This window comes from Mixophyes fleayi, chromosome 12 (genome assembly GCF_038048845.1).
Source record: "Mixophyes fleayi isolate aMixFle1 chromosome 12, aMixFle1.hap1, whole genome shotgun sequence".
NCBI lineage: Eukaryota > Metazoa > Chordata > Amphibia > Anura > Limnodynastidae > Mixophyes > Mixophyes fleayi.
This window is the reverse complement of record NC_134413.1, coordinates 77135041-77190180: the sequence shown is the minus strand read 5'-3', so window position 1 is coordinate 77190180 and position 55140 is coordinate 77135041. Positions and strand designations below refer to the sequence as shown.

Below are 55140 nucleotides of genomic sequence, written 5' to 3'. Positions count from 1 at the left end.
AACTACTGTATCCACTACATAGAGCATAGGAGAGGATTTTGCGATATGAGGGAGATTCAATTGCCAGCGAGGTGGCGCGTAGCCATCACCACAATGTCCGCTGCGCTCATTGCGGGCCAATATGGTAGGAATCTCCGCTCATATTTCTGCTCAACTCTATGGGGTGTGAATAGTCAGAGAAGAAATATTGGGTGACAGACTTGATGAGACAGACTAGTGACTTGGGGCACAGACAAGAGGGGCAGCACGGTGGCTCAGTGGTTAGCACTTCTGCCTCACAGCACTGGGGTCATGAGTTTGATTCCTGACCATGGCCTTATCTGTGTGGAGATTGTATGTTCTCCCCGTGTTTGCGTGGGTTTCCTCCGGGTGCTCCGGTTTCCTCCCACACTCCAAAAACATACTGGTAGCTTAATTGTCTGCTAACAAATTGCCCTTAATCTCTCTCTCTATGTGTATATGTTAGGGAATTTAGACTGTAAGCTCCAATGGGATAGGGACTGATGTGAGTGAGGTCTCTGTACAGCGCTGCAGAATTAGTGGCGCTATATAAATAAATAGATGATGATGATGATGAGACAAGGGCTGACAGAAATCACCTTTTGCCGCAATTTACTATTAAAAACTCGCCGCGATACTGGCCCGAAGCTGTAAGTGTTTAACGAGCGGCTTCTTCAAGCCCTTCTGAAGGGATATGCGCAGTGGACTTGTCAAAATATCAAAAGATAAAAATATGTAAAAAAAAAATATAAAAAATATTCAAAGAATTCAAACTGCCCTACAGTAAACAGAGCCTTTAATTTGTGATATACGTTACGATATGTTGTGATTTTCATACAAACACTAATTTTTTGGTGCCTTCCAACATTTGTCAGGAACTCGTTGCTACTGATTCGTTGCATCTAATCTCGTTGGATCGCCATATTGTCTCGTTTACCTTGGAGCACTACAATTCCCATCATGTCATGATTACCGAATTTCATTGTAATGTATAGTTTGCATGGTAAATACTCCTAGTCCATTGATCTTAACTTATAAAGTCCCAATAATAAAAAAATAGACGGGAAGAATTACATAAAACATGCAGAAGTAAAGGGATTTTATTGTGCATCAGAGTAATTAGAAATAGGGACCTTTACAGGTTTAAATCACTAAATCCTGGCGCTGTCCCTGGAAATTAAGGACTGTTGACAACTGTATTTATAAACACAACTGTATCTTCCTTTACGGATCACAAAATATTCCTCTGGCACGTGAGGGTTAAACGCCAGGACTGCAATCAGAGAGTGGATTAAAGGGGAGACATGCAGCAGATTAATCTATAGATTAGAGTCATCTCCGTCCATTAGAGTTTATAAATAAAATACAGATTCAGGAGGCAGAACGAACCCGCTGACCGCGCTAGGCTCTCCCGCAGATCAAAGTGATGCATATTGACATTGCCAAGAGTGACGCTGCGTGGGGGGGGAGACTGGCTTCTCCCACGGTAAGGGAAACTGTGATCTCACAGCCTCAGGTGCGCTCTCTGTTCAAAACTGGACACAGGTGAACCTTTTACGCGCAGGTAGAGAAAACCCTTCATCCCCCGATAGTTCAATACGCAGGATATCCATAGTATCAGTGCATAGTATTGGGGTCTTGATGAGCCCACGTGTGAAAATGTTAAAGGCCTTAGTGTGGCTAGTCTTACTCCCCAGTAGGCTTTAATGTTACTTGCAATAATTGAATTTGCTCTGTGTCTGATCAGCCAAAAATATTTTTGCATTTTTTATTTTTTTTTAAGACCTGCAGGGCCTATTTTATGAGTAGGGCATAGAGCTACGTCTTCAACAGTCGCCTTGATAGCCCAACCCTGCGTATTGTTCTTTTAATCCCTAACTGAATAGGTTATGAAGATGTAGTGATTTTATTATTCTTCCAAAATCATAGAATCACCCTACGTCAGTCTCGATTTAACACAGACGAGATTATTTTCCACCTCAAGATGACTTGTATTATTGTCCCGTATGTACCCTCCTGCAACATTGCTACTTTCGTTACATGCTTTTTTCAGTCATGTCTGTATATAAGGACCAGGCTAGGAGCCAGGTAGCCAACACAGCTGAAAAATGACCTTAAAGACCCTTCTCGCTCCTAAATTGAACTTACTGACCACTGCATTGTATATTATTACTCCCGCCATTGCATTATATCATCGGAGTTGTTTATATACATTATCATCATCATCATCATTTATTTATATAGCGCCACTGATTCTGCAGCGCTGTACAGAGAACTCATTCCCATCAGTCCCTGCCCCATTGGAGCTTACAGTTTAAATTCCCTAATACACATACACAGACAGACAGTAAGAGACAGACTAAGGTCAATTTTGATAGCAGCCAATTAACCTACTAGTATGTTTTTGGAGTGTGGGAGGAAACCGGAGCACCCGGAGGAAACCCACGCAAACACAGGGAGAACATACAAACTCCACACAGGTAAGTCCATGGTCGGGAATCGAACTCATGAGCCCAACGCTGTGAGGTAGAAGTGCTAACCACTAAGCCACCGTACCTTAGACTATCACACTGCTCCTCTCATTGGTTGTCCTTGTAACCAGACAGGAGCTTTGCACTGTATCTAAGAGCAACTAAAATCACTTCCCACTCAACAGAACAGAAGCAAAACCAATAATGCAGCGGATTTAGTAAAAGTTGCATGAAGGTAAATAGAAGCCAATCAATGACAATGATCTGAAGATGTAGAAAAATCCATTAAACTACTTTGTTCAGTTCCTCCATGGTCTACTTCTCACTCTTCCAATTATATTCCTCCTTCCTTCCAAGTTTTCGAACAGCCACTCGAGTTTGTTCTTTACGGAATTACAGACCAAGTGAGAGTCTGTCTGCACATCCCACTCAATAACACTACCTGGCCAATCAGAGACTGATCCCCGCCGTGACCTCCCCGCGGGAGCCCAGAATATACATTTGATGTCAATCTCTCAGTCGGCTTATTTTTCTGCCAAACACATTTGCAGCAGTTGTAAGAATTGCAGTGTAAAAATAGTTTCTTCCTTCCTGTGCGAGGACCAGCTGAGCGAAATCTTACATTAAGTGCCGGCCAAGACAGTCTATAACCGCTGCTGACAAAGGCAGATAGATAGGCAGTGAGAACACCAGGACGTCTCATAAGATTGGGTGATGCATGATATTAAACATTTGTATCATCGCTCTTATAATCAAAAGAGCAGCTATACGGAAGAAAAGGAAAAAAAAACTTTTAAAGATGTGATTTTGTTTTTTGGTCCCTGACAATGTTTCGGTACAGTCCCTATAATTAATAATTCTGTATGCTGAATACAATTCCCATTATATGCCAACTTTTCCTCATTGGCTTCAAGGAGATTCCGAGGGAAGTGGACGTGCGGGGGCGGGGCTTGACGAATCGCAACATTTTGGCCCTGCCCCCTAAACGATGGTCACAGTTTGGGCCAATTACAGCAGGGGGCGGGGCTAAGATGATGCAATAATTGTGTCATTAAGCCCCCCTCTTATCTATTGCGGGGACGAGAACCGGGAGGTTTCCCTGCTCTCCCGGGAGCCCATGATGTCTCCCAGAAATGCGGGAGTCTCCCGGACATTCCAGGCGAGTAGGCAACTATACATTAAATAAAAGCAGCTAATGAATCTCTAGAGACTGAAGTGTCTTTTACATTTCTGTCTCCATTACTGAAGTCATGTTGTCTTACCTGTCTGTCTTTGATTAAATCTTGGTCTCCATGAAAATGGCCACCTCCATAGGCATCAATACATGGACATAGGACACAATTGCTGAACTGTGTCATCATGCCACAGATGGCGAAGCCAACCACGTCTTGTACTGGCTCAGCATCAGGGAGAATGCCAGACTCTTCAGGGAGTGAGGGAGATCACCCCTATTTCAGGGAGTCTCCCTGAAATTATGGGAGAGTTGGCAAGTATGATATATGGCCCTTAGGCTGGATAAACACTAAAGGTTTTCAAGCCGCTTATCGTGCCAATCACACGATAAACGAACGTTTGGCTTGATATCACATTAGTGTGTACGCTCTCATGATGAACAATTATCGTTCCAAAGCACATCGTATCGTTTCATTTGATTTTTAAACTGGACTAAAAATCTCGTCCAACAATACAACGATGTCGTTCCGATTCTGCAGTGTGTATGCACTCAGGACCGGCAGTGTCCATAGATCTCTATGGAGTGCACAAAGTCACAATATTATCAGCTGATGGTTATGACAGATGAAGAGCACATATCTGAAAGTAAATCTTGTAAGACGTGTATAGTGTGTACATGAATCGGCCTGATGATCGGGACTTTCAGTCGTTGGTAAAATCCTTAATCGATATCACATCGGGAGAAATTTTCTCGAGTGCGTACCCAGCCTTAGTCTCTGACGTCAATTAAACATTTACGGTAATCAGTTCCACACATCTGCTTGGAGGAATTTTGGTCTACTCCTCCTTACTGAAGTTGTATTAACGTATTATTGCTGCACGTATTTGTGTGTTGTATGGTTATATCCTTGTTGTACGGTGCTGCAAGATCATTGATGACTTATAAGTTAAGGACAATGGCAATGCCATCTTGGAAAACGTTGTGCTCTGACTTGGAATGCATATCACCCCCACTCAAAGGTGAATAGAGACGCTCTTCCCTTGTCATTACTTGATCCGTGATCGTCTTCTCCTTGGGCTGCCCCTCGCAATAACAATATCTGATGCGTTAAGTCACGTTTATTATTGGGACGGATACGTCGGTCTGGAATGTCACTATATGACTGAAAGATATTAATGGATGTTGAAAAGACTTATTCAACACTGTGGGCCATCTAGCCAGTGAGACTATCTCTCTTTGCTGTATTCTCTATGGTTTTCTTCCTCATTTTTTCCTTACTCTGTGTTCTGTACCTGTCTCTCACAAACATCATGAACTCTATAACTCTTTATTGTCTTCCTTCTTTGTAGCTCTCCCTCAGATAGCCCTACCCACCCTCTCCATGCTTTAGGTTCCCACCATTGATACACTCAAAAGGTCTCGGCACAAAAAATGGTTATAGCTTGTTACACTGCAATGATTATTAGGTGCTTACTTATATATTTGGAGGTGTGGGTGCTACGATTGGGAGTGTGGTGTTTGTGGGTTGGGCATTGTCCATATTCAGCTGCTGCCCATGACATTAGACTCTACTCTAAGTAAGCCCTGCTGCCTACCGAGAACCAGCATCAAAGCCCTGGACAGCTCAGCCAACCCAAGGGATCCTGAAGACTTTGCCAGTGATTGGCTGCTGGGAAATCCATATACTACAGCAGCTTCAAGTTGCGGTGCATTCTGGGAGCAAGTGACTTATATAACCCCACCGAGCTGCCACTATCTTCTCTGGCAGAACCAACATGGGAGAAAGTGGGGGTTGTAATGCAAAGAACAGGAACAGGAGGGCAGCCTGTAATATTCTCAAGCAGCCATCCGGATCTAGGAAGCCAGGACTTTTATCAGGTAAATTTGTGTTCTGAGTGCCCAGATGAGCCAGGATTAAGGATAAGCAGAATCTGAGATTGTCAACTGTATCCTGTCACATCAAAGTATATTGATTGCACTGAATTCACATTTTAGCCACATTAAAATGTTTTGCACAGGATGGTGTGTATGTTTTACCTTGTTCATTTATCCTATTACTTTCCCACAACAAACTCCGGCATCGTTCCTTCACTTTTCCCAGTAAACTTTTTATAAACATGTCATATTGGCTTGTCCCTTGTTTACACGGTGGGAGTTCAATTGTATCTGGTGAGTCAGAAGGGGTTCTCCTGTGTCAACCGCTGGTGAGTGAATCCTCATCCATTATCTGCCATAAAGTTAAACTAAGGCCACACGTACCAGCCTATATACAGTGGTTCTAGAAAGTTTGTGAGCCCTTTAGAGTTTTCTGAAAGTCTGCATAACTGTGAACTTAAATGTGTTCATATCTTCATCTAAGTCATAAAAATAGAAGATTCAGAATCCCGAAAATTCTAAAGGGTTCACGAGCATTTCGATACCACTGTAAGTCTAGAAACAATCATTGCTTAAAATAGCCGATTCTTCGATTGCCATTGTCTAATCCACTGACTCAACCATTCACTGATCGCGGAAGAAGATGGCAAGATTCAGTCGGTGAATCGTGGAAGAAGAAGATGGCTAGATTCAGTCGGTGAATCGTGGAAGAAGAAGATGGCTAGATTCAGTCGGTGAATCGTGGAAGAAGAAGATGACTAGATTCAGTCGGTGAATCGTGGAAGAAGAAGATGGCTAGATTCAGTCGGTGAATCGTGGAAGAAGAAGATGGCTAGATTCAGTCGGTGAATCGTGGAAGAAGAAGATGGCTAGATTCAGTCGGTGAATCGTGGAAGAAGAAGATGGCTAGATTCAGTCGGTGAATCGTGGGAGAAGAAGATGGCTAGATTCAGTCGGTGAATCGTGGAAGAAGAAGATGGCTAGATTCAGTCGGTGAATCGTGGAAGAAGAAGATGGCTAGATTCAGTCGGTGAATCGTGGAAGAAGAAGATGGCTAGATTCAGTCGGTGAATCGTGGAAGAAGAAGATGGCTAGATTCAGTCGGTGAATCGTGGAAGAAGAAGATGGCAAGATTCAGTCGGTGAATCGTGGAAGAAGAAGATGGCTAGATTCAGTCGGTGAATCGTGGAAGAAGAAGATGACTAGATTCAGTCGGTGAATCGTGGAAGAAGAAGATGGCTAGATTCAGTCGGTGAATCGTGGAAGAAGAAGATGACTAGATTCAGTCGGTGAATCGTGGAAGAAGAAGATGGCTAGATTCAGTCGGTGAATCGTGGAAGAAGAAGATGGCTAGATTCAGTCGGTGAATCGTGGGAGAAGAAGATGGCTAGATTCAGTCGGTGAATCGTGGAAGAAGAAGATGGCTAGATTCAGTCGGTGAATCGTGGAAGAAGAAGATGGCTAGATTCAGTCGGTGAATCGTGGAAGAAGATGGCTAGATTCAGTCGGTGAATCGTGGAAGAAGATGGCTAGATTCAGTCGGTGAATCGTGGAAGAAGAACATGGCTAGATTAAGTCGGTGAATCGTGGAAGAAGATGGCTAGATTCAGTAGGTGAATCGTGGAAGAAGATGGCTAGATTCAGTCGGTGAATCGTGGAAGAAGATGGCTAGATTCAGAAGGTGCAATTTATTTATTGTATTTGACAGATCTGTGCCTTTTTTTCCGACCTTACTATGTTCCTATGAAACAGGTCCTCTTTAAGAAAATAGAAAGTAAATTGTGGACTATTTTATATCTAAATTAAATATAATAAAAGTATCAATGCCTATCTGAGCTACCTAGGTATTAATATCTCCCCATCTGGTGTACCATGAGAAAGACCAATGTGTATATTTTATTTCTGTTTCTCAAAGTAACGTGCACGCTATAAGATCGCTGTTTCAATTGAGTGACCCCCAGCGTGGGGGTCCCCCCCCCTTTTTTTTATTTTTATTACCCTTTTGTTTGTTCCTCCAACTGTGCTTGTTACCCTTTCTTTTTTCTGTACCCCATTTAACTTTGAAAAACTCAATAAAAATTTATTGAAGTAAAAAAAAAAAAAGTTTCAATGCTGTCAACTTGATTGGTTAGGTAAATTTTGTAACAGTGTATGTGACGGTAAAATACCTATATATGACGATGGATGCGTATGGTCAACTCCCGATCAAGCCCGCTTTTATATATAAAAATATAGTGATATATAAAGTATAATGTATACTATATAATTTATTACATCAGTTTCCGTCGGCAATAGGACTTTTCCTTCTTTGGAAAAATTTCCCCTAAATACTTTCCTGAGAAACTCTAAAAAATGTAAACGAACTACTGTCTGACTTCCTGTAGGTGGCGCCAACACGATGACTTGCTGCTTTACTAGCAGTCAGCCTGACCTATAAAATAAGTTTGCATCTGGTCTCACAGATCCGTTCTGCATCCTAATATCTAAAACGCCACTTACTGCTAAGTGCACGTCGACAAGTGTTCTGATTCATCGGTAATAGATGGGGAAGGCTTTTAATGCAATTTATTAATATAAAATGTCATGCGATTTAAAAAGCATAATCTGATTCTCCACCACACACTGTGCTTATTTAATGCTCAAGAGGGCTTAATTTAAATACCAAGGTGTTTTATTATTTTAAATTAGCCATTCCGCGTATTTTAAATTAGCCATTCCGCGATACATCCACCCTGGCAGGGTATGCTGGTTCTTGTAGTTCCACAACAGCCTCGGCCATAGTGAAATGCAAAAAGCTCATTGAAAATACTGCAACCAACCACCCGAAACAGACTGCAAGCTCCTTTGACACAATCTGGTCCCTTGTGTCTCGGAGATTCCATCTTGGTCTATAGATCTCATTAGCTTTCACCAGCTGTATTGATTGGTCTGTTCTTTCCCCCTGTCCCCTGTAGATCAGCATAAACAAAAAATATAGACTACAAGCTTAAATTTTCATTGTACATAATTGGCAACATTTTTTAAATGGTTTCCAGTGAGTCACTGATTGCTGAGCTGTTGACGTAAGCAGGCACACTTGCCAACCTTTGAAATATTAATACCGGGAGATCCCGGGTAGGGAGGGTGGTTGGAGGGCGGGAGAGGCGGGGCACGGCCAATCGCGGCATTTTGGCCCCGCCCCCGCAACAAAAATGATGTTTTGTCGCGGGTGGCGGGGCCAAAATGACGCGTTTCACCGCGAATCACGTCATTGTGACGAGTAAGTGGCAGTATGCGGAATACTTGCCTGCTCTCCCGGGAGTACGGGAGACCTCCCCAAATTTCGGGAGTTTCCCGGACATTCCGGGAGAGTTGGCAAGTATGTAAGCAGGTCCTGCTTGGTTCAGTCTCTACAGATGTTGGCGCACTACAACCAGGGGCAGGACCCCCCCACCCCCTGGGCTAAAATTTGCCAGCACTCCCCTGACTTTCAACCCCCATAATGGCCTGTTTATCAATCATCATTTTAATGAATTTTTTGTGCACATTGACGATTCCTCTTCAATGAATATTAACATATAGAGGCACATTCAATTAGGTGCGGGCATCGCGGCTGAAACAGCCCGCAATGGTAATCCACAGTACCCCATAGCATTGTAGAATCCGCAATGTTGTCCTACCCTATAGACGTACTTACATGCGTAACCGCGATGCTCGGACCTAATTGAATATGCCCCGTAAAGCCTACACCATAAGAATAGATGGTGACAAACGTATCAAGAATAAGAATCATTAGACTAAAGAGAACTGTTAAGCATTGCGGAATTTGTTGGCGATATATAAATAAATGTTGATGATGATGATTTTGCTACAGAAATGCTTGGTATTGCGAAAAATAGGGACAAATCTTTAGATTCGTCACTGAAAATCAGGGACAGCTGGAAACACTACATTTTTAAAATGCAGTCTATTTACCTAGCACATCCCCTCTCTCAGCCAATTAAGCATATCCTAACACTAACCCCTCCACTCCAGCCCCAAATTGCATACTTCCTCTACGTCTCTATATAGATGTTGCCTCTTTCGCTGGGTGTGTAGTAATTAATACAAAGACATCTCTCGCTCTCTCTCTCTCTCTCTCTCTCTCTCTCTCTCTCACAGATCTACACGCACAGTCTGACATCACTCAGTACAAAGGGTGGAGTGAGACCACATTGAATTCAGTTCTGTCTGTAGGGGAAGGGAATTTCTTTGCAGACAGAGTCAGCAGCAGCAGTTGGATCTATCAGCTGAGTCACTCGCTGAAACCAAGACATTTTACGCAGCCTTTTCATCTCCGGGCAGCGAGACCAGAAGAGGACTTGGATCTGGTACGGAGAGAGGACAACTTGCTGCCCATCCAAGGTTCCACCAAACCACTTTCCCAGCTTGACAAGAGAGGACACGGTAAGACTTCTGCTTCTTGGATGGGGGTTAAATGATGAATTAAGGGCACCGGGGATGGCATGAAAAGGGTGTGTTGGGAGTGGCAGCACATACTTTCATTGCCCTGGCATTGACGGGTGTGGGGATAGAGGGCACGTTTCTCATAAATCAGCCTTTATACTTGTCCTCTCACTGTGAAATGTGATATCTTTAGATGAAAACTCAAACATCTGGCCGTAGCCTGTCTATGTCCATCCATAAAATGGGCACGTCCATCTAGCAGAACTTTAATGATGAAGCTCCCTCACCTAGCATGTGGGTGCAGTTAGTCAACTTTCGCTCGGAGACGCCTCCGAGCCTCTCGTTAAATAGTTGCCAACTCCCGGATATTTGGGTCAGTCCCCCATCCCTGTACTGCCAGGAAGGAATAACGTTGGGAAGGAAATGAATATGTGATATCAGGGAGGGAAGTGGGGGGGGGGGGGGGGGGTTGACACTTGCGGGATCTGGTCACCTTTTCTGGAGATGCTTTGACATGAAGGAACTTTCTGTAGGCATCTGGTGGAATTAGAAGGTTAATGTCTGGATGGATGATGAAGAGATTGACAACGGCAGGCAGGGTTGGAGATTTCAGCGACATGGGGCTTTCTGTTAACCCATTGTTTACCAACAATACTGAGGTACCGCTGACAACACGGGGCATTTATTGGGTGGTAGAAGATGCACAGATATTCGGTAACACCCCCCTCCCCTCCCTGTCTTGATACGCCCTCGGCATTGGGCGTAGAAAAAATAAAAGTCTCCCGTTAGACAATTTGGGGCAGCACGGTGGCTTAGTGGTTAGCACTCCTGCCTCACAGCGCTGGGGTCATTAGTTCAATTCCCATCCATGACCTTATCTGTGTGGAGTTTGTATGTTCTCCCTGTGTCTGCGTGGGTTTCCTCCGGGTGCTCCGGTTTCCTCCCACACTCCAAAAACATACTAAGAGGTTAATTGGCTGCTATCAAAATTGACCCTAGTCTGTCTGTTTCTGTCTGTATGTGTGTGTACATTAGGGAATTTAGACTGTAAGCTCCAATGGAGCAGGGACTGATGTGAATGAGTTCTCTGTACAGCGCTGCGGAATCAGTGGCGCTATATAAATAAATGGTGATGATGATGATGATGATCTATCAGTGCAAAGTCATTTTAGGAAGTTAGGGCGTGTGGCAGGGAGAGACGTTACGGGGCAGGCTGGGAAGAGGACGTCCGAGCTGGGTTCCTGTGTCAGGCGATAAAGACTATTGTACAGTGTACTCCCCAGGCTATTATACAATAATGTCAATCTGGCAGCCTCCAGCTCGTCTCTGGGAGGATGTAACGCAGCTCACTCTGTGCAATCCAGCAACACATCCGTGTGGAAAATACAGTACACAGAGCGTTAAAACACAGTGATGGGAGAACAAAGGCGTAATATAGAAAACATACACACAACACAAAATACTAACACACAATAAGAACCGATATGTATACCACAAAGGGTTCTGTGATTAACATATGTGGCCGTACTGGGACTTGTAGTACCACGGTAGCTGTAAAGCCACAGGTTGCCTATCTCTGATACAGAATAATGATATAGAAATTTGCAGTAACCGACATTACAGCTTTATCTTGGGAAGTCCATGTGTCAAATGTAAAAATTCAGTCACGTGTGGGGCTGGCATGTGACAAGGGGGGGGGGCACTTATTTATTACGCCGTGCCTAAACTAGTTACTAGCATTATTGGCATTTCCTGTTTTGCTTGCATAAAAGCCGCTTCTGTGGGGCTACGGTAATTCCAGAGACGTGCAGACTATAATGACTACAGTGCAGAGTTTATGGCTTACTGATAATCCACTGACACATCTGCAACTTTTACGAGTTTAGCGCGGCATTCCCAATAACCCGTTCAGTTCTGCTTAGCGGAGCCGCAGGAATTGGACGCCAAAACATGATTTGAGGGCTCATGTGCTTCTTTTCTAAAGTACCAGAAAAAGATTCTTGTTATATCTGGGGTGGATCCGCGCTTGCGGCTTCCTATCGGTTCACGCGGTCGAGGGCCAGGCTGGCGTAGGGGACAGCGGCGGGCCGGTCCTATAGTGAGCTACCTTTGGCTGGGTCACCGAGCTACCTGCTTTTTACCCTAGTCTCGCCCCTGCGCAGTCACAGCCCTTGGGCCGGACACTATAAGTTTTGCTGTACTACCGAAATGCACCTAAATTCTTAGATTCATCATTGGTTTATAACATTTAGGGAAGTGTCGCTTTGACTGAAAACCGAGTTTTCGTCATGACTCCGTTCCAGAAAATCGTTCCCTTTTTTTTTTTTTTTTGAATGGTCATATCAGGATCAACGCTGAAGGAGCGCTACACCCACAAATAAGTAAATGTTCCCGTAGCTTGCCGAAGGGGACGATATGTCAGTCAACACTGATTATTGGGGGGGGGGATATCTATATAGGCGCATAAGACTTCTTGCCAGTAACATATTGAAGGATACTGCAGAGAGCCTTTCTGAGCCTAAAACGGCCGATGGAGAATAAGACCTTGCAGTGAGGTATACACTAAGGTTAAGGTCTATATTTACTAAGCTGCGGGTTTGAAAAAGTGGGGATGTTGCCTATAGTAACCAATCAGATTCTAGCTGTCATTTTGTAGAAAGTACTAAATAAATGAAAGCTAGATTCTCATTGGTTGCTATAGGCAACATCCCTACTTTTTCAAACCCGCAGCTTAGTAAATCTAGCCCTAAATGTCAAAAAGGTCTTGTCAAGGCATGTAAACTTTTACATATATATTTGTGGACGTTGCAAGTAAAAAGGAGCGGAATTTGCAAAAATGTGCAGCTGATTTTTCATATTGGATCAATATGTACTTCAGGTTTATATGCCCTTCAAAGCACAGATTGAAGACTTCCGCTCAATGTATAACCCCCTCCAGATGTGACTTATGTCCGTCTATTTCTGCTGCTCTTCCATCTGTTTCCTCTGTGCCCCGTACAAGCTGCGCTGGCTAACGGGCTGGGGCTGACGTTGCCGTTTCCAACCTCTTCAATGCCAAGTCAGGTGACTTCGGCCAACTCGCAAACCGCGCTACAGTCTGATTGGATGTGCAGCCACCAGCTACAGAAAGTTGACGCCGCCATTTCGTCCCAGAGAGTTGACTTGAGTGCTTCACGATGCCTCAGCGAGATTGCTATTACCTGGTGAGCTCACAGAGCGTTTTCTCAGGAATGATCGCTTCACAAGACAAAATGGCTGCCTCCGCTATGTACAGCGTACCTGCCTACTTTTCACACCTCACTTCTGGGAGATATGAAAAGAGGAGGTGACTTCTTAACACCGTCCGTTTCGTCTTACGCTGTCATGGCGGCCATGACCACTCGGTGATCACTGAGGTGGGTGTGGCTTTATGACGCAATGGGTGGGGCGAGCTGCGGAGGTAGGCGCCCTTCTGGTCTCTGCTAAGGGTAAGGAGCACCTTGGATAAACATTAATTTAAGAGGTAGTGCAGATAAGAACCTTTAAGCAATGTTTGTAAATAACCTTCAGAGTCTGAAATAATATAACTCCCAACAACCTTGATTCGCGATTTGGGACGGAGTACAAGAAGGATACGAGGTCACTCTACAATGGCCACGGCCATAGCAACCATGAAAGCCCAATGCTTAGGTAGATTCCCCAGCCCCCTTCCGTCCCCTAAAAACACCCCTTCGGTTGCCGCAGCATTAACGGGGCATCACGCAGTGGGACATACCCCCCCAACTGTCCCCAAGTCAGGACAAAAGTCTTCTTGCTCGGGACGGCGGGACAAATGGGGACAGTCCCGCCTAAATCGGGACAGTTGTGAGGTAGGACATGAGGTGTTCATTTTAAATCGCTGTTCAACTGAGAAAAGAGCTAACCAGTGTCCCTAATTTATTAAGGGACTGTCAGCAATCAAATACCTCAAATTGAGATTCACAGCTGACTCCGCACCGGTAGGGAGGGGGTTAAAGCAAGGGGCACTGACACTGAATGAATGAAAGAACAGAAAGCTGCCTTCTTCTGTGTAACATTAGCAAGCCGAACATGCACAGATAACGCTGGTATTTATACTCCCTACACAGCCGGCAGGAAGTGAGGCCGATTGTGAGACCTCAGGATCTCTGGTGAATATCACAGGAAGGAAGGGAGAATTCAGGGGTGTACACCCAAGCCGGGTGTACTGTACCTTTAAGAGCCCATATTTTATGTATGACAAATGACAATGCTGAAAAGCAGCTCCTGACCTGTTTGTGGAGTATAGACAGAACTAGTTTATTTGTGTGCGGGTATGTAGACTACAGGAATGCAGATTATTCATAGCTGCCAACCGTCCCTATTTTCTAGTGAAGGTTTTAAAAATTTGTCCCCGTTTTTTTCAGTACTTTTTCAATGTAATTCCTATTTTTTTTCCTGCACGCTAAATGCAATTCTTTACCATGTATTCTTTCTAACTAGGCATTAGGTGTCGTTGTTTAAATGGAGCATTTAAAATGCAAAACTAATACACTATCTCCAGTAATTATGACATGCTGGGGATTGTAGTGCTCCCAAGCTTATTGCGGAATGCCCGCTATAGATTTTATTTCCCGTTTGCTTCATGTCTAAAGGTCGCTCCCACCGTTTTCATGTAAAAGTGTTCCTCATTGGCTGCATGGAGTGGAGGCAGCCATTTTGTTTGCTGATCAGCTGACCGCTGAGGCGTTAAGAATGGAAAGCCCGCATTCTCATTCACGTTCGGCATAGACGATTGCTGCCGCCAATATTAGTAGATGATGGGTACACTTTAATATTGAGGTGACGCCGCGGATGTAAAGAAGAAAGTGACGAGTTATCAAGTTGGTCCTTAAAATGGACATTATATCATGCCGCCCAACTGATTTTGAGGGGACAGTCTCGAATTGTGGACTCATAAAAAGGTGGGGCTTGTGCGGAATGGGTGGAGTTTCATGCCAAAGTGGTTATTTTGGGGGCGGATCAAGGCCGATTTGGGTGTGTTGGGGGTGGGGCTTATTTTGTTTATATTTTTTATTTTCTGGAACTCTCTCACCTGTCAACAGTCCCAATTTTCACAGGCCAGTCCCGGGTTTCGGCAATCAAAAGGGACGTTGACTTGTCTGAGCTGGGTGTGGATCAGGTGCGGTTGGGACAAGTTTTAATCGGTCCGGCTCCCTTCTCTTTTCTTCAACAAGGCTTTTACAAAATACAGGCAGAGAGGATTATTTTAGTCCCCCTCGTATACTGTAGAGCTCAGCTCCGTGCATAGGATACAACCGTATATACTGAGCGGATCAGGGCCATGTCTAAATGCAACTAACGACTCTGCCTGGATGATATAAAGGCTTTGCTGATACGTAGAGAAGAAAGACAGGTAGATAAGGCAACTTATTTAATAAACATTGCAGAAGGACACATTTAAACCTGTCAATTTTAGTTGTCTAAGGATGGGAAATATTTTCGAACTACCAAACTAAACCGGTTCATGGCCCTTGAAGGGGGTGGAGCTTATTTGAAAGTGGGCGGAGTTTCAGCACACAAAAAGGGGCATTTACGGAAGATTCAGGGTGGGGTTTAATTTGGCACATTTTCAACCTCCCGTGGGCCACAAAATGGGTGTGGCTTAATAGGAAAGTGGGTGCGGTTTCCCACAAGCTTGCTTGAATTTTATGGAATGGAAAATGCATATATATAAAAAAATAAAAACTGCATTGCCTGATGCTTCTGCCTTTCCACAAACCAGGGTCTGACTGTAATCAACTTTATATTCCTGTTCATTAAGAGTTTGGTCGCTGTTTCTTTTCCCCTGAATTAAGAGAGGAACCAAGGTTTTGGGTATTTTTGGAGCCAAAAATAAATCTCAGGCATTTCCCTAAAATGCCTGCTTCCTATTTAGTGATTCGGAACGAACAGATTTAACTCTTACTCTCCAAGGCGGATTCACTGACTGAATCCTTAGCTAATTTTGCTTTTCAGCTTTCAGGATATAACATAGTTAATGTGCCCGAAACACACAGAGATATAGATCTCAGAGATTCACGCAGCCAGCATGATGTTTTATGCAGTTAAAAGTAATTTTCACACTTTAACAGTGATAGTCATGTGTCTATTATATGCCCTGCATGCAAAAACAATAGATAGATTTGCACCCCCCAGGGGCAAACGCAGGATTTCTAGAGGGGGGAGTTTCCAAATGTTTGAATGTTGAGAGGGTGTGGTCAGCCCATTGCAGAGGCGTGACTGGGGCTTAACAAAAATAATCCTCTTCCATCTTGCTTATTCTGCACAATGGGGGGACCTGCAGACTGTCCCTACTGTCGGGTACAAAGTCCTACCTGTGCAGGATAGTGGGACTGAGTAAAAAAAAAAATTACCCCTTCCATGTCATTCATTTTGACATGAGCGTAACTAGTGCATACTTGCCAACTCTCCCGGGAAAGTCTGGGAGACTCCCGAAATTCGGGTCAGTCTCCGGGTCTCCCCCGAGAGCTGGCATTTCTCCTGCATCCCGAAATTCCGTTGTTAAAATGACGTGATTCACCGAGAATCGCGCCATTTTGGCCCCGCCCCCCACGACAAAAGGTCATTTTACTCGTGGGGCGGGACTAAAATTAAGCGATTCGAGGCGCCCCGCCCCCTCCAGCCCATTAGTCACGCCCCTCTCCCGGACGTCGCTTGCTGAAAGTAGGCAAGTATGATCTAGTGAAACCCAGCAATGTGTCTAGTGCCAACAGATGCAAAATATATATGAAATTACTCAGTATCAATCACTGTGAGTTCCAGGCTCAGTCAAGGTTGTAGAAAATAAATCATACCGTAAGTGGTGGGGGTGGAGCTTAGGACGCGATTCACGTGTCATCACGGCCCCGCCCCCTGCCTTTATAGGTTAAAATTGATTATAAACATTTAGGGGGCAGGGCCAAATGACGCCATTCGCATAGCCCCGCCCCACGCGTCCACCTCCCCCCTGGACGCCAATGTGCTAAAGTTGGCGAGTATGAACTAAACGCTGCTGATTCCAACATGCTCCAGAAAATCCTGTCCAGGCAATCAGCACGGAGTAAAACACACTTAAAATACAGCATATGAATTATTAGAGACCCCATGGAAACCTTAAGGGAAACCAAGGGGGTATATTTACTAAGCTGCGGGTTTGAAAAAAGTGGAGCTGTTGCCTATAGCAACTAATCAGATTCTAGCTGTCATTTATTTAGTACATTGTACAAAATGACAGCTAGAATCTGATTGGTTGCTATAGGCAACATCTCCACTTTTTTCAAACCCGCAGTTTAGTAAATCTACCCCCCCAGGTCTCCATCCAGCAGTAAATGCTGATATCCTTAACAAGAAACCAGTACTTACATAAACCTATGGCTGTAAGCAGTGTTATATGTAACATTAGTCACTGTTCCCTATATTATTATATTAGTCAATATAAGTAATTTTGATAGATGCAGTTTACTAATGATGTATCTGTGAGTGGTGGAGCATATGGACAACAGCAAATACCAAGTAATGGAGGTGTCCAGCTTAGTCCTACTATTGCAGCAAGCAGACAGCTCAGGGTCCTGTACACTATTCATACATGTCTGTGACATACAGAGGAAGTGATGAGTATAAATTACCTCCTTATTTCTGTCCCCCACACAGCAGCTTTCTGCATTAATGCACAACTCACTTCCAGGTTACTGCAGAAGCTCCCAGCACCAGCCATGTTAAAAAGTTAACTATGCAGGTTTCATAGCAAAGATGGGACAAGTGCTAGAGGTCATTAACGAATTGCAACAGCTGTCCCCGTTTATGAGTAGCGGCCATTTTCTTGTGGCCCAAGGGGTTAGTCTGCCTGCTACAATGTTTATTAAGAAAACAAAGTATTTTATCAGTGATTCGGGAGCTGGCAGCTGGCAGGTGCACAGGCTGATGTGTGTGTGCGTGGGAGGGGGGGGGGGGGGTGTTTTCCAGGCAATCACCCCTATATCAGGGAGTGAGGGAGATCACCCCTATATCAGGGAGTGAGGGAGATCACCCCTATATCAGGGAGTGAGGGAGATCACCCCTATATCAGGGAGTGAGGTAGATCACCCCTATATCAGGGAGTGAGGGAGATCACCCCTATTTCAGGGAGTGAGGGAGATCACCCCTATATCAGGGAGTGAGGGAGATCACCCCTATATCAGGGAGTGAGGGAGATCACCCCTATATCAGGGAGTGAGGGAGATCACCCCTATATCAGAGAGTGAGGGAGATCACCCCTATATCAGAGAGTGAGGGAGATCACCCCTATATCAGAGAGTGAGGGAGATCACCCCTATATCAGAGAGTGAGGGAGATCACCCCTATATCAGGGAGTGAGGGAGATCACCCCTATATCAGTGAGTGAGGGAGATCACCCCTATATCAGGGAGTGAGGGAGATCACCCCTATATCAGGGAGTGAGGGAGATCACCCCTATATCAGAGAGTGAGGGAGATCACCCCTATATCAGGGAGTGAGGGAGATCACCCCTATATCAGGGAGTGAGGGAGATCACCCCTATTTCAGGGAGTGAGGGAGATCACCCCTATTTCAGGGAGTGAGGGAGATCACCCCTATATCAGGGAGTGAGGGAGATCACCCCTATATCAGAGAGTGAGGGAGATCACCCCTATTTCAGGGAGTGAGGGAGATCACCCCTATATCAGGGAGTGAGGGAGATCACCCCTATATCAGAGAGTGAGGGAGATCACCCCTATATCAGGGAGTTAGGGAGATCACCCCTATATCAGAGAGTGAGGGAGATCACCCCTATATCAGGGAGTGAGGGAGATCACCCCTATATCAGGGAGTGAGGTAGATCACCCCTATATCAGGGAGTGAGGGAGATCACCCCTATATCAGAGAGTGAGGGAGATCACCCCTATATCAGGGAGTGAGGGAGATCACCCCTATATCAGAGAGTGAGGGAGATCACCCCTATATCAGGGAGTGAGGGAGATCACCCCTATATCAGGGAGTGAGGGAGATCACCCCTATATCAGGGAGTGAGGGAGATCACCCCTATATCAGAGAGTGAGGGAGATCACCCCTATATCAGAGAGTGAGGGAGATCACCCCTATATCAGGGAGTGAGGGAGATCACCCCTATATCAGGGAGTGAGGGAGATCACCCCTATATCAGGGAGTGAGGGAGATCACCCCTATTTCAGGGAGTGAGGGAGATCACCCCTATATCAGGGAGAGTTGGCAAGTATGTTTTTAGCTACAAATTAAACATTGCCTATGCATTTAAAACTATTTACTGAATATTAAACCAGACTATAATCGGTGCATATTAAAAATGACATGGCAGAGTCGACCCACCGCGCCCTGCAGAATATATAAAAATAAATCAGTTTATATCCATCTTAAAAACGTATTATTACAGCAATGCATATAGAGCATATGTAATAATCCCAAAACAACCAATGAGATATCTGCTTTCATTACCCTGGCTACAATAGGCTTATACAAGCTGATTTCTGATTGGTTGCTATGGGATATGGTACACCATTGCACTACGTTATAGTATTATTACCTTGTATCCTATGTGTGACCTTTTTATTGTTGTGACTGTGGGCTAATGTTATTATTGTGTGTTACTGGTATCATTCGTTCGTTAGTTATCATCCAGTTAGTGATGTTACCTTATTACAATCTCTGCAGAGAATTACGGTAGCATTTGTTTTAAAATAAACGTGTTACTTTGCTTTCCAATTACCAGATCTGCATTACGGTGAAATGTGCAGACACACTGGATGTGAGACGAGATAATCTATCACGGAAAGGAGATCAATGTTCTGATGTATATGTGTGTGTGTGTGGGTGTTTAACAAGATTTCCCCCATGCGGATAACACAGTTACGTGAGCACCTGTGAATCTATCTGTGTTTATTTAGCTGGAATAAAGGATTCATTATGGGCGCAAACGGTGCAAATGGAATCTGTGAGTTATCTCTCGGACGATTGGAGGGCGAAGCTGGACAGACTTGGTTAAAGGCATAAGTAGACTTTTGTGGGCCCGACGGCAAATTTTTGGGTCACCCAAGGTCGGAAAAAACACCATGGGGTTGATTTACTGAGATGAGGTGTGAGGTGTTGATTTACTGAGGTGTTGCCCATAGCAGCAAATCAGATTCTAGCTATCATTTTCTTGCACGTACTAGGTAAATGAGAGGTAGAATCTGATTGGTTGCTATGGGCGATTCCTCCAATTTTTCTTTTTAGAAGTCCTATACATTGAATGGGGCTCCTTGACCAAACTAGTTCACCCCAGAAAATGGCTTCCACCACTGTGGGCAGGTGAGAAGGTCCACCTTAAAGGACCATAAAACATAAACGTCAAGTTGACTTATATTAAACAGTTACTGATAAAATTCACAAATATATATGGTAATATTACAGGAATGTATCATGAAATTAAGACATTCGACATGAAGTTCTGATTTTGGGGGGGAGATATTTCCCTGCTAACAACAGACTTCTAGTCAGTAATTCCATTGAAGAACACTGCAGCTACTTTTAACAGAAATTGGCTGATAAAAGAGGACAATAGCTTGCAGTCAGCTGCATGGCAAGTGGCTTCGGGCATGCTGGCTGTTCCCCAAATGATGAGATCTGTGACTGTGAGCAATTTAGCACACAACGTGCATTGGTAAAAAAAGGTCACCCCAAGTTCGGTCTTCCAGGGGTCAAGAATTTCACACAGTCTCCCAGAAAGCGGTAAGACTCTATTTCCCGCTGCCAGACGGTATGACCGGGGAGCTGAGTGTCGGCTCAGACATACCTGCGTGCCACTGTCGCAGATGCGCAAAAGAGATAAGATCAGAATTAATCCTTTAGAATGCTCATCAGGATTAGAATGTTCATTGGGTTTAGAATGCTCATCAGGATTAGAATGCCCATTAGGCTTAGAATGCTCATTAGGATTAGAATGCTCATCGGGTTTAGAATGCCCACCAGGATTAGAATGCCCATTGCGTTTCGAGCGACCATTAGGATTAGAATGCGCACTGGGTTTAGAATGCTCATCCGGATTAGAATGCTCATCAGGTTTAGAATGCGCATTAGGATTAGAATGCGCATTGGTTTAGAATGCTCACCGGGTTTGGAATGCTCACTGTGTTTAGAATGCTCATTAGGATTAGAATGTTCATCAGGTTTAGAATGCTCATCAGGTTTAGAATGCTCATTGGGTTTCGAATGCTCATTAGGTTTAGAATGCTCATCAGGATTAGAATGCTCATTAGGTTTGGAATGCTCATTAGGATTAGAATGCTCATTAGGTTTAGAATGAACGGTAGGAGGGCCAGATGTGCCAACACCCTCAACGAACATGACCACTGTTGAACTTTTTTAAGTAGAGGTCTTGGAATTCAGAGTCAAAGTCGGTTAGACAACTATTAGGTTGTCTACACTACACCCATTACTTAGCCGTCCGTAACCATTCACTTCAGGCTGACCAGATGGGCTGTCCATCCACACAGGCCAAACTGACGTTGGCCCACGGTTTAAGAAGCAGGAACAGACAAGATCATCCTACGGTTGAGGGTAGGGAATGCGCGCATGAAGGAAGCGAATGAGATGTTGTGGTTTGGAAGTTAGAAACTGTGTTGAGAAGGAAGTAAGGTCAGACGAGGCGGGAGGTGAACGGATTCTGCTTCCTCTATAAAAATCACTCTCAGCTCCGCTCTCGTCTTATCCACAATTGAAAATAATTTTCACAGATAAAAGCAGAACAGCTTAAACCTTAACCCTTTCTCTGCCACAGAAACCAATCTGTCCGATAAATTCATCATAAGCTTACCAAGTTCCTGTACATTATATTATAATCGCCGTGTCTGGCCACGCTCATTTGCGGCTGATAGGTACCCGAACAATATGGATTTTCCCGATCACCTCTATGGAGGACAAAGCTGTGATGCTTTATTGAATTTCTCCCCAAAGAGTTATGCATTTACTTGGAACTATAATCATTAAACCATTTTGTTTGTCTGTGAGACTAAAGTTAAAGTTAAATTCCGCCGGCAAAATGTGCAAAGTTTAGCAGCCAAATGCGGACAAGACGAATATTTTGTAGGAGAGTTTTTTAAACTATCGCTCTTCTCCAATCCAGATATAAATTCAATAGCCGGGAGTCAAAGATTGGAAAGGTCGGGGGTCGGAGATCTTGCAGTACGTTGGAGAAAGGCGGGGGCAGGAAAAGAGGGTCAAGCAACTGTAATCCGCATAAACTGATGAGTTTGGGATAGAGAGATCCGGGGATACAGGAATCCTCCCGTCCCCGTATTACTTTAGGAAGGGGCTTTGCACTGAGAGGCTTAGAAGCTCAGCGCAGCGATGGTAGGGATCGTGTCAGTCCATCTGTTGAGTCAGATGACGTGCGTTCTGCAGATTTCTGTTTGACCTGAATACTGTGGGTCTGGCTGTTGTGTGGGACCGGGGACGAGGGAGGGAGAATGCCTTCATACTGTCTGTAATATCTCCAGCATCCGATGTGGACAGCTGCGGTGACGTAGAACAACACACAGGGAGTCTGGAACCCAACAGCCATACTGGACAGGAAACGCTACGTAACTAATTCTACAGCAAAGGGGGGCACGAATAGATTTTAAAAAATGTTGTGGGAATTGACTATTTTCCCCAATATGGCAGCAATTCTCCCATTATTTCTTCAGTGTATATGGTGATTCGGGGTATTTTGCAAACATAACCCCCATTATACATATAACTGTTTGTTAGGTACACACTAGAGCAGAGTGTATTCTAGTACTCCCATATCTCTCAGTCTGTGGCTTTTAATTTGCCTCCATTCCCCTCCTCACAACCAGTCTTGCCCAATCACACGACGACGTGATCACCGTCTGATCACCTCAGTCACCTTCTGAAATACTCTGTGTCGCTGTGACCAGTCTGATCATCCTATATAAATGTAGAAACAGGGAATAATCACCATTTATGTAGCTACGGCGCATTCTTGGCTCTGGTCAAAAATAAATACTTCGCAGAGAGACTCCTGCCAATTGTTAATTCATAAACTTTAGTATTTTGTTTTTATTTTAACCCCAGTGCAACAGCGTAACAACAGAAAGTCTCAACGGTATATATTATGGAAGCTTTCTGTGCTGTGACTGGTGCAGCTCATCCTTCTGTGGAACGTTCAGATGAAAGAACTATTGTCCAATCTGGGTGCAACCCCCCCCCCCCCCCCGTCCCTCTCTATTACTCCTTTTGTTTGCTCCCCGCAGTATTTTTGCATAAAGCCATCAGACGCCCGGACATTCCATTCTAAAAAGGGGGGGGGGGGGGGGGGAGTCTGGGAGTTCACAGACTGAGAATGTTGTGGGGAACAGGTTATAGGGCGTGAGCAGAAATGAATTCGGGCGGATCTATGGAGGCAAATGATGGGATGATATGAGGATTTTCATAACGCGCTTCATGAGATCTATATCATAAAAATATAAATGTGAGCTGAGATTACCCTAGTCGTGTATGAACAAGATAAAAGAGTGTTTGGGAACTAAACTAACATGAAAGGAAGATGGCATCAAGTCAGACGGGGGACAGGCACTGCAAGACGCTTAGGAATGACATTAAAATAGTCCCAAATTGCTGACTAAACCAGATTCCAGGGTAGCCGGCCTATCCGAACAGGCTTCCAGTCTGCCTGACGTCTAATAAACACGTCATGTGTTTAATACGCTGAGAGACGTGATGTGTGGCTTTGGGAAATTATATTTCGGCCTGGGCCTGTTAGTTATTAAAGGCTATTTATACAGCCCGGAACAATTGTGCGGAGCTGAACAATAAGGGAAGTTGTAATGGGTTCCCCGTTCTCGGAAGAAGGCTATCGCCTTACAGCGGGAATGTGGAGATTGACGTCAGGTCGGCCATCTTATACCAGACGTATTTGTTGCCTGTCTTCATTGCAATCCATTCCCGAAGCACGGCGTTGTTACCAAACACTAGTAGATTGTCCGACTGTCCCTAATGTTCTGCGACTGTCCCTTGGCCTAATGATTGGCTCCTGGACTGCACAATAAAATGCCGCTTATTCTGCGCGATCTATTAACTTATAGGCTTTATAAGTCTGCATTTATTGGAGAGGAGTCTTTAAAAGGCAAAAAAATGTATTACATATTCAGTATACATGAAATTCTGGGGCTTTTAGTACTCCAAAGCCCGTCAAGATTGTAACAGGCATGAAGTCCTTAGATGCACACACTTCGTGATGGATTAAATAGAAACTATCAAGCTACACAATTTATGGCAAACATAATGGAACTTTATCCTTTATTGTATTAGTGTTTATGATATTTTTAATTCAGAAAGGACATTTCTATTCTTTACAACTGTTTGGAGTTGTCTCTCTTGGTGGCACTGCTGCTGTTGCTGTCTATGAAGAAGTTTAGTCTGTGGGTTAAACTTCTCCACATATATCAACAAGTAGCGGTGTTGTGGCCGTCAGAAACCGCAGGCCATAATAACTGTTTCTCCAAAATTGTGGACGTCTCCTTGATGCCAAACTACAACTCCCATGATCCTTAGCAAACCACGGGTTGCCCGTTTGGCTTCTGATGAATTATGTCATTGTTGTTCAACAAAAATAGCTAAGGTACACAACAACATGGCCGCCAAGAGGAATGTTCTGCCGCTGGTTCCATTGCTGGCTTGTCAGTTAGAATTAGACCCGGTCGACACTGAACTTCTTAGTCAGGAGACAGCTTTTGTAGTGTCCTGTAACTCTTTTCGCCGTCTCCCCTGGTTATGTATTTATGGGACAATTCACTTCTGCTGTAAAATTATATATATATTAGAAGTCTATATAACAAAAAGAGAGTTGTCAGCGCTTATCCTTTACACTCCATATCTGTGTGTGTCTAGCAAAATGAAAACATGAGGTAATAGCTCATATTTTGATCAAAACATTTAAGCCTGCATCCCAGCGTCAAAGGCACCTCATTATATTCAGATCCTAAACTGACCTATATGCTTTAAACACCATTAAAATGCAGTTAAAATCAGATGCACTCACCTCCCAGGTATAGGGGTTTACATCTAGCAAGGGCTGGCTTGTGAGCCACACCCAAATGAGCCTTAAATATTAGAAGTCTATGTAAAGTTCACATAATTCCAAGATGACTTATAAGAATTGGAATAACTTACATTAGAGCGTGTCTTATATACAAGTTCTGCTAATGAACTCTAATAGTGCTGGCATTAGATTCCGCCGATTATAAAAGATGACATCGGAACTCACTGTTTATACAGATATTATACACAGAGATATATATAATTACAGTAGAGATGCTCACTGACCACCGTGAACTGGTTTTGGATCTGGATTAGCTTCGTGTTTTTGTTTTGGTTTTGACAAAACCGCCCTCGTGTGTTTTGGTTTTGGTTTTGTATTTTTTAGGAAAAATCATAAAATATCCTAAAATCACATCATTTTACTCTTTTTTTGTCCCTACATTATTATTAAGCTCAATAACACTAATGTCAAGTCATTTGCACTCAATTTTGACCACCTCACAGATCACAATATTATTTCCATACACATTCGGACAAATTCTGCAACGACCTGGCTGGATGGTAAGCGACAGAGCAATGACACAAACACACGGCAGTTCCTAGCACATCTAGGACACATTGGCACACAGCAGTGGCAGAAAAGAAAAATGGGGGTCCGCCCTCCCTCCCACCCACCGTTATGTTGGGTCTTAAATAGGAATTCAAAACTCCCGAGATCCGAAATCCAACGACGTCACAATGACGTTTTGCCTCGTTTTCAATTCCGAGGGCGCGCGACGGGCTCAGTACTCGGATCCTCTAGGTTCGGGTGTGTTCGGTTCTCGAGGAACCGAGCCTGAGCATCTCTAATATATATACATATATCAATTGTGCATTATAAATAAGGATATATTTAATAAGTGGAAAATAAAAACGAGTAGGATCGGCCTGTTTCTGCTTCCAAAAACATGATTATATTTTAGAAACACTTTTATTATTCCTCCAGAGTTGATGTCAGTGGTGAAGTACAAGGCTCCCGTTCCTTAAACAGGGTGCTCGGAGAGCAGTGCACCCTGACAAGAACAAGGTTGTACGACAAGTAAAACACTGCATCCTTGTCTGCTAGAATTTGCATCTAGCTTTTAAAAACCGCGGCATTCTAAATAGAAGGTTCACTCACGACTCCATAACGAACCCTGAATCTACGACACAATCCCGCCCCCGGTGAGCGTCTGGCCGTAGCAAAATACTTATTTGGTAAATGCAATAACCCGTGTTGCCCTTTTTTAATAAAAAAACATTGCTGTACTAGTCTATTGGGAGAATGAGTGCATGTTTGTTGGAGCGATATGCTGAGTTCTTTTTCCCGTATCGTCCGAGCTTCCGTAGATTTATTTATTTTTTAAAGGAAAAGGTTATAAACCAAAAACCAGGAGGGACCGAGTTCTCGCAGCCTCCTCAGTTGCCATGGCGATTTCGTTGCACATAGATGGTGGAGGGGGGGGGGTAACATTTACTCTCGCTCCCTCAAGGCCTCTCCCTCCTGCCTCTGCACGCTTAGTGCTTTGCCATTTTCCACATTTCATTCAGGCCTAGGAAATGTAAGGCAGTCTGTCAAAGCACTCCTAACAGGAGCGGTGTGGGGGGGACACAGCGAGAAAACGGGGAGGGACATAGACACGGGGGGATGGGGTATACGATGGGGTGATTATTGAAAGACATTAGTGAGAACCGACTGAAGAAATAGAGGGGGGGTTAAAAATAAATGGGGTATTAATTAAAAAATTGCTCTGAGTTGTGTGAGGAACTATCATTATTATTATTACCATTAATTTATATAGCGCCACTAATTCCGCAGCGCTGTACAGAGAACTCACTCACATCAGTCCCTGCCCCTTTGGGGCTTACAGTCTAAATTCTCTAATATACACACACACAGACAAAGACACAGACTAGGGGTCAATTTGTTAGCAGCCAATTAACCTACCAGTATGTTTTTGGAGTGTGGGAGGAAACCGGAGCACCCGGAGGAAACCCCCGCAAACACGGGTAGAACATACAAACTCCACACAGATAAGGCCATGGTTGGGAATTGAACTCATAACCCCACTGCTGTGAGGCAGAAGGGCTAACCACTGAGCCACCGTGCTGAATTATGTATGAAATATTATTGGCAAAGACGGAACATGTTAAAGGGACTTAAGATGTCTATCTTGAATTTTTTCCCGCTATTATCTTAAATTAACTATTAAGACTTCCTCGCCATTAATACATTTTTATACAGTGGAATAAACAATTTGTGGCGATGAAGACTTTTTAGACTACATCTCTCAGCATGCTTTTATGTGCAAGAGCAGACTGGTTGTTGTAGTCATTTGGAAAGATTGCCCATGTGGTACAAAGTGGCTTACTCCAAAAACATACTGGTAGGTTAATTGGCTGCTATCAAAATTGACCCTAGTCTTTCTGTGTGTGTGTGTGTGTGTGTGTGTGTATGTTAGGGAATTTAGACTGTAAGCTCCAATGGGACAGGGACTGATGTGAGTGAGTTCTCTGTACAGCGCTGCGGAATCAGTGGCGCTATATAAATAAATGGTGATGATGATGATCAGCGACGTTCTTCAATTGTTCTCTGTTCCACATGCTTATACCACGCTTAAGCTATATTATATGATATTATTATTGTAATGTTAGACCCCTTTAAACCAATTCTGAGCAGCCAGACAGGTCAAGTCATTATTTCTAGTCCTGCAAAATAGTATCAACGCAGCCGATGCTTAATAAGTGGGATCTAGAATTTACATTCAAAATGACACAAAATAAAATAAAGATTCTGTACAATTAAGTTGAACTATTTTATTTTATTTTCCAATTATTTTTCTACGTATTTAGTCGTTTCTTAAAGGTCTTGCTGAAATGTAAACGTTGAATTTCTCTAATAACGTCACATATACTCTGACTATTTTCGCGCGCCCTGGGAATTGAAAATGAGGCAAAACGTCATTGTTACGTCATCGTATCTCGGGAGTTATGGATTCTATAAGTACCGCCCTCCACGGCGATCCAGCGCCATTTCACAGAGGGACACAGAAGGGGTAGCACAGTTCTTGGCAGTCTCTAGTGCAGTTGGGCAGTGTCATAGGTAGAATAGAAAGAGGAGGGGTAGCAGTGTTCTTCAAAGTCTACAGTGACATTTAGGAGAGCTCCATTGCTCCATTGCTAATTGTCATTGCTGAAATACAAATAATAGGTCTGGCAGGCTTGGTCTTCTAAATCTTTGTTTGAAAGTGTATGAAAATAATATTGTGACCTGCGAGGTGGTCAAAATTGACTGCAAATGACTTGAAAATAATGTTATTTAGGTTAATAATAATGTAGGGGGGAAAAAGCAAATATATGTGATTTTAGCAAAAAAATAGGAATTTTAGAGAAAGAAAAATCGGGATTCAAAATAAAACAAAAAACAAAAAGTTAATCCAGATCCAAAACCAAAAACAAAATCAGAACACGGGGCTCAATGAACATCTTTAGTATATAGATTGTAAACTTCAATGGGACAAGGATTGATGTGAATGATACAATTATACACTGTATAGTGCAGCTATAAAAAAAAAATAATACAAAAATGATCCCACAGCGAGGCATGCAAGCAGATCTGCGTGCGGACAGTCCTGTGTACACATCTCTAGGGAAATTTCGAGATCCCTCAGGTAGATTGTGATGCATTTCCTTTGAGGGTGAAATATGAGTTCCCCTCAGGCACCCTGTTGTTTTAATTCATCCCAGGAGACCGGAGAGATGAAACAGGCCAGATAAAGTGAAAACCAGGAGAGGAACTTTCTAAACACACATTGCTAATGCTTTCCTATTGCTTGTTCAAGAAGCCACAACGACAACGCAGTGCTTGAGGAAGAATAACATTGACACAGACTACACAGAATCGAAAATAACTTCCCAAAGACAGAATTTAGGTAACTTTGAATTAAAGATAATATATCTTATAAAAGACAGCTTTAAATTTGTCTTTGTTTTGATCAGTCCGTCTTTTGATTCTTGATCGATTCGCACACATTGTGTAACAGGACTGTGGGCTAGATTTACTAAACTGCAGGTTTGAAGAAGTGGAGATGTTGCCTATAGCAACCAATCAGATTCTAGCTTTCATTTTGTAGAATGCACTAAACAAATGACAGCTAGAATCTGATTGGTTGCTATAGGCAACATCTCCACTTTTTCAAACCCGCCATTTAGTAAATATACCCGTGTGTGCACTAATACCACACCAGTCTAGTTTATCACGGGTCCGTTCTGGTTTCATCAAACCCCCATATTTACAGCCAGTATGTTCTTCATAAGGAACACACGCAATGTTCCGAGCCGGTTAAGTTGCGTTCACCAATGCGGTAAACGCAGCTCAGACAGAACGCGCCGCGGCTGAGCAGCTTTGTATGTTCGTGCCATAATGTTGGCCACAGACTCTGGAATCAGGTCCCTTGGCCCAAGAGCACAAGTGGTTGGATCACTCGGACGATAGCCAACCGGTTCGGCGGTTTGGTCTAGTGGCCAGATCGCTCTTGTAGAACTTGGGCAATATTACTACGGTTTTAAGACGATCGTACAGACAGATCAGTGGCACCCCCAACCACATGTCCGATAATTATCTTGCTCTGCTCATTATGGGGGATTTTGGGGTCATAAGCACCCCGATATTGAGTCACTTGCCCAATTTCATAGCGTGTACAAATCCGGAATTGCCCATCGGGTTCTTTTCGGCATGTCCTGTAGTCAGATACAAATCTTACAGACGGCATTTCTCCTTTTTCGTTTTAATTAAAATAATTCACCCTAATTTTATTCCGAACAACGGCATAAAAATAGTAGACGTCGTACACTAGAAATCTGTGTTCTAATGAGCTTTATAATGACTTTTTCGTGTCCGTAAATACTTTTTTTTTTTCCATTATGCCCAAAAAAAAAATGCATTGGAGATTGCCTGTCAGTACGCAGTGATTACACCGGCTGCAGGACGGGTGGCTGTAACCTTAGAGTGAGTAAGGACACAGAGACCTCTTCCCAATGTCAGTTACTTAGAGAAATCCTGGTACTCAACAGCGGTTCACCAGCAGCGGCCCCCGGTCCTAACCGTCACGTACGGAACTTTCAGTCCTTCATCTCCGCAGATAACAGAAGTCACGGAACTCATTATAAACCCTGAGAGAGCTGACAGGCGGGAGACAAACGCGTAATGAACTATAAAGATGGTGACAGAGTTTCTCCCTTTAAATGTCTCTGGGAGATGAGGTCAGAAGCAAATATCAGACACAATATCTGCTCGTTCTATGAATCCATTACTGCTCACTGATCCGCTGTTCCTTCTGCTTAATGACTGGAGAGATAGCATAACAGGGAAATAATCCTTCTAGGACAGTGGTCAGGGAACAGGGGTAAATTACCCCAAATGGAGTAAAAATTTAATTCCTGGGGGTAATGCTACCGATTCACATGCTGTCAGTTGGATTGTAGAGCCCTTTAAATGTGAAATTGCTGTTGTACCAGAAGAGCCTCAAGGGTTGGCAGAGGCACTTCTTGAGCTTCAATGCAATAATGAAGCACGTATTGCATTTGAAAACAGAGCAGATCTGTCAAATTTTTGGATGTCAACAGCTACAAAAACATTCAAAATTGCACATGAGGAGGCAGTCAAAATGATGCTGCCTTTTGCAACAACCTACCTTTGCGAACAAGGATTTTCCACTCTAACGAACATAAAAACAAAGCAGAGAAATCGATTGGACGCTGAAGACTGTATCCAAATTGCTCTGACATCAAAATGCCCCAATATTGATGCTCTCGTATCAAAAATGAAGTAAAATCATTTCTCCAAAACCTGAAGTTTTGAAGTTGAAGCTTTCAAAGAAATTTTGAATAGATTCAATAAAATTTTGAATTCCAATAATTAATAATATATGATTTCCTTCCTTTCAAATTAAGGGGGGTAACTTCGGCGTATCTAAATATATTTGGGGTAAAAGGTAAAAAAGTTCCCTGACCCCTGTTATAGGATATGCGTTTAGCGTTTCTTGCCTCTAACCCAAAACTGGTACTGCCGTAATGAGGTTATTGTTGAAATATTTAGACATAGTGAATTTGGCTGCTGGATGCATTGCTGGAATTAAATTCTTTCACTGGCCAAGAGTGAAGGCCTTTGACAGTGTGCTATGATGTGCCATCGCACCTCAACCGCAGGGGCAAACACAGGATTTGTAGAGGGGGGTTTCCACACCACGCCGCCAGTGGGCGTGATCAGCGTGCATGGGGGCATGGCTATAATTTTAGACAGTGCTTGGCTGCTCTCCAACTCTCCCTATCCCCATAATATACATGGGCAATGCTGAGTGCACTACTGTTAGGTGCACGCAGCTCTCTCTTTTCAAGCAGAGCCGTGTGAAGCAGGGGCAGGGTCCAGCCACCTCAATTATACAGTGCCCCAGGCTTGGAGGGGTTTCCAGGCTCTAGGAACCCCCCCCCCACCCCTCGGTTTGCCTATGAACTGGATGTATATGAATTATATATAGAGTCACCGATTAGCATAGAGGGTAGGGAACATCAGAGGAAACTAGTTTATATATTTGTGCTATAAGGTGGCACTTGGACCCCCAGGCAATTTCATATATATTATTGAAAACATAGAACTCAAACGCAGCTACTGAAGGGACAAATAGTCAATATTTAAAGAGAATTTAATGTAATGCCTCTACGGTGTGTAATAAATGTGTTTTTCTACGACTGGAGCAGGAAAACGAGATAAATTGAGTAATAAATGGAGTTAAAGGTCTGTGCCAAAATAGAAAGAGGCCTCTGTGATTGGGGAGTGTGTCACCAGGAACTTGTGTCATGTTCAGTACCTCATAAGGCCAATTACACAGATGCTCCGAAGCTGCGACCTTTTGCTGATTGCCCATCAATCACCGTTTAACGGTCCTCCAGGACTGTGTGTAGGTTGGAGGACTGAGGGCGAGTGTTAGTCAGCCCAGTCACCGGGGACAGGTGACGGTGATGAGTTATACGGGGGTGTTGGTACAGACCTTAGTACGTGTCTGTTTTGCTGGATGCTTTACACGGTATCAGCTAAGCATTGTTCTAGGAAGATCAGAGAGTTATGTAGGGTATAACATCGACACCATTATCCATGTCACCAGGGGCAGGGGAAAACCTAAACTACACGATTCTAAAAACAATTCCACGACACAGGTTTCAAGATGGCTGCCTCTACTGTATGTAGTCTTCCAGATCAATGGACCGCTGCTACAAGGGGACAACCTCAAGCCCCTGACCCACAACCAACTGCAGTTGAGTTAGATTCATCATTATTATTATTATTATTATTATTATAGGCAGGGCAACTGAGATCTCTTGCAATCGGCAGCCCACAAATTAATTGACCCCCTGCCACAATATGGGTTGGGGGTGACTGTGTTGACTAACACCTCTCTAGTTAAGGGTTCCTAATGGTCTTTATGTTCACAACCTCTTAGGCTGCGCACGCAGTTGAATTAGAGGAGTTGGAGGTTCAATTCTCAACCATGACCTTATCTGTGAGGAGTTTGTATGTTCTCCCCGTGTTTGCGTGGGTTTCCTCCGGGTGCTCCGGTTTCCTCCCACAGTCCAAAAACATACTGGTAGGTTAATTAAAAACAGAAGTATTAATTACTGACACATATCTTCGATACCTTGTGAAAATAAGAAGTATTATATCTTAAGCTACTCTACCGCCTAGTAAAAATCTCGGGGGCCTATTCAAATTTGCTGGCGCTATATAAATAAATGATGATGATGATGATTGGTTCTTTGATGAAATAAGTTAACCACTTTTAGATAGCAGTGGATGGGAGGGGCTAAGCGGAAGGACCAATCGCAATCCAAATTCTCTCGATTGCAGCTTGTGATTGGTCCTCCCACTTACCCACTCCCCTGTGGTTTACCAATCACTCTTCACCGTAGGATTTTGATCATGCAAAGTATCTCCAATAACGCGGTCGTTCTATACCGCTAGGAACAGATCACCCCTCTGCGGCGGAGAGTATATTAGTCACCCGCCTCAGATTCATACTCACTCGCGAGCCAATCACGCGGGACGAGGTCAACTTCATGGTTATGTTATATTAACAAGCCATTGGTATTGTTTTACTTCCACCAACCTCCCAATACTGGAAATCGGGACAGTCGTCGAACAAGGAGGTGTCTGCACAATGAAGCGGGCGTGTTCACATAACAATGGGGGGTGTGGCTACGCCCTGGGGGAGTGCCTAGCGCTCTGATAGCGCTAGGCTGCCCCTTAACCCCTTAGAATATCATTTTGAAAATATAGTTTTAGAGGCTGGACCCCTCACACGTTACTCCCTTCCCCAGGAAAAGTAAAAAGTGGCACTGCGAGATGACAATACATTTAGTACTATAAGTGCATGCGTTCACATGAGAGAGCACAATTAGTGTTTCCCATTTGAGTCCCAATATTAATAATGATACATTCATTTATTTCTGTCAGGTTACCTGACTTGAGCCCAACGCTCTAATTAGCCCTAATGCTCCCGTTTCTCTCATGTCCCTACTGGGAGTTGCAAAAACACACAAACACACACACACGAGGTGTGACTTGGAAGCCAAATGAGAAATTATCTCCGCCACCGGCAGACCTGAGCTTTGTCCTCTCGCTGCACAGACTAATTCATTGCGATGTCGGTGTCTCCGAGCTTGATCTAGGACTCAGAACCTTGTTTATCAGACATTCATAGACTAACGGAAATGAAAAATAAGCTATTTCCTTGTAGGAGTTGGGAAGCGGCCCTTAGGGGCCTCAGGGCTCAGGAACCAGTTGCAGTTCCGACTTCTGCCTCCCCTTTTGCAATGCTAATGCTTCATATGTAACTGTTTTTTCTAACAAATATTTCATTCCTTTCATCCTCTTGCAATATGGTAACTTGGCCCAACTTCTTTATTTTTAAACGTCTAGAGCGACTGGCTAAAATTTGTCTCGTTCCCCTTATTTGCATAGATTATCATGGGTATTTGCATGAAGATTCCAGGAATTCAGAGGGAAGACAAAGAATAAACAGCTCGGAAATAAAAATAATAATTTATTGGGTTGACCGACGACCCCTGTTGTATTATCCTCACCATTTATTTATATAGCGCCACTGATTCTGCAGCGTTGTACAGAGAACTCACCCACATCAGTCCCTGCCCCATTGGAGCTTACAGTCTAATTCCCTAACATACACACACAGACAAAGTAAAAGAGGGAGAAAGACAGACTAGGGTCAATTTTGATAGCAGCCAATTAACCTACCAGTATGTTTTTGGAGTGTGGGAGGAAACCGGAGCACCCGGAGGAAACCCACGCAGACACGGGGAGAACATACAAACTCCACACAGATAAGGCCACGATCGGGATTTGAACACATGACCCCAGCGCTGTGAGGCAGAAGTGCTAACCACTAAGCCACCGTGCTGCCCATTGTATTTGTTTTATCTCACCAGTGTCTGTGTGCAGGAAACATTGAAGTAGAAGGGGTTAGCCGATACTCGGCTTGGCTACGTTACGGATTCAGAAAACGACAATACGTGCTGTGTACAATATCTCTGGCCTTTTTATACTAGAGGACAGCGTGTCTGGTCACACCAAGGACAGGAGACGTGTTTTAAACTATTCTAGACCTTTTCTTACGCCACATAACTGTCACCTGCGGAGAAACAAAAGTCTATTTCAACCTTTTGCCACGGTTAATAATATAAAAAAAAAAAGTTAGACATAAGAGACAGAATTCGGCAGAGAAAGATGCGGAGTCTTGGAAACTAGCGATATCTCCTGACCTTTTCATTTAGGAAATGTCAGCATTAGACGACAACCTTGTGCTCCTAATTAGCCGCTCTCTCCCAGAAATAAGGGGACTGCTGGTCCCCTAGAATATTATTCCTGTCACGCCAGGCTCTCGGGTATGATAACTGACCTATCGTAGACAGGAGACCGATCATTTGTTTCTTCCCGTAAAATACCCCTCCTGCCGGCTTCCATCTCTTGCGTGCCGTTCTACTGGACTAATTTACATTGCAAATAAACCACCGTCCCAACATTTAAATCGGTTTTTTTCTCCCAGACAATGCTGTGAAGCTACATTTTGTTACCTCAAGTAGGGTAAGGTCAGGGCTGGATTAAGGGAAGGGAGGCACCCAGGCTTAGGGTACTGTTAGTGTCCCCCCCTCCCCCATGAGGCCCCCCCACCCATGAGGCCCCAGCCCGTGACCTTACCTCCTTCCGTTGTTCCACTCCCTGTAGTGCTTCCGCGGCGCGCTGTAATCTCCTTACTAAGGAGATTACTGCGCGCCGCGTAAGTACTACAGTGACAGCAGGCAGCTAACAGCATAACATTTGCTGTTAGCTGCCTGCCATTCTCCTTGAATAGGTGACATTCGGTGGGCCCTGGGCTGTAACCCCTTTAGCCATATTGTTAATTCCGGCTCTGGGTAAGGTTAGTGTATTATTTAAATCGACATTGGTGGGGTGGTTTTATGCAGCTGTCCGTTTTATCCGGAAAAATGAGATGTAGAGAATTATAACCAACATATATATAAAGAATAAGGACTTGTACCGAGAATTACATCCGACACACAGAGAAGAGGAAGTGGTACTGTGCAGATGACCGTACGTACAGCAGCCATTGTCAACAAAGCGGCAAAGAGGAAGAAAAATCCATATTTAAAAGCAATTATATATAGTTTCGTTTTTTTTCCCCGAGTGACTTCTGGGAACTGACAACACATAATATAATACTTAAATATTTTCCAAGCACTCTTCATCTCTCTAGTAGATTTTGAACCAAACCAGATGAGGGGAAGGTCTGACTGCAATGTGAGGTGAGAAAGGAAATAGGTCTTGAATGAATGTCAGCGGCAGGGAACTAACTGAACAGTATCACTGTCATCTCCCGTGCCTGTAGCTTGTCACCAGTCCGCCATCTGCCTTGTTTCATCTCTGTAACTTATATATATAGGAGCTTTGTATGAGGCATAAAAGGATGTTCTGCTGATATAATATTTCATTAATAAGGACCCATCTTCGGTTTTGTTAGTTAAAGTAGACAAGTCGGCTTCGCGCCGCGAAAGCTGCCATTTTGTGAGCTGTACCAATTAGAAATGCTCAGGCTCGTTTCCTCGAGAACCGAACACACCCAAACTTAGGGAATCAGAGTAGCGAGCCGGTCAGTACTTTCGCGCACCCTCAGAATCAAACGCGAGGCAAAACGTCATTGTTACGTCGTCGGATCTCGGGATTTTTGGATTCAACATAAGGGAGGGCCCAAGGACAATTCCATCTTACACCACTTTTCTTTTCTGCCTGGATGTGCTAGGAACTGCCGTGTGTTTGTGTCATTGCTCTGTCGCTTACCATCCAGCCAAGTCGCTGCAGTATTTGTCCGAAAGTGTATAAAAATAATATTGTGATCTGTGAGGTGGTCAAATTTGACTGCAAATGACTTGAAATTGGTGTTATTGAGGTTAATAATAATGTAGGAAATAAAAAATGAGCAAAAATATGTGATTTTAGCATATTTTAGGATTTTTTCTAAAAAAATCCAAAACCAAAACACACGAGGGCGGTTTGCAAAACCAAAACCAAAACACGAAGCTAATCCAGATTCAAAACAAAAACCAGTTAATGGGGATCAGTGAGCATCTCTAGTACCAATATTCACTAGAATACAGTGCATAAAGTCACTAGGAACCAGAGGCATCCCTGAGGCACATCGGAGGCATTATTTTGAATGGCACTAGCCACTGAATTCGATGGGCAAAACCCTGTTAATAAATGGGCCCCAAAATGTGATTTTTGACAGAAAAGGTCCACACGGGCACTTTGGCAGCGAACACGCAATGTCTTCTGAGCGGAAATTGAGACAGGGGAAAGAGCCGTTCACTTCAGAGCGCCAGCACAGGGCGATTCGGGCGCCGTGGTGCCCGTCTGACACCAGCGATAAACCTTGCAATGCCGTGGGAAGGCTGTAATGGCAGCAAGCTGGATCTAGGACACACAGCTGGGAATTGCTGAGTGAATCTCCAGCCCTGGGACCGAGGAAGGAAAAGCCCCAATGAAGCCAAGAGAGTGATTCAGTGTTTCAGGAAAAGGGAGTTCAGCTGAAAAAATTTCCTCTTAAAGAAACAAAACAGAAGTGTATTTCCTGTCAGGGGACCGAGCAACGAGTGAAGACAAGGCCTCCCCCCCGCAAGCTGTTACCGGATGTCCATAGTTGGGTCGTTCACTCGCAGGACAGTGGGAAACGTGACACAAAATGAGCTCTTTAATCAGCAGCTGGGTCCCATTGTGAGCCTGGGAAGCAGAGCTGAGAGAAAAAAACCTGTCTGACATTTAACTCTTTCCTCACATTACAGCAACAGACCAAGGGAAACCCTCATTTAAGAAAATATTATAAAGCAGGTTTCTTAGTTGCATAACTTTGTTTAAGCCCTCCACCACTTTCGGTATATCTACGTATTAAGGTCCTGACTCTAATCAATGAGAGTACCAACATTTGGTTCTCTATATATTTAATCATACTTGCCAACTCTCCCTGAATGTCAGGGAGATTCCCTGAAATAGGGGTGATCTCCCTCACTCCCTGAAGAGTCTGGCATTCTCCCTGATGCTGAGCCAGTACAAGACGTGGTTGGCTTCACCGTCTGTGGCATGATGACACAGTTCAGAAATTGTGTCCTGTGTCCAAGTATTGATCAAAGACTGACAGGTAAGACAACATGATTTTAGTAATGGAGACAGAAATGTAAAAGACACTTCAGTCTCTAGAGATTCATTAGCTGCTTTACTTTAACGCATAGTTGCCTACTCTCCCGGAATGTCCGGGAGACTCCCGCATTTTTGGGAGACCTCCCTGGCTCCCGGGAGAACAGGGTAACCTCCCGGTTCTCGCACCCACAATAGATAAGTTGGGGGGCGTGGCTTAATGACACAAATATTGCGTCATCTTAGCCCAAAATAGTGACAATTGTTTAGGAGGCGGGGCCAAAATAATGTGATTCGTAAAGCCCCACCCCCGCACGGACCTGACCGGTGATGGGAATTGCGTCATCAAAGCCACGCCCTCTTTTAAAAAAAAAAAAGAGAGAAGGGATCCGGGAAGGATGGCCGCACTCTCTAAGGCAGGCATAGCCAAACTCTGGCTCGCCAGGTGTTGTGAAACTACAAGCCCCAGCATGCTTTGCCAGCAGACAGACAGACGACAACTGACAAGGCATGCTGGGACTTGTAGTTTCACAACGACTGGTTGGCCCTGTCCGCTCTAGGAGGACTCCCCGAAATTCAGGCGGATGTTCCTGGACCGTAAGCAAGTATAAGCATGGTATCTCTAACACATGACTCGTTAAATTGCACTCACACAGATGGATGCTTTGGAGAGCCTGTTAAGGATGTGTGTGTGTGTGTTTGTGTATGACAATTTTGTCGTTGTCTAACCCAGTTCATGCACATAAGGTAGATGTGTTCCTGTGAGTTTGTCTGTGCTCTGCAGGACGCTCTAAGCGCCGTTTTAATTCTGCTTGTCTGGTCTCTCCGAAGGCTGCAGCCCGTGTCACAAGCGATAAACATCAGGACTCCTACAGACAGAATATAAAGCAGTTTCCAAAGATCACTGTCATCTCGCCTTCTCCCTGTTGTGTTTTATCTGCCTCTGTGAGTCTTACAGACAGCATGTCTGCCTCGACTCGCTACAGGTTACATAATAAGAGGTGATTAGGGGTTATTCAGTAGCTGCCCGGTGGCGGTGACTGGGATATTTAAAGAGGAAGCGCCTTTTTCGCCGACCGGCAGAATGTAGCGGTCTCAGATCGGGGACCCCTGACACTTGTCTGGCACCTGACTTAACGTAGGTGCAACGTTCATATTAATAAAGGTCTGTACGGTTGTAAGTTGAAGCTTTCCGACAACTCTGTAGGCCGGTGCGCAACTAGACATTTGTGGACTCTGTAGCAACATTTTCCTAAGCGCCCCCCCATGTACAAATTTCTCACCTCCCTCGGCTTACTGAAGCTCCCTCTACTGATCAGTCAGTGATCGGCCCACACTGCTAACCAATACAGACCTGGCCTGATCACTTGAGGGAGCTTCAGTAAGCTGGAAGAAGTGAGAAATGTCAGCTGCCCCTTTGTTCTGGCTATGACGCTAGACATGTGTTCCCAGTTCTCTGTTTTCAGAGCTATGGAAGCCCCTTTAGCTATCTGATATTTGGGAAGGTCCACTAACGGCTGTCTCCACACAAAGTGTGTCAGTGATGTCACTGGCTTGTGGCGGATAGATAGGCTGACGCTTCTTGGTTTATTAATAAAAATTACTCTTTTATTGGGTGGTTTCTATAGCTCTTGTTGAGTATTGTTCTTACTGAGCTCTTCCTCAAAGTTCTATCTGAATTATAGACTTACGAATGTTCTTCGGGCTTGTGTCCAAAGTGGTGAGACCCCTTATTTGCTCATTTGGAGGGTTCAAGATTATTCCTGGGTGTTAAGCAGAGAAAACTGCCTCAAGATAAGTTGATCGACTTTGGGATAACCGATGCTACATCCGTATTTCAGATTTTAAGAGCACCGGTGCCTTCAATGTAGGAACTATCGTTTTACATATTCACCTACCTGACTATTTGTATATATTTGTTTAGCAGACATCTAATGGAGTCTCTTTATTATCCTTTTATACATCTATGTACCACTGATAACATACCATACCTTTCAGCCATTTAAGTCACACAGCAATTATTCATTGATCAGTGTGTATAACATTTCTAAAAAAATAGTATAATGTTTGAAGACAAAAAACGTATTAAATGGGCGTGAATAGAGCGGAAAATCGGTAAAGGGGGGGGGGAGGGTACACAGTAATGCAATATGATAATGCATAGCGATACAATGCTGTTTAGTTTATTTACTGTTTAACTCATTATACTGAATGATCTATAGCATGACCTAGCATGCAAATTAACCTGTCTCTACTCCGCTCGTTAGCCAGATGCTTTCTGTGTGTGACAGTCTCTGCACTAGTTAATACATGAATATGAATACAATTTATATCCACTGCTCCGCTGTGGCATGATTAATCCAAGCTAATCTCCTAATAATATGACCGGTAGTGGATCTTGTACAGCAGACTGATGATTTACCTGGTGCACATATCGTCTTCCCGATCCCGTTCCCCCCCTCCCCTCCCCAGCCCACTGCAATGAGGTGTGAGGACACCACTTATAACTGCTAATTAGCTTTTCTGGGAGCTGTGAACACCAGAAGTATCAGCTGACGCCAAGCAGCTCTGAATTTGCAAGGACTGAAGGGTTTTTAGGAATGTTTTGGGCTTAATATTGATGATGGATTTCTTATAATGTTGGGTACAGTTTTGGGCTATCGGTAGGGGAGGGGTTCGGATCTCGGTGCCGACTTAAACTAGTGATATGTAAAGTTCTACTTAATTTTGTTTATCTATGAGCGATGATACAGCTTTCTCAGCAGACATATCACAGACTCCGCTGAAACGGTGTCCCTACTGGTCAGGGTAATATGGCGAGAATGTTCGGGCGCGCAAGGGACCGGCTGGGCATTGGGGCAACTGCCAGCCGGGTCGGTCCCATAGTCGGGTACCTTGGGCTGCATTTTTTTCCTTTAAAATGTTCTTAATAGGCTGCTGAGACGAGTGTCTCGCCCACCCCAGACTAAAATTTGCTAGCCAGCTCCTGACTCCCCCTACATGACATTACACGCCCCCCCCCCACACACTTCATGACCGTGCCCCCGTTTTGCATGCCCGCCTGTGGTCCCGATTTGGACCAGGGCCAATGTTGGGAGCTTTGTACAAAATGGCCGCCTCCACTGTGCGCGGACGGCAGGTACACGGCGTAACGGCGGAGTACTGAACAGCAGGGCACCGAAGTTGTTAACGCATTGGCAGGCACAGTCTTCTCAGCCCCCATGACATGCTGAGCCCGTATAAGGGTGTTAAGTATGCAGGCAAAATGGAACGCTGTCTGCTGGGTGTTTGTGTCATTCACACCTCACCACCTTGAATCTGCCAGTGCTGACTAGTGTGACTGTGACACACCACAAATAAAGAGACTGCACAGGAGAACAAAGATATGTTACTGGAGACTGAAACAGCCATTTTTACACAGAGCCATGTTGCATATATATGTATATATATATATATATATATATTTGCACTTGACAATACAATATTGTGTTGTGAGCCACAGCGACCAATCAGATGTCAGCTTTGAACTGTCTAGCGCAGTCAGGCTAATGAAAGCTATTACCCGATTGGTTGCTATGGGTTACAGCGCCTCACTGGTCTTTTAAGCACGTAATTTCAATAAGTAGCACCTTGTATTCCCAGGAAACCGCCATGAAAATATATGTTTACTTTGTTATGTTGTGTGAATGTAACTATAATTAAGCCGTGCAATTTATTACGTAAAAGAAAGATTGCAGCTTACATTATATCTCCTTTATCACTTGCTTGTGTCACTGGTCCCAGTGACGTCCGTGAAGGGGTTTAATCGCTGACTCTGCGCTAAACAGGATGGCAAAGCAGTCAATAGAATCACAGCTATTCATATTTATAATTATTTTTTTTAAGTCCCCGCAAAGTTCAATTATATATCATTGTATACCCCACATGAAAATATGTTCTGCTAAAAGCTTTCCTGTAACGAGAAGTACGGTGTTTATTTACCCGTTCAAAGCATACTGAGCACTAATAGTCAAACCAATAACTCATTATGTCTCATAGAAAGAGGAATTTCACTGTAAAATACACATTTATGTGGCTGTCAGATTTTTATCTAGGGCGAATTAATCCGACTGGACCACAAATAGTAGGATTTCGAACGCTCAAACTGGTGTCAAGGATAAGGGGGTTTTAAACATGTACAACGCAAAAGGGTGTTTTATAACACCGGATTTACTAAAGACATGGCACAGTATTTTTTTTTTTGGGGGGGGGGGGGATTTAAATAACAGAATTTCTGAGGTAAAAATAAAAAATGTGTCATTTATAGGAAAAGAGTAATACAAGTTTACTTTGATATACATTATATTGAATCCAAAAAGTACACTTTAGCTGCATATTGGAGCTTAGCAAATAAATACCACGTGTGCAGAAAATCCACAAAAACCGTTACGAAGGACTCATTGGAATTTATTAAACCTTCTAATAAGCAAAAGTGGAGGTGTTGCCCATAGCAACCAATCACACACCAGGGGGTAAATGTATCAAGCTGAGAGTTTTCCGGCAGGTTTGAAAAACCAATCAGATTCTAGCTATGATTTATTTAGTACATTCTACAAAATGATAGCTAGAATCTGATTGGTTGCTATAGGCAACACCTCCACTTTTCAAACCCGCCGGAAAACTCTCAGCTTGATACATTTACCCCCAGCTCTCATTTATCTACAACATTCTAGAACACGCTAGGTAGAATCTGACTTGTTGCTATTGGCAACACCTCCGCTTTTTCTCTTCAGAAGCTTTAGTAAATCTACCCCAATAGGTTCAATACAGTGGATAGAAAAATGTGTTGCTCGGTGTTGGAGACTCTTTCGCATACAGACCCTACAGGGGTGGGGGGGGGGGGCGGAGGTAAGGCCTAGGTCTCTGGCGGGCCCGAGCTAGTTAAAACAAAGACCGTGCTACCTCACGGACACCCATTTTGAGCCCGGGGAGAGAGAACAGCACAGTCGTTCAGTAGCCACAGGGCCTATGATCGTTCACTGCGTTCCTGTTTACACATGCAGAGTGGAGGCAGCCATTTTGTTCCGTGGAAAAACTTATGGTCTACTTTTGTTTCCCACAGAATTTCTCACCTCAGAATCTATTGCATTAGTGCTTGGTTTGTACTATTATAGTATATTAAATTCTCCTATAATGCATCTGTTTGCTGGGATTTGTAGTTCCTTGTGGTAATGTATGTGTAATTACCAGCTTTTTATTAGGCTGTGATGTTTTGTTATTGGTAGTAGAGTTTTTTCCCCACATAATTTGCTTCCTTTTTCTGTCTTAAAAAAGAGAGGACTTTCCGCGTCTAAGCGACAAAAGGTTTATTATTTGCAATGTTAAATTGTCACAGCGAACTTATCACGTGTGTAGTCCAGCGGAATGGTTCATTAGGATGGAGGCTGGGGTCGAATCGCTAGCGCACAGCGACGCCCCAGGCTTTATTAACGCGACGAGCGAAACATGCGCAGGGAACGTTAGAGTTTATTAAATGAAATCTTTTTTTTTTTTTCTTCCTCTCATTATAATGAAACTGAGTTTTCAGTCTGAGCTCTGACTCAGCCGCAGGCATTAATCAAAGTTGTTGTTTTTTTTACAGAGGTGCGCTTAGGATATTTTGTGTTTTGCAAGCGCGCTACCTTGCGAGATTTTAGGTCACCCCCCCCCTAATCACCATCCCATGTCCACCTAGACTATTATTACTATTACAGTGTAAAAGCATAGAATCAGACGTAGCGGGTAAATTGATCAAAGATGTCATTTTGTAGAATGTACTAAGTAAATGACAACTAGAATCTGATTGGTCGCTATAGGCAACATCTCCACTTTTTCAAACCCGCGGTTTAGTAAATTTATCCCGTGATCTCCGTCGGCTTAGAGCTTGGGGCAAAAATTACGCAAGAGTCCTTTTGCGGGGTGGGTATAGCGGAGAACTGCAAGCCCATTCCGCTTAACAAACGTAACTAATATGGCAGCTGAATCCTCAGTCTCACAAGTAGATAGGTTAGAGACAAAGTCTATCATTTGCAGACACATATGTTTTGGTTTTGACGCGGTGTTCCGTCCCCTGACCTCTCCGTCTTCTTTCCAGGCTGACATGGAGGAGTACGAAGCTTTGTTGCAGGAGCTCGTGGAAAACATCACCAACGAGGACCTTGACCAACTCAAGTCGGCGTGCAAGGAGGACATCCCCAGCGAGAAGAGCGAGGAGATGACCTCCTGTCAGGACTGGTTCAGCTTTCTGGAGAAGCACGATAAGCTGGCAAAAGGTACGAGCCAGATCTCCGAACACCACTGAGTGCCCCAAGACCAGGGGTGCCGGGTTTGGGTAGTTTCCATGAAAAACTAGCCCAGTTGCCTTCATTTTTAGGTTAAATTGACCTGGAATGACACAGAAGGGAAGCGGATGCCCCTCTGTCCACCAGTCATTGTCACAGAATCTGAATTTGATTGGCGCTGAAATACATCAGTACTGTAATTACACTCCCATTCCCGACCGACAACTACAATTATCATTCCGCTAACTTATGTATCAAGCATTCCCCGGAACTCTTAGGGGCATATTATTGCATTATCGTACTACCCTCGGTAATGCTCACTCCGCACGTTACCGCGATGCCCCCACCTAACCGAATACGCCCCTCAGCTTGTAATCTCATTTGGGTAGGACCCTCTCTACCTCCTGTTTTATATTATTTGTATGTTGTCTATTCATATTATTATTTATATTATCATTCCGTACAGCCTTCCGTAATATGCCGGCGATTTATAAATAAGGAACGATAACGGTGACTTCTCTCTCTCTCTACATGTGTAATGTACGCGTCCCTTTAAGGAATTGGTTTTTAACCGTTCGGCTGCCGATGCATGTGAAGCAGTAGAAGATTTGATTTGTAATTGGCGAGAGACAATGGCTAGCAGAGAGTATGGCGGGCACGTTGGCCAAAGAGAGAGGGACTAACGACAGGAGACGTCCTGCAGTGTGGCAGGAAGGTGGTGGCGAGGGTGGTGGAGGGGGGTAAAAGATTCAGAAAGACCCCCACAACGCCTCTCTCCACATCTCTTTGTCGGCACGGCACTGTGTCAGAGTCTGCTGTTGCCATGATGATGTGTTTGAAGGGACCACCGCCAGCGGCGGAGATCCCCCGCCGCCCTGAGAAACGTTTAACCCCTTGTCATTCTTGTAAACCAAGATTTATCTAACAGCTCTGGGCTAAACACGGAACAGAGCACGACGGCAGTCAGTCCGGCATAAATAATAAATGACGCCAACCAGGGCGCAGCAGGGAAGATGAAACGTACGGTGGCTTTCGCTGGGCAAAAATGAGCGCCTTCTTGCAAATTTATGATGTGTTGAAACCGTCAGTAATTTGTCCTCGGGGTGCAATTAATACTGTTCACCACTAGCCCCTATTAGGGAACAAAGGAGAGCACCAGGGACTGGATGCTAAATTTTAGCCCGGGGGGAGTGAGACCCTGAATTTTTAATTAAAGGAATTATAAAAAAAGATAATTTGGAACTAGAAAGGGTTCAGAGAAGGGCGACAAAATTGATAAAGGGTATGGAGTCATTAAGTTATGAGGAAAGGTTAGCCAGTTTAGGCATGTTTACTTTAGAAAAGGGGCGTCCAAGGGGAGATATGATTACTATGTACAAATACATTAAGGGTCAATACAGAGAACTTTCATGGGAACTTTTTACCCCAAGGACCATACACAGGACACGTGGTCATCCCCTAAGGTTAGAGGAGAGGAAATTTCCCAACCAGCAAAGGAAGGTGTTCTTTACAGTAAGGGCAGTCAAGATATGGAATTCATTGCCAGGGAAGGTTGTGATGGCAGATTCAATAAATATGTTTAAGACAAATTTTTAGCGGAAAGGTGTATCCAGGGATACGACCGTTAATTTAAAATAAAGGATAGTAGTGGATATAGGGTAAAAATTGGATTGCAATATTGGGTCTGGGGGGATTTTCAAAATTGAAACAGATTGGCGGTTGCTTACTCTGGATTAATTTCAAATAGAAGTGCAGGATCGCAGGAGATCCAAAATAGGTTGAACTTGATGGACTGGTGTTTTTTTTCAACCTCATCAACTATGTTACTATGTTAGGATAAGACGCTATGGGGCCGCCCCCCCCGGTCCAGCCAGCCACTGGAGGGCGCATTTCCATTTTCTCAATTTCATTCAAACCAAAAACCATATGGGGTTATTTCGATGTCACTAAATTATTTCAAGAGACAAGTGCAATATATGACCCGTTTATATTAATATAACAATTTGTCATCGCAGCGACAATTACAAGTCACAAGTTGTGTGTGTGTCACTCCCTCTAGATCAGGCCGGACCATCTGGCGAGATATTTGGCTCACTGAGGTTTTGTTGTTTGGCCCAAACGTTCACCGTCAATCTTCTTATTCTCCATTACCGATGATATTCAGACTGTGATCCAAACATTATTACAGTAATAGGAGCCTCATAGCGCAAACAAGTTTGTCAGGTGCTGAACCCAACTGCACGATGACAATTATTAACAGGCACGTTTTTCATTTAGACTAATTGTCATGCAGATTCTGTTTCTCGTGCGTGTTGCAGAACGGAGGCAGCTATTTTGCGAGCTCAACTGATATCCATGAGAATCATCATCATCATCATTTATTTATATAGCGCCACTGATTCCGCAGCGCTGTACAGAGAACTCACTCACATCAGTCCCTGCCCCATTGGAGCTTACAGTCTAAATTCCCTAACATACAGACAGACAGAGAGAGAGAGACTAGGGTCAATTTTGATAGCAGCCAATTAACCTACCAGTATGTTTTTGGAGTGTGGGAGGAAACCGGAGCACCCGGAGGAAACCCACGCAAACATAGGGAGAACATACAAACTCCACACAGATAAGGCCATGGTCAGGGATTGAACTCATGATCCCAGTGCTGTGAGGCAGAAGTGCTAACCACTAAGCCACCGAGAACAGGTAACAAGGATATCACTGAGGGATGGCAGAGGCAGCCATGTTGTGGCTGAATAATATTTATGAGAAGGCAGCCTATTAGTTCACGAGGAACCAATGACATCACTGAGACACAGCAAGGCAGCCATTTTGCTGGCTACTCCTATCCATGCACTAGAGCAAGCCTGGCCAACCTGCGGTTCCCCAGGTGTGGTGAAACTACAAGTCCCAGCATGCTCTGGCAGTTATCTACAAAGCATGCTGGGGCTTGTAGTTTCACCACACCTGGAGGGCCACAGGTTGACCAGGCCTGCCCTAGACCAATGCCACACTGGCATCACAGAGGCTGTCCAGCAATTATGTAATAGTAGCAAGAAACGAACCCACCATGCTTCGCTGTATAACACGTGTCCTGTTGGACTAACTGAGTAGCTGGAAGGGGCTAGCCAGCTTGAGAGCCATGTAAACAGCAGCACAGATTATTTCAGCTCTGCTGTTTCTCAGACAACCAATCACAGCCAATCCTAGCAGCAACACAGCACCGAGGATCCAATCAAACTAATGCAGGAAAATTGTGGCTTATAATATGAAAAAAATTTCATATAATCGACTTTTTTTTATGCAGGAGGGGCTGCGGTGGGGGGGCTATGACCACTGTTTATAGAGAACTACTCATGTGCGCGGCACACGCACCTTGGCCTTGTTTGCACACGAGATTGTTATTTTCACATTAATTAAAGTGACATTTCTGTCTACATCTGAACACTGGGACTGGGTGACCTTTCCTGAGCTCCGTCTCGTCGTTGCCAACCTGGTTCCCTGGCAACGTGAGGTTTGGTCCTTGTAACTCCAGGCAATTTGTGTTTTGATCTTTGTGTGCAGCCTGTGAGAGAGAAGAGCGATGTATGAGGAGGCAGCTGAGGCTCAGGGACGGAGACAGCCAGTACCACTATGAATTTCAATGAACCAGCTCCTCGTACTGTTCTGTGAGAGAGACAGAGAGGATCCCGGAGCGGTGAACTCTGTAAACCAGCTGAACCCAAGATGATCTGTAGTTTGTATTATTCACTAGCGATATCCAATCAAATTCAAGAGAAGACTGTATTTTTACTAACAAATTTATGAACAAGTATAAACCCCATGATCTTCCTGCACCAGTATGACAGGACCCTCACATCTCTACTCTGTGCTGCTGGGGACCCTGCTCCTTCCACTATATAACTCTCAGCCTGTGGCTTCCTGTTGCCTCCATTCCCCTCCTCACATCATGTCACTGCCCCTGTCACATGCAGCCCTGTCCTCACTAACACATCACTCATCTCCTGATATACTCTGTGCTGCTGGGGACCCTGCTCCTTCCACTATATAACTCTCAGTCTGTGGTTTCCTGCTACCTCCATTCCCCTCCTCACATCATGTCACTGCCCCTGTCACATGCAGCCCTGTCCTCACTAACACATCACTCATCTCCTGATATACTCTGTGCTGCTGGGGGACCCTGCTCCTTCCACTATATAACTCTCAGTCTGTGGCTTCCTGCTGCCTCCATTCCCCTCCTCACATCATGTCACTGCCTCTGTCACATGCAGACCTGTCCTCACTAACATGTCACTCATCTCCTGATATACTCTGTGCTGCTGGGGACCCTGCTCCTTCCACTATATAACTCTCAGTCTGTGGCTTCCTGCTGCCTCCATTCCCCTCCTCACATCATGTCACTGCCCCTGTCACATGCAGCCCTGTTCTCACTAACACATCACTCATCTCCTGATATACTCTGTGCTGCTGGGGACCCTGTTCCTTCCACTATATAACTCTCAGTCTGTGGCTTCCTGCTGCCTCCATTCCCCTCCTCACATCATGTCACTGCCCCTGTCACATGCAGCCCTGTTCTCACTAACACATCACTCATCTCCTGATATACTCTGTGCTGCTGGGGACCCTGCTCCATCCACTATATAACTCTCAGTCTGTGACTTCCTGCTGCCTCCATTCCCCTCCTCACATCATGTCACTGCCCCTGTCACATGCAGCCCTGTTCTCAATAACACATCACTCATCTCCTGATATAATCTGTGCTGCTGGAGGACCCTGCTCCTTCCACTATATAACTCTCAGTCTGTGACTTCCTGCTGCCTCCATTCCCTTCCTCACATCATGTCACTGCCCCTGTCACATGCAGCCCTGTCCTCACTAATACATCACTCATCTCCTGATATACTCTGTGCTGCTGGGGGACCCTGCTCCTTCCACTATATAACTCTCAGTCTGTGACTTCCTGCTGCCTCCATTCCCTTCCTCACATCATGTCACTGCCCCCGTCACATGCAGCCCTGTCCTCACTAACACATCACTCATCTCCCGATATACTCTGTGCTGCTGGGGACCCTGCTCCTTGCACTATATAACTCTCAGTCTGTGGCTTCCTGCTGCCTCCATTCCCCTCCTCACATCATATCACTGCCCCTGTCACATACAGCCCTGTCCTCACTGACACATCACTCATCTCCTGATATACTCTGTGCTGCTGGGGGACCCTGCTCCTCCCACTATATAACTCTCAGTCTGTGGCTTCCTGCTGCCTCCATTCACCTCCTCACATCATGTCGCTGCCCCTGTCACATGCAGCCCTGTCCTCACTAACACATCACTCATCTACTGATATACTCTGTGCTGCTGGGGACCCCTGCTCCTTCCACTATATAACTCTCAGTCTGTGACTTCCTGCTGCCTCCATTCCCTTCCTCACATCATGTCACTGCCCCTGCCACATTGATACATATCCAACAGGCCTGATTTTTCCTAGGGAAGCTCCATTTTCCAAAGCCAACAGGGGCGTGGCTCTGCAAGAAGCCATGTGACTAAGCTGATTGGGGGTGGCACATGTGGATTAGGGTGTGGCCTACTTTGTAATTTTGGTGGTATGTCAACCAATCAGCTTTATGAACCTGTTACCGTCCTATAAGCATGTTTATAACAGCATGCGGCCATGGATAGAAGGTAAAAAGTGCATAGGGATGACGCAAGCAAGCTTGGACAATACAGTTTATCCTGGAGGTGTCTTGCGGCAGGTATAAGGACTCGTTATTATTCACGTATAAAAGACATTAAACTTGACCTCTGACCTCATGCCAAATTTAAGATGAAAGGATAACAACTTATATCTCCTGTTACATGAAATAGAAGTTCTGCCTGAAATCATCTGCAGATAACTCCAAAAAACACTGTTGCTGCCTTTTTAAACAGATAGGTTTTGTACAGCTGACCTTCATTAACGACAACAGTAACCAGAGTCTCTTTAAGACATTTGTATGCAAAGGGCAAAGATCACATTAGTGGGCCCCCAATTCCCTTTCAAAACTCGAGGGGAAACTTCAACTTATCCCAAAATCAAGTTTATTATAATAACTTAGAGCCTGAGCTGGGTTTATGGTTAGGTTTGGATTAGTGCTTGTATTAGATTGGGGGTTGAAACTTGATGTATAACAGGTTTAATGGTCTTCCTAGGACACTGGTGGACCTTACCAGCTTAGACTCCATGACTTAGAACTGTAATGGTGAGCCTGGTAGCCTGGCAATTGGCCCTTTGTTAAAATGGCCATGACTGTAACTATGGCAACAATAAGTGTGGTCCATATTTTGTTTCCATGGTTACAGTCAATTATTCACATCTGTCCAATAGGAGGGGTAGGCACCTGTACCAACACATGTTGGTGTTCCAGAGCTATATTAGCTTAGTGCCATTAACAATTGTCTTCCGCCACACTGGACAAGAGCTCCTCCTTCTGGCTACAGTTGTAATTGCACCAAGTTATTATGTGGGGTTAGACTAGGATTCGTGCTTCTACAAAATGACTACAAATATGTGAATTGAGCAACTAGGGCCTCATTCAGAGTTTAGAGCAATTCCAGCTAAAGGTGCAAGGTGGATGCAAGAGGTGTTAATGCATTTTGTTTTTTGAATGTAGGATAATAATTGCCTCCTTTGCCTGAAGCACACAAACACTGAAGCAGGGAGTGGTAGCAGAGCAGGTAGTAGAACAGGGTGCAGCAGCGCAGGGCATAGCAGAGCAAGGCGTAGCAGAGCAGGGAGCAGCAGCAGAGCAGGGAGCAGCAGCAGATCAAGGAGCAGCAGCACAGCAGGTAGCAGCAGAGCAGGGAGCAGCAGCAGAGTGGGGTGCAGCAGAGCAGGGTGCAGCAGAGCAGGGAACAGCAACAGCAGGGAGCAGCAGAACAGGGTTATCAGATCAGGTAGCAGAAGAGCAGAAAGCAGCTGGGCAGGGAGCAGCAACAGTGCAGGTAGCAGAGCAGGGAGCAGCAGCAAAGCAGGAAGTACCAGTGCAGGGAGCAGCAGAGCAGGCTGTAGCATAGCAGGAAGCAACAGATCAGGGAGCAGCAGCAGAGCAGGGTGTAGCAGAGCAGGGAGCAGCAGCAGAACATGTAGCAGCAGAGCAGGGAGCAGCAGAGCAGGGTTAGTAGAGCAGGTAGCAAAAGAGCAGAGAGCAGCAGAGCAAGTAACAGAGCAGAGAGCAGCAGCAGAGCAGGGAGCAGCAAAGCAGGGAGCAGCAGCAGAACAGGTAGCAGGGCAGGGAGCAGCAGCAGAGCAGGGTGTAACAGAGCAGGGAACAGCAGGTAGCAGCAGAGCAGGTAATAGAGCACGGAGCAGCAGCAGAGCAGGTAGCAGAGCAAGGAGCAAGGCAGGGAGCAGCAGCAGAGCAGGTAGCAGGGAGTAGCAGAGCAGGAAGCAGCAACAGAGTAGGGAGGAGCAGAACAGGGTTATCAGAGCAGGTAGCAGAAGAGCAGAAAGCAGCAGAGCATGGAGCAGCAGAGCAGGTAGCAGAGCAGGAAGCAGAGTAGGGAGCTGAGCAGCAGCAGAGCAGGGCATTTGTGCGGCCCTTTAAAGGTTAGAAGGGTGCACCAAATAGCCTCTAGAGTGTATAAGGTTGCCCGTCACTTATCTAATGGGCTCTAGAGCCTGCCAGTTTTTAATGAAGTAATACTGGAAGTTTTAGGTATGTTGTTACAGTTACACCCTTGACCCACTGATAAGACATTTTGTGACATTACCTGTTCCCTCTCTCTCCTTCCCTCAGACAACCTCTCATACATAGAACACATTTTTGAGATCTCCCGGCGCCCCGACCTTCTCACCATGGTCATCGACTACAGGACCAAAGTCTTGAAAATCTCAGCGGAGGAGGAACTGGACACAAAGCTCACTCGGATCCCTAGTGCCAAAAAATACAAAGGTATAGTGTCATAAGGGGGGGATCCCTCCACCTCAGTCAGTTGGGTATCGACAATGAACATGTCGACATTAAGAAAGTCCTCAACATTCCGACTGCATCCCGGTCAGTTGTACGTTGAAATGAGTTTTGAATGAAACACAAGAGAACGGGACCTTGTCGTCTGTGACAAGGTTACACACAAGAAGATAAAGGACTAAATTAGAAGTGGTATAGAAATCCCAAAAAAGGAGAACGGAAGGGGGTGTGAGCGGCTGCCACTTCTGCTTCACTCTTCCAGGTGTTGAAGTTATAAGGACAGACAGCCCGACCTTGCTGTGGGGGGGGGACAGTGAGAGCGTAAATCAAAATAAAGAGGGAGAACGGGATTGTTCTACAAAAATAACTGTGCTAACAAAACAAGATACGTTTTAACTGGTCAACCAGAGAAGTTTGTGAATATTTGATAGCGAAAATCGCATTGGCTATTAGGCTCGATATAACACAGTAGATTATAATATTCATTTTCCTGTATGGATGAAAGTGACAAACAACAACTTCTTAAATGGATTATAGATAATGTTACAGGTTTTTCCAATTAATTACCAACTTGATAGAGCTCTCGCCCGGTTCTCTGAAGTTGAACGATGCTGTAATAAGTCGCCGTACTCATTCAATGAAGTTACTTTAACCTTGGCTATGAGTTTGAACCCTAATTTGCCGTCTATAATTTGGTACGAAGGAGTCTAAATGATAAACGATACACAAAGTTTGCAGGAAAACCAGGATTTAATTATTGGTAGCCTAGAGCCTACAAACTTAGCTACACCGGTGTCTTGGTGAAAGCCTTTAGGATCTTTTACGCACCAGAATTCTCACTAATAAAGTTAAGACAGAGGTCACTTGTCGTGTTTTTAAGGGAGGCGGCAATTATAAATACGGAATAACGCACCGCCATCATGATAGGATGTTATAAGTCACCAGAGATGCCACAGGACGAGTGCTTTTATTTAGGTATTGGCAGTACATAAAAAATCTATATTTGATTACAGTATACATGAATTTTGCTTTAGAAGAGTCTACAAACTGCATTATATTACCACCTGCTGGCCATACGCGGTACTGCAGTTTGTTTCTCTATCTCTTGCAGTCTCTAGAAATCCCCATTAAAATGTGCACTGCATATAGCCCCCACGTGTCCCGATTTTTCCCAGGAAAGTACACTTTTATTTCAATAGAAATGTTTAATTCTCCATACTTATTTTCCACCATTTAGAGTCCTAATGCAGACAACTGGATAAGGAGGAATAGATTGAAAATAAACTATATAGCAATATGGATCTAGAATCCATGCAGTATTTATTTTCCAACTAGTGACCATTTCTAATGCATCCCTGTTTTTTTGTTTTTTTTTGCAGATATTATAAGACAACCTTCAGAGGACGAAATCATTAAATTGGCACCACCCCCAAAGAAAGCCTGAAGATCAAAAAGAGAGAGGGGGAGGAGAAGGCTCAATTCTGTTTGGTCTCCATTGTTCACCTTGGATCTTTCTGCTCTCGCCCTGCACAATCCCACCACAGAGCAGAGATCAGGGAGGGAGGGGGGGGAGGGGGAAGGGGGCCACGAGAGTCAAATGATATCCGCACCCACCGATGACCACTAACCACAGCCCCAATCCCACCGTGTGTGTGCTACGTGACCTGCAGTCTGTCCTACGATGCGTTTCGTAAGCGTGTGTTTAAATAGAAGTATTTTTTTTATTATTATTATATCCTTTTATCTGTGGGATAACGTGGCTAAATACGGTTTTTATTTTTTTTCATTTGATTTCTTTGTGGTTTGGAGATTTCTATGCAAATGGAAACAAGACCCTTGTACATTTTTTCCTCCCCTTGTCGTGTCCACCCGCGGGCTGCCACGCAAGACTTGAGGTGGGAGCGTAGATCAAGGCCTTCGGGAGAGTATTGAATGTTGGAGTGAAGTTGCTCTTTGTCTTTTATGTATCACGGTGTGACCGCTACCTAGGCACAATGGGGGAGGCCGTTTCTGTTGGCGGAACCAACGTCCAACTTATCCATTCGCTAGGAACCAGCGACCAACGCTGAGGCATTGTCATGATGGCTGTTTTTCCGCTGTGTGTAGATGACGGGGGGGCACGTTAACTAGAAATCAGTGGTTGGGTTACTATTGAACATTCCAGTATATATATATACAGATATATTTGCCAAGGCAAGGAGAAAAGGCTGCAGCTTTTTGAATTGAAGGTTAATCTTGTCCTTTCCGCTATTGTGTGTAATTGGAACAGAGAGTCCCGTTAGCCCTGTTAATAGATTTTGCTGACTAAATATGGAATAATATATTTTAATTCTAATATTCGGATGAAACTGCAACGCGATTCTGGGTTTTTACTGAAATAAATACAAGTTATGCTAAAGAAAGCATCTGGACGACAAAGCGGTCAGGCACAATGTCACAAAAAAGCCTACTAGTAAGGTGTAAAGCTCTGTTCCGAAGAGCTTACATTCTAGTGTAACTCCCCTGGGTAACACTTCAGTGGTACTTAAGGAAGCCAAACTGTAATACTTTAATAAATCTTGCTCACTGATCTTACAGTTAAAACAACTTACACTGTGTATAGGATCTCCTGAACAAGACAGCTTATCATCTAGTGACCTATTGACAGATTTGACCAGCAGAAGCCAACGTTTAAATCAGAAATAAAAAAAAAAAAGTCTTAAGTGATTTAGAGGTAGATTTATCAAACCGTCTACGAAGGAAAAGTGGAGGTGTAGTACAGCAACCAATCAGATTCTAGCTCTCATTTTCTATAATGCACTAGATAAATGAGAGCTACAATCTGATTGGTTGCTACGGACAATGCCTCCACTTACACTTTTAGAATGTTTGATAAATCTAACTCTTTGTGATTCCAAAGTTGCGAAAAAAAAATTGTGTTCTGTGCTTTTCAATGTTGTGATGGAGTGAGAGACACTGGCCATAGGAGCATGCAATCTATAGTATCGCTATAAAGGTTGTTTGAATAATGTGTCAAAGTTGACTGGCGTTGTCTTGCATTGGAGGCAGGGAGCGGGGAACGGGGGGGGGGGAGAAGTAAATCACTGCGATGTGAAATAAAGGCATTAGGATGAATAGG

The 55140-nt window shown here is 44.3% G+C and overlaps 1 protein-coding gene across 1 annotated transcript; it reads left to right on the top strand.

The window, feature by feature from the left end:
• The first annotated feature begins 9644 nt into the window (after positions 1–9644).
• Positions 9645–53868, top strand: PEA15 (proliferation and apoptosis adaptor protein 15). Its single transcript, XM_075192283.1, has 4 exons — positions 9645–9945; positions 43896–44073; positions 51852–52007; positions 53402–53868. The coding sequence occupies exons 2-4, from the start codon at positions 43902–43904 to the stop codon at positions 53464–53466; spliced, it is 393 nt and encodes a 130-aa protein (XP_075048384.1). The 5' UTR covers positions 9645–9945; positions 43896–43901; the 3' UTR covers positions 53467–53868.
• The last annotated feature ends 1272 nt before the right edge of the window (positions 53869–55140 follow it).

Bases quoted from the DNA above. Each gene is read 5' to 3' on its own strand.
- PEA15 (XM_075192283.1), top strand. From the start codon at position 43,902: ATGGAGGAGTACGAAGCTTTGTTGCAGGAGCTCGTGGAAAACATCACC. The intron at 44,074-51,851 runs GTACGAGCCAGA...TCCTTCCCTCAG, and splicing joins GCACGATAAGCTGGCAAAAG to ACAACCTCTCATACATAGAA. The intron at 52,008-53,401 runs GTATAGTGTCAT...TTTTTTTTGCAG, and splicing joins TAGTGCCAAAAAATACAAAG to ATATTATAAGACAACCTTCA.